The 72,089-nt window shown below is 35.1% G+C and overlaps 2 protein-coding genes and 1 pseudogene across 3 annotated transcripts; 2 read left to right on the forward strand and 1 right to left on the reverse strand.

The window, feature by feature from the left end:
• Nucleotides 1-26,088: 26,088 nt before the first annotated feature.
• Nucleotides 26,089-28,157, forward strand: LOC145065607 (squamosa promoter-binding-like protein 4). Its single transcript, XM_079012636.1, has 2 exons — nt 26,089-26,439; nt 27,644-28,157. The coding sequence occupies exons 1-2, from the start codon at nt 26,096-26,098 to the stop codon at nt 27,849-27,851; spliced, it is 552 nt and encodes a 183-aa protein (XP_078868762.1). The 5' UTR covers nt 26,089-26,095; the 3' UTR covers nt 27,852-28,157.
• A 260-nt stretch (nt 28,158-28,417) lies between these two features.
• TPX2 (targeting protein for XKLP2) lies at nt 28,418-32,968 on the reverse strand. Of its 2 annotated transcripts, none has more exons than XM_079012635.1 (15): nt 32,666-32,968; nt 32,221-32,300; nt 31,996-32,138; nt 31,826-31,904; nt 31,380-31,742; nt 31,158-31,274; nt 30,890-31,072; nt 30,656-30,799; nt 30,405-30,563; nt 29,849-29,983; nt 29,532-29,735; nt 29,262-29,428; nt 29,008-29,176; nt 28,825-28,919; nt 28,418-28,733 (listed from the first exon to the last, which is right to left on the reverse strand). In XM_079012635.1, the coding sequence occupies exons 1-15, from the start codon at nt 32,811-32,813 to the stop codon at nt 28,625-28,627; spliced, it is 2,295 nt and encodes a 764-aa protein (XP_078868761.1). In that variant the 5' UTR covers nt 32,814-32,968; the 3' UTR covers nt 28,418-28,624. The 2 variants fall into 2 exon arrangements, with proteins under 2 accessions (XP_078868761.1, XP_078868760.1); XM_079012634.1 differs by having other exon boundaries at nt 30,405-30,566; nt 32,666-32,967.
• A 6,601-nt stretch (nt 32,969-39,569) lies between these two features.
• LOC145069000 (zinc finger CCCH domain-containing protein 2 pseudogene) lies at nt 39,570-41,093 on the forward strand (annotated as a pseudogene).
• The last annotated feature ends 30,996 nt before the right edge of the window (nt 41,094-72,089 follow it).

Raw genomic sequence — 72,089 nt, forward strand, 5'->3', positions numbered from 1 at the left:
AGATACATGTTGGGTTTTGCTCTATGATTCTGATATGCATTGGACTACTCCAACGCTCACCGTAACTGGTAGTTATAAAGGGTATGTCCATATGTGACATGATGAAATAGACAAAAACTATGTAGTCAAAGTTTATTCGTTCCTTCTACCTTAACAGGAGAAGCGATATCTATGGGCCCTTCGATGATTTGGTGCTGAAATTTAAAGAGCATGGCCAAGCCCTGACTGGAATTGATGTGTTTAATTTAGAAGTCAGATGCAGTCGTCACAAATCTATATCGGGAAACATAATCTTCAATTCTTGAGATTGACCATTATCCATGTCTCACGTTCATACAGATATCATAGAATGAAGGGATAGTTGATCACTTATCTAAGGGCTGAATCTTGATTAGATCAAGAGTTTGATAGTTGCATTGGATGGATAACTCTCTGTTGGTTATTGGAGAAATATTAGTCCTCGTATAGTTGATGACTTGTCCAAGTGGGAGACTGTTGGAATAGTGTCCAAGGTCATTAACTATTGGTAATATTTCTAATATTAGCATAATCCTTTTGGGTTTCCCTCAAGACCCAAATTGAGTAGAATAAATAAAGGAGAAATTAGTTTATTAATTATTATGGTTAATAATTAATTAGAAACTAATGGGAATATATTTTGGGAATTAATTAACAGTTTAATTAATTAAAGGGCTGAATGTTCATTAATCGATAGTTGGTTAATCAGGAATGTTCCAGAACCTTTATGTGATTAGGGTTGGATGAAAATCACTCCATCCCACATGGGAAAGGAGTGAAATTTCGTGTTTAGGCCTCCATCCCACATGGGAAGAAGTACTAAACCCTAGGAGGCATCCAAGGCTATAAATAGGGCCTTAGGGATTTCATTCCTCCTTGCACCTTGGCTTGAAGTATTCGCCAACCCTTCTTCCTCCCCCTCTTAGGGATGATTTCTAACCCCTTTGGGTTTGTGAAATTGACCCTTCTCCTAGTTATTTTTATTCCACTCTTTGGTGTCATTGGGTGTGATACCATTAGAGGGGTTCTAGTCTGGATCCTTTCATCCAAGCAACTTCATGGAGGTTCAAGATCTCAAGCATGGAGACTAAGGGCTACATAAGTGGTATGTTTTCTTATTTATGTTATAGTTTTCTAGGGTTGATATAGTTAGCATGAAACCATAGATCCATAGGATGCATGTACACTTAGGTATATCGTTGTTTCGAATTTTCCGCTGCCTAGTTTTAGAGTGTATTTGATGCGTAGAAAACCCAACAATAGACACAAGATTCATCTTCACTCCTCGAAAAGCCAAACTCTTTGACTTTCTCATCGAAGCAAAGATTCCATCTGCGAGGTTCCTGTTTCAATCCATAAATGGATTTCTCGAGCTTACACACTCTATTAGGGTATTCTGTACTAACAAAACCCTCTGGCTGACTCATGTAAACATCTTCAGCCAAGCTTCCATTAAGGAAGGCGGTTTTGACATACATTTGCCATATTTCATAATCATGAAATGCAGCAATGGCTAACAGAATCCTAATGGACTTAATCTTTGCAACTGGTGAAAAGGTCTCATCATAATCAATTCCCGGAATTTGAGAAAAACCCTTTGCAACCAGTCGTGCCTTATATGTCTGTACATTACCATCCATGTCGGTCTTCTTCTTGAAGATCCATTTGCACCCAACTGTCTTATGACCTGGTACATTGTCAACCAAGTTCCAAACTTGATTGTCATACATGGACTGTATCTCGCTGTCCATTGCCTCTTTCCATTTAGCAGACTTGGGGCCTGCCATGGCTTCTGCGTAGCTGTTAGGTTCATCCAGACTTACCAATGTCTCATCACTGATAAGTGTCTCACCTTCCGCAGTAATATGGAAACCATAGTAGTGCTCAGGTGCATTCCTAACCCTTGTGGAATGCCTCAGAGGTACAGACTTGTCAATTGGCTCAAAAGGAGTTTCCTCCTCAGGTTGAGTGCTAGGGTTTAAAGTTCCTTCACCACTTGACTCTTGAATTTCTTCAAGATCAATTTGCCTCCCACTATTTCCTTGGCTTATGAACTCTATTTCTCGAAAGACACCCCTCCTTGCTACAAAGACCACATTGTCACTAGGTCTGTAGAAGAGGTAACCAAAGGATTTCTGTGGGTAGCCGATGAAAATACACCTCTCACTTCAAGGTTCGAGCTTATCATGAGTCTCGCGTCTCACGAAAGCCTCGCAACCCCAAATCTTGATGTGGTCTAGTTTGGTAACTTTACCAGTCCACATCTCATGAGGAGTTTTGGAAACTTTCTTTGTAGGGACCAGATTAAGGATATGGGCGGGAGTCTGTAAGGCATACCCCCAAAATGAGATTGGTAGCGAAGCTTGACTCATCATGGAACGAACCATATCCAACATGTTTGATTGCACCTCTCAGCCACACCATTAAGCTGTGGTGTCCTGGGAGGTCTTAATTGTGAGATAATCCCACATTTCTTAAGATAGTCGAGGAACTCTATACTAAGATACTCACCACCTCGATCGGATCGAAGCATCTTAATGTTCCTGCCCAATTGATTTTCGACTTGTTTAAACTCTTTAAACTTTTCAAAAGTCGTTGACTTATGCTTTATTAAGTAGACATATCCATATCTACTATAATCATCTGTAAAAGTCACATAATAACGATTAGCATCCCTTATGGCAGTTTTGAAGGGTCCACACACATCTTTGTGCACTAGATCCAACAAAGCTTCACCCCTTGCACAAGAACCAGTAAAGGCTGACTTTGTCATTTTTTCAAGTAAGCATGATCACAACTATCATATGACTTTAGGTCAAATGACTCCAAGACTCCATCCTTTTGGAGTTGGCCTATGCGTTTCTTGCTTACATGTCCAAGATGACAATGCCATAATGATGCTTTATCCAAGTTATTATTAGAAGAAGAATCAATACACAACACATTATTTCCTAGATTATCTACAACAGATACAACTTCATACACACCATCACAAGGTAATGCTTTAAAAATAAAGAACATTATTAAAGAAAGCATTTATTCCACCAATTTCATTATCAAAAGAAAAGGTAAACCCTTGTTTGTACAAAGCATGAAAGGAAATAACATTTCTTTCCATTTTTGGCGAATAACAACATTTATTCAAATCTAAAGTAAACCCACTACTTAGCACCAAAGAATAAACTCCAATCGTGGTGACAGGTGAAGCTTTCCTATTCCCCATGATCAAGTTTATCTTTTCATGCTCCACATTCTCACTTCTTCTTAGTCCCTGCAAATCAGAACATATATGAATACCACAACCGGTATCAAGCACCCAAAAGTTAGAATAGGGTGAGTTATTAGATAGAATAGTGTAAATACCTGCATGGTTGGGTTTGGTTTTCCCATCCTTCACATCTTGCTGGTACTTTGGGCAGTTCCGCTTTCAATGTGACTTTTCATGGCAATAGAAGCATCCAGCCTCTTTTGGGTCAGAAGAAGGAGTGACGAAACCTTTCTTGGTTCCACTTGAAGAGGATCCATCAAGGGTCTTACCCTTGGTACCCTTTGAAGAGCTCTTCCTCTTCTTCCCTCTACCTTTCCCGATTGCCAGGATAGGGGCGGAGTTTGGAGTAGGAGTAGGAGTGTTAACAACCGACTTACCTTTAAGACCTGTTTCTACAGTCTTTAGGAGTCCTTGCAGTTTGCTGAGTGTGACTTCTTCCTTATTCATGTGGTATGTCATGTGGAATTGATCATAACACGAGGGTAAGGAGTGCAAAATAATATCTATTACAAGCTCCTCAGGGAAGTTCACATTAATCTTCAGCAAACGATCCACATACCTTTGCATTTTTTGCATGTGGCTCGTGACGGATTCTCCATCCTTCATCCTGGTTGTTATCATGGAGGAGATGATTTCATACCGCTCTTGACGAGCACTCTGATGGTATCTTTCCATCATATCTTGGTGCATCTCAAAAAGGTAGTAGTCCTCATAGGACTTCTGGAGTTCAGCTGTTATGGTGGCCATCATGATGCATGCCACTTTGGTGACATCTCTTTCCTGAGTCTGGAAGTCAGCGATCTCCTGGGGAGTAGCAGTGGACTCATCGATCTCCTTTAGCTCCTTATCGAGGACATATTCCTTGTCCTCGTAGCGAGTCACCATCCTGATGTTCCGGATCCAATCCATGAAGTTGGAACCATCGAAGATGACCCTCCCACATAGGTTCATGAGGGAAAAGGAGCTAGTAGGGTTTGAGCCAGAAGCAGTGTTGTTGGAAGACATCTGAAAAAGAAGAGAATAAGTTTAGTTTAGATATAAAGATAGTCCTTAATAAAACACCCAAATGTAATATTAAGGCTAGGATCCAATCACAATATATCATAACATAGAAGAGGGATGCCATAATCTAAGCTATAACATATTTGAAAGGTAGGTGAATGACGATTCACCAATTTCCACCAAACACCGAAATATAAATTATTAGGTTTTAATTGGTTCTTAGAAATTCCTAGATTCTTTTGAGATTCAATGAGCTTTTCAAAGTAATGTTTCAATCTCGAGTGTGCCCTCCAAATTTTGTGACTGGGATACCAAGTATCACAAAACGAGATGTGAAGTAACCATGCAAATTACTAGGTACCCTTAAAGTTTATCACTCAATCGATATGTCGGTTAACCACACACGCTCCACCGACCTATAATAAACCTTAAGTCACCCTTTACCTACCTTGTTAAGTCCAAGTTAGTGTGCCGGTTAACCACACACGCTCCACTAACGACTTAAACAAAGTGTAAAGTGTAATTTCATGGATTAGCACCTTATTCACATTTTCCTAAAGTAACTGATATTTGGAATTTAATAAAAAATTTAGTTACTTTATAATATTCATCATACTTTAATGAGAATTTTATAAGTCCTTGTCCTAGCCATTCGGCTAATGACCCTCCACCGATCAAGGAAGCGGTGGGTGAGAGTGGACACCCATTAAGTTGTCATTTTATAGGCAGCAACCTTATACCCCCTTATAGACCGATTCCGTGAATGAGGCCTACTAATGGTAAGACGACTTGCTCTTACACACACACACACACACACATATATATATATATATATATATATATATATATATATACACACACACGCACACACACACACACACACATATATATATATATTATTAACTTATAATATTATAAAGTATAAGGGTTGATTTTTAACTTTTAAAAATCTAGAGGTTGGAACTAAAGTTTATTAAGTGATTTTACATGTTCTAAAACTTGAAGGCAATTTTTGTAACTTTACAAAACCTTTCAAATTCATAATGTATAAGTTATTAAAATGAAGACTCTTCATTTTATAACTTATGTGTTCTTTTAATGGTTTTTAACACAAAGAGACTTTTGGTTATCCATAACTTGAGGACAAGTTATGGACTCCATTAAAACACATAAAGATCATGAATTAAACATTTAAACAAGTAATTCTTATGATCTATAAAAAAAACTCATAAGAACATGAATATTTATATTAAAGTTTCAAGAACATATGAACACATATAATCATGAAATTATGATATTAGTCATTGAAAATGGATTAGAACAACCATTACACCAACTAAAACAAGTTTTACAATACCAAAACAGTTTAGGGTAATGTTTCTAGTCCATTGCCAGCAGCAAAAATCGAAATTCTGCACTCTGCCTGGCTAACTTGTCGAGTGCACGAACTGACTTGCCGAGTTGGTGGAATTTGTGCTTGGACTCGTCGAGTCCCCCATGGACTTGGCGAGTCCCCTGTGCAGACAGCAAGAAATTCGACTTTTTTCCACTATTTTGCATCAATTATTAACAAACAAACCTGGCTTTGATACCACTGATGGGTTATGAGCATTCTAACACCCCTAAGTGTACATGCAACCGTAGAAAACCTTGGATCTATGTTTGTCTAAAATACATGCAAAATATGATTTCCAAGGTTAATAATCCTATCTAGCATACATGGGGAACTTTTAACATAAAAGATGGCTAGAATTACATACCTTGTAGTTGATTTGATTCCTTGTAAACCTTGAGAGCCTAGCACCCTAAGTGTGATGCCTCAAATGTTTCACATAACACCAAATGATTTGGAATAACTTTGAGAGAATGTATAACACTTGCAAAAATCGGCTTGCCCTCTCTTATGCTTCTAGTGTAGCCGATTTTGGTGTGTATCATGTTCTTTATATAGTGTGTCACATCTAGGGTTACACCATGTAAACCCTAATGTGATATGACTCTTCATTTCCATGACCCATGGGTTTGTAACTCCCATGGAGCATCCTATGGGTTTAACCAATTTGATAATCCATGGAGCCTTTAGCCCACTATACAAGTTATGGATGATTTACATAATCAACCTATATATTTAATTAGTCATATTTTGATCACTTAATTAATTCTAAATTAATTATTGATCAATACTAATTAAATAATACTATTAATATATTAGAACTTATAATATATTAATAAACCACAAGTGTTATTTCTCTCATTTAGTCTATCTAAATGCATGATGCCATGCAACCCAAATGGACCATACCGGGTCGGGTCAAGTACATACCAAATATAGTTATGGACTTAGACATCTTATTCAACATTTTGTTCCCTCTATCAAAGGGTTTCACTATTTTCGACCGGTGATTAGCATTGATGGCACACACTTGTATGGTAAGTACACGTGTAATATGCTCATTGCAATGAGAGTTGATGGTAATAATCAGATTTTGCCACTTGCATTTGCTATTATAGAAAATGAATCTTATTATACTTGGAATTAGTTTCTTTCTCATGTCAAGAATCATGTGGTGAAAGACCGTGAAGGCATATGTCTAATATCTTATCGTCATGGTGGAATCCTTAAGGCTCTCAATGAGCATGGATCTCCATGGTTACAGCCGCATGGTTTTCAAAGGTATTGTTATATTTCTTAAGTATTCTTTATGACATTTCAATAACTTGCTTAATTAACTTACATTTTTTTAAAGGTATTGTTTATGACATGCCATCAACAACTTTTATGACAAGTTTTGTAATTCAGAATTGAAAGCTTTAGTTTATTGTGCCGAGAGTCAGAATCAAACTCGAAAGTTCAACTCCATCATGGAAGAAATTGGAAAGCTAAATCCACATGATCGACATTGGTTGGAGAGTCGTTAACTTAATAGATGGACACTTGCACATGATGGTGGAATGAGATATGGGTTACTTACAACAAATTTGTTAGAGATTTTCAACAGTGTACTTACAGGTGCTCGTTTTCTGACCAATCACAGCTTGTGTTCAACTTACATTCTATAGAATGCTACATTATTTTGAGGTGAGACGCCCTTTAGGATCTAGTTTTCAAGCTAATGGAGAGGCACATACTCCACATGTTGTTACAAAACAAGTAGCTTAGATGGTAAAAGCAAGTGCACATTCTTTAATATCTTTTAACCGAGAAAAAGGTATATTTGAGTTGATAACTCAAAGAGGTCGAAATATGAAAGTAGTTAATTTGGAACAAAAAACTTGCACATGTGGTAAGTGGAAGGCATTTAAATACCCTTGTTATCATGTCTTGAGTGCATGTGTCAACCTCTATTTGAATAGTTGACAATATATTGATAAATGTTACTCGATTGTATATTATTGTGCTACTTGGGCATCTAAGTTCTCTCCACTTCCTCATGAAGCGTATTGGACACAATCACCATTTAATGCATTACATCCAAATTTAGAACTATTACGGAATAAAAAAGGTCGTCCTCGTTCAACAAGATTACAAAAATGGTATGGATATTAAAAAAAATGAAGAAATGTCATTCTTTGTGGAATTTGTAGGCAATCGGGTCATAATAAAAAACGATGTCCATCTAAGCCAAGGTAATTAAAAGATAATATCTTTATGGTATTGTTGTGACTATTCTCTTATTTTATTTATTTATTTATTTATTTTTATCTTTTTTACAGGTAAAGATTTGTTACCGGTTCAAGTTCAAGCTAACTGTGATATTTTTCTTTTTGTAACAAACAATATTTGAGTTTTTTTTTTTTTTTAATTGTGGTGCTTTTCTTTTTGTAACAAATAGTATTGAAGTTTTTTTTTAATTGTGTTGTTTTTTTTTTGTAACAAACAATGTTGAGTGTTTTTTACCTTAAAAACATTATATGTGTAATGTTGGAGTTTTGCATCTTAAAATATATTCTATGTATAATTTTATAATGGCTAAAAAATTGTATGTATAAAAAAAATATATATTTAAAATAAAAAATATAAATAAAAAATTCTATTAAAAAACAGTAAAAACTTGAAAAAAAATTGTTATTTAAAAAAACAGTAAAAATGAGAAATAAAAAAGAAATGGAGAAAAGTTGGATATATTTAAAAAAACATTAAGAAAAACTGAAAAAATAAAAAAAAATGAAAAAAATACTAATAAGATAAATAGTTTTGAATGAATATTAGAAGGGTTATTGTCACTGTAGCCCAACCATCTTTCGGATATTGGTTTAAATGGTCCCTCATGATTATTTTTTGCATTTAAAGGGCTTATACTTGTAAATGACCAGTCAATATGGTACTTTAACCCACAATTGAAGTTAAAAAAACTGATTGACTTGCCAACTAAGCAACTGACTCAGCATTGACTTGGACTAATGAACTTATCTTCCACCTAAGCCCCCAGCTAACCCTCATTAACTTGCCATTATTGATACCAACCCACCAACCACCCTTAGAGGACAAGGAAGCGTCGGTGGTGGGGGCATAAAGCAGCTTCACAAATCGTTGGGGATTAAGCTAGCATAAATCGATACCTATTTACCCTAATAAGCCAAACACGATTCCGACCAACACCCTAAAATCTGTCAATGTCGGCTCCACCACCTCCTTCACCTGACTCGATAAATTCTGGAGAGTTTCTCAACCTCAACGACCTGCATTCCAGTTTTTGCTACTGTGGAGACAAGATTGCTGCCAACCAGATCGAGATGCAGACGTCATGGTGGCAATGCTTGGGATGATGATGGTTGGGGTCAAAGTCCTTATGAAGCTTGGATAAGTTGTTTAGGGTACATTACGACACATATATAATATAGGATAGTTATGGATTTTCTGTTCTTAGTGTTTTTTTTCTTTATTTGTGTTTGGCATCTAACGATCACGTGAAAAGACCTGTGTTAATGACAGACATTTTGTTCGTATGTTAAGGTTTTTAATGGAAAAGGACCTAAGTTGCACTCAGGCGTTTTGTGTCTAATGTTTGACCATTTTTAGTTTGGTTGAAATATCATGCAAGAACAAGGAACAAAACATATGTTGGCTTGTTGTACCCCACGTACGTTGCACGGTGAGGGTAGTTTTGTCATTTGATGTTTACAACGGTTGTAAAAGGGGTGTCTCATTCAAAAGGGTACTTGTTTCATTTTTTGTTCCCTTTTTCAAAGCAAATGTGGAGTGAGATTCAAAAAAATTCGACAACATGAAGATTGTTTGTGGGTGTGGAAGTCCAACAATAATTCGCACATCTAAGACTGTCAATAACCCTGGAAGACCATTTTATGCAAGCCCAAACCAGGTAAATGTAGTCATATGTTTAGAACCCTAGTTTGACGATTATGTTTTTAATGTAACCTTAATTTTTGTTTTAGGGAGCACGATCAGGTTTCATTTCTTGGGTTAATGAAATAAAATGCAATAATGAAGAAATAATTTTAAGTGTACTCCTAACGTTGAAGAAAAACCTGGAAGCAGAAGTCTTGAAGTTGAAGTTGATTTTACTTTGTAGTTGGGTATTTTTTTGGGTTTAATCATTTATAAGTTGTAATCAAATGTACTTGGGTAGTTGAATCAAGAACACTATGTAGTTATGTGATGGTCTGTTGATGTGTTGTTGTGTCATTACAGATAATATGTTATGTCATTACCCTTAATTACATATAGCATCTTCACTGTTAACATCACAAGGACCACTTTTTTGTCCATTAAGTACACAAGGATCATTAACATCACAAGGACCACTTTTTTGTCCATTAACATTACAAGGACCACTCTTTTGTCCATTAAGCACACAAATAGCACATGGCAAATAATGGGAATTGCATGCATGCAAGGTGAAAACTAATAGGAATCCGAAAGTCTTAATATATAACAACCAAAGCATGATAATATTACAAACCATTGTCAAAGAAAACATACTAACTTCAAACAAAAAAGTAAATGTCAAAGCAAACAAACAAGTACAACTTAATGTTAAACCATTGTCAAACATAACCATAGGAAACCATCAAATTCTACCTACTCATTAAGGTCTAGCGGGTTTGCACTAGTTTCACCTTTCCCATCCTTGGTCTTAACCTTCTTTGCAAGTTTCTTTTTTATGATCCTCTCAGATTTTTTCCTTTTAGCACCAATTTTTGGTCCACTCTTTCCTTCATCAACTATAGTTGTTCCACTCCTTCCATTATCAATTGTAGTTGGTCTACTCCTTCTTTCAACAACTTTAGTTGGTCCACTACTTCCTTCATCAACTCTAGTTGGTCCACAACTTCCTTCACCATCTTTACCCTTGTTAACTATTTTCCTTTTCTTGAACTTTAGTTTCTTGGTCCTTTGCACCCTTGACCTTTCTACCTGTGGCCTTTCAACTTTAGGACAAGTAACCTTGTTATGCCCTGATTATCTACACACACTACACAAGATTATTTTCCCTGCCTTAGACACAGTGTGCCTTGGAAGCTTTTCTGATGCATCTCTTATTCTATTTACCTTTGGTCTACCTAGCATTCTTCTCTTCAATGGTAGTAAGGGTGGTATGAACTTAATAAGTGGCCACATGTTGCTACCATTCATCCCATGTATTTGGTATTTGTAAGTGTTCTTGTAGAAGGCAGCATACAACATTGGATCAACATAAGTGGCTACATCTCTATTCAAATATGATATAGTAGCTACTGAATGCACACAACCATACCCATTAAGTTGCCATACTCTACAAGTACAAGTCTTCTTGTCAAGGTCAACAACATATGATTCTGCCAGGTTTCTGGTTTCAAATTGGTTTAGACCACTTGGTAAAACCTGCCAATACCTATTAAACCCACCTTATAAGTTAGTATGTAAGTTATATTAAGAGAGTAAAGATTAGAAAGTACCTTTGATCTCTTTTCAATTTATTTAGTAGGAGTGTAATTGATGGGAAAGGTTTGTGATCAGGCCATGAACAACCTTTCATCTTCAAATTATATAGCCTCTCCATAACATATAATATAATCACCTCTAACATGGTGATGATTGGTTTTTTCTTTGCATCCCTGATGACACTGTTAAATCTCTCAGATAATCCATTTTCCACTGCATCACACATCTTTCCTTCTTGAAAAAATGCTCTACTCCAAGATTTTGGGTTTGTTTCCATAAGGTAATCATAGGTTGCAGGATTAAGTACTTTAATCTCCTTCATGGCAGCATTGAATAAACGCTCAGTGGATGCTTTGCTTGCCTCCCAAAACATGGTCTCATAGTGTACACCACTAAATCTTTTCCTAAAGTTGGCAACCATATGCCTTGCACACTGCCTATGTTCAACAATAGGAAGCACTTCCTTGACAGCCTCTAACAGCCCTTATGAAATAACAGTGATATTTTAAACATCATGTAACTTAATTGTAAAATATATAAAAGTTGATAGTATAGGATATACCTTGTGTTGATCCGACATCAATGATATACCAAAACCATCCTCTAGATGAAGGTCATCTTTTAGATTTTCCAAGAACCATTTCCAATTTGTTTTTTTCTACACATACAACTGCCCATGCAATTGGGAATATATGATTATTAGCATCCCTTCCTACAACAACAATTAACTCTCATGAACATAAACCCTTTAAGAAACACCCATCCAAATTTATTATTCTTCTGCAACTCCCTCTCCACCCTTGCTTTAGGCCATCAAAACAAATGTAAAACTTTCTAAAATAAGTTTTACCATCTGGCATAGCATTGATATCGATTTTGACTGTTGATCCAAGATTTGATGTTCTTATCTCCTCACCATATGACCATAGCAATGCATAGTGATCCACCAGTGTTCCCTCAATCAACTCAAGTGCATACTTCTTTGCTCTTCTACATTGTCCCATACTTACATCTATCCCAAATTTCTCTTTACCCTCATCCCCAAGGAGTCTAACACTAACTTTTTGTTTCTGTAACAATTGGGTGGTGTAATGTGTATCTATCCAAGCATAGTTGACAATTGAACCTAATTTCAAGTTTCTTGCACAATTATGCTCATTTATGAGACTCTTAATTTGGAAAGATTTTTCCTCACTCATCCAAGATGCCCACAATCTAAACTTGCAAGCACCAGAACAACATTTCACTAAAAGTCTCCTGTTATCATTTTTCTTATAGCATAACTGATAACCATTTGCAACAACATAGTTACACAGCATGTGTTTCAGTTGTTTAGGATTCACAAATCTCATACCTAATACAGGCTTCTGTTTTTTCCAATGAACATTTTCATTGTATATAGCTTGGTCATTAGATATTACCTCATCCTCATCTACATGATCATATGGCTCTTCATGAGGAGGACTGTCAGGGGTAACTTGGTCCTTTGGGCACAGTTTGCTCAAAAACTCATCATATTTTGTACTATTCATAGGAATACATTCATCAGGTTCATTGTCAACTTCCAAGTCAATGCCATCATTTTCCTTACCTTGCCAATCCTCCTTAATATCTTGCAGATCCTCCCTATCACCTTGAACATTCTCAACTTCATTGTTAATTCCATCACATTCCCTATCTTGCAAATCTTCCGTAGTGCCTTGCAAATCCTCCGTAACACCTTGCCAACTATGACCCACCAGATCCTCAATTTCAATTCCATTATCCATATCTATACCACCTTGCACTTCTTCACCAACTTCATTTCTAACAGAAAATTCATCTAATGAACTGCATAATTCGCCTTGCTCATCAAGAATCCATTGATGCACGTTAACACCAAGATGGTCCATGTATACATTAATAACACTAGCAGAAGCATATCCTACTTCGATGAAGTCCATATAGTCTATATCAGTAGCTATTACCCTCAATCCATCAGGGAACTCCACATCGGGCATGCAAAAGTAAACATTGACGCATACGTCATTAGCGAATCTTTGAATAAACCCCACAAACTTGTTCTTGTCCATTCCAGCAAAGTCGACGTCATCGAACCTTTGTTCTGCACCATCTGTGTAACAAATAACCTGGTACCTCGTAAAAATTCCGGCAAAATGGAGATCTATCTTCATGTAGACAACCATAGGATTGATTATGTTGCCCGATTTGAACGAGGAGGAGTTTAAGAAACGGATTCGTGTCAATCACGGTTTGAAAAAAGTATACCAACAAAAAAGTAGCAAAATAAATGAAAGGGACAATTGAGAGGATTTGAACGGATATCAAGATTCATTTAGTAACATAACACGTGACATATTTAATCTAGTTGGCAAAGAGGTGAAATAAAACAACGTCCTAGTCGGATGAGTGTGACCGGTTGCACGCTTCAAATCTATAAATGTGACATTTTAAACCATAAAATGACAAGTATAAGCCCTTTAAAAGCAAAAAATAGTCACGAGACACCATTTAAACCAATATACGAAAGATGGTTGGGCTACAGTGACAATAACCTATATTAGAATGGGAAATAGTTTTGTCTATAACCCTATTATTATGGACAAAATCCCCTATTGGGGGTATCTTCACAAACAGATGAAACATTTTCCCCAATCAATGTGACCTTTGTGCATACTACTACAGAATTCTAATAGATTTAATTCATTTAAAACTAGCTCTAATTGCACCACATATAAAGTGGTTCAAGCTTTCATACTCTTCCTTTGTGTGACAAATCTTCAACTTTCTTAATATATATTCAAAACATAACACTTTGATGATCAATATTTCATTAACAATAACTTTGTTTGATTCGAATGACATATTAAACGAAACTATCATGTAGGTGTACATAACACATACTGTTTACAAGTTAGAGCTAGAGTTCAACTTCATTTTCAGGCTAAACCCGGAAGACAACCCACTTTTTCCAACATTTATGTGGCCTATAGCAGAAATTCACATCACCATATGATTGGACTTTGGAGTTTACATTTTTTCACATAACTGACGATACAATATTTAAATAACCTAAATTTTCTATCATCTGATTTTAAATATATGTGAATAAAAAAAACCATAACATATATACGTTTTTACATTGAAAATCTCATCTCTTAGAGTAAATTACAGAATGGTCCCTATGGTTTAGGGTAATTTACGTGTTTGATCCCTAACTTATTTTTTTTTTTAACTCGGAAGGTCCCTACTGTTTGTTTTTGTTACATGCTTGGTCCTTATCTCACCTAAAAGACTATTTTACCCTTGATTTTGTAACTTATTTAAATAAACACACCCCACCCCCAACCCCCTCACATTACCCTACCTACCATATCATTTTTCCCTATTTAAATAATAGTCTTTTTAGGTAAGACGGGAACCAAGCGTGAAACAAAAACAAAAAGTATGGACCAAGCGCGTAGCAAAAACAAACATTAGGGACCTTCCGAGTTAAAAACATAAGTTAAGGACCAAATGCGCAAATTACCCCAAACCATAGAGACCATTCATGTAATTTACTCCATCTCTTATAGTGGCTGTAGCATCAAGAGAGAATGGTTGACTTGTTTAGCTGACATTCATGGTCTTTCTTGTTTTATATACAGATCTTCGTCGTTACTTGTAACATAACGAATATTTAAGGCTTCACTGTCAAAGAGTTTGCTATTTTCCAGCAAGAGAATAAGTATAATTAAGGAACGAAATTTAGTGGTTTTGGGATGTAAATGAAATGGAATCATTCATATACGTGCTTTAGTGCTTACTCTTGTTTCATACATGGGTAGAATATATACGAGCATAATGAAAGCTTGATTCCCATCTGAATAGTAAGTGTCACAGATTATACTTTCTTATCGTGATACTTTCTTTTTTAAGCGCTAATATCTTGATTGACCTAAGTTGTCTTAATCGAATAATACATACTTGGCCTTAGAATTTGATCAAAGTTCACGTACTTAGAATGAAATATTTTCATCTGAGATGGCAAGTAACTTTCATAAATAGTTTATCTGCTTACATGTCTGTAAATATATACTACAATAACACATGTATAATAATATAGTGAACACGAACAAAGATAGCTATATGTATTAATAGAATTTGTCTTTCTAAATTATAATTTCTTTTTTCTGTTAATTTCAAATATAAAGTTTTCTTTGTGTGGAAGTTCTTTTGTCCATAGTTTCCAACCATTTAGCAATCATATACCAGCACTAATAAATTTTAAAGTAAATTACACGGTCCCTATGGTTTAAGATATACTACAATACAATAACACATGTACATGTATAATAATATCGTAATTATTATATTTGAAAAAAATCAAATATAATAAATGAATCAAATATAAATCCTACAAAACTAAGTTTGAATTATTTATTATTAAATATTGTATTGAAGATATATTTTTTATGCTTTAAACTATGTATTTTTAACCGAATGGTTAACTAGCGAATATATAGATAAATATATTTTATCTTTATGTTTTAAATTTTTTTTGGTGATATCTCATTCCGTTTCAATTTTAGTGTTATAATTTTCAAAAACTTAAATCTATCACATATAAAATTCCAATTTTGACAACCTTTCTTTATTTAACCGTTCTACGTGTGGTCAAATTATTTAACATTATATATATATATATATATATATATATATATATATATATATATATATATATATCATATTCTCTCTAATAAATGAAAGTTTTTTTTTTTTGTCATTTGTAACACTTTCATTCAATTTGACAAATGTTATTTTGAGTTATTTTGAGGTTATTTTAATTATTTTTTTTGTCATTTTATGAGTTTTTCTATTTTATTAAATTTCATATAATATTTTAATATAACAATTGCAATAATGTAGTAATAAATGGATATCAATTTCATTAATAAACTGACATATTAATTTCAAAATTCTTAAAATTAAATCTTATTAATTTCTTTTCTTTATTTAAATTATTTGTTTAAATTTAAAAGATAAATAACATTTTCATTATAATAATTCATTATTTTTCTTATTTTCTTATAAATTCAAAGTTCTCAAATATTTTAACTTTTTATATTTAACTATTTTTTAAAAAAAATAACCCATATAATAAATGGGTCTCACAACTAGTCATATATATATATATATATATATATATATATATATATATATATATATATATATATATATATATATATATATATACTTTCACAAGTACTAACATTTTTCACTTAACTTAAAATTTAATACAAAAATATTAACTTTTATTCCGAAAAATTTGCTTTGATTTTTATTTTTGGGTAAGATATAGAAAATAAAAAGTGTGAGGGATAATGAATTAAAAGAGTAATATACTTTTTGATTTGTACACATTTGGTCATTATTTTTTTTTTCGTCCACATTTACCCTTTTAATTTGTTTAACGACACACATTTAGTTCTTATGACCGACTATTCCAGGTAAGCCGGAAAAAACAACTTAATTGGGTAATATATTTGTCACTTTGTACACATTTAGTTCTTAATATTTTTTTGTTGCAAAATAAGTGTTTGTTGTTTTTGTACACATTCAGTACTTATCAACGGTTTCTTTAGGTTTTCTCACGACATCCTATATGTGACAATCATTAATGAGATGTTCGGGGTTGTTCATACTTATGGCCACCACAACCTTGATTACTTGGTGCTTAGGTCTTAAGTTGTAAACGTCATAACTGTTGGATTAGTGTCTAAGTCCATAACTATTTTGGTATGTACTTGACCCGATGGTGCATGGTCCTTTTGGGTTGCCTTCACCAAAGCAACTTGACTGGAGAAATAATAAAGAAAGAGGTTATTATGATTTATTAATATGTTATAAGAATAATATATTAAAGGAGTAATCATATTTGTTTAATTAATGTTGGTCAATAATTAATTAAAAATTAATTTTGTGATCAAATGTAATTAATTAAACTAGAGGGGCTGAATTGTAATTATGTGATAGTTGCAAAATAGGGCAATGGTTATCCTTGTTAAATGATGGACGAATTCAAGGATAAGGATATCCTTGAAATCGTCCAAGGTCCAAGAGATAAGGGTTTTCAAGGCTTATCTTGTGGTTGCTTGGTGGGCAAGTAACTGGATAAGGATAAGGACTGGAACCCTAATCCCAACCCTATATAAAGACCCCTAAGGCCTTAGGAATTCGTGCACTTGATCCCTAGAGCATCTAGGGACGAATTCTTATACCTCTCCTCTCTCTTTATACCTTCTCCATTTGCTCTTGGTGTTTGTGAGCCATTAGAGGCACTACACTTGTGGTGCTTGCTTTCAAGACTTTGGGTTTGAAGATTTAAGTTGTTATTACAATATAACAACAAGAGATATGTAATCTAACCTTCTTGGTTAATTTCGAAAATAGCAATCATGATTAGGGTTTTATTATGTGTTCATAATGTTGTCTATCTAATAGTGAAAACATAGATCCAATGCTAGGGTTGCATGTACACATAGGATTGTTTGTATAAAACCCATAAGTGGTATCAGAGCCTTTGGTTAACTTGTTTTCAATTAGTTTATTCAATTGTATGAACTTGACATATTAGGGTTTATGGCCAATAAACCCTAGGTGGCTAGGATATTCGAGATTAGGGTTTGCAAACCCTAATTTGCAAGAGTTTGAATAAGATCTTCAAATCCTTTCCTTAAACCCTTAAATTTCGAAATCTAGGGTTTGTTTTAATCCCTTGATTTTCGAAATTTGGCCTCCTCCCCAAGATAAGATCCTAAATTTTAGGGATTTGGATTATCCCATATCTTGTAATTATCCTCTAATTGTTATATATGGTAATTAAAGATTTTGCATTATCCTATCCTTAATTTCGAGATCTAGGGAGATTTTTAAGGGAATAGGATATCTTAAATGTATAAATGGTAGTTATCCTCATAATTTAAATAATCCCTTATGATTTAATAATTAAATTAATAGTCTAATTCAAGATAATTATTAAAATCAAGAGTTTTAATATTTAAAATTTTAATTTAATGTCATAAATTCGAAAATTTTAAGAGACATTAAAACTCTATTGTTTTTGAAAAGTTTCAAAACTTGCCTTCAAGTTTTGAAATTTAAAAGTTGATTAAAAAGGTTTAATTAGGAATGTTAAATTCTAAAACCTTATCATAGTTTTGAAAAAGTTCAAATCACACCCTTATGGTTTTATTAATTAATTAAGGTGTATAATTAAAAGAAGTTTAATAAATCCATAAAAGTTTAGGTTTAAAATTTAATTGTTAAAATTGACCACCTAATATTTTATAAGTATAAAATACACCCTATACTATATATAACATTAAAAGTTTAACATTATATATATATATATATATATATATATATATATATATATATATATATATATATATATGTATGAGTAAAAAGTCAGTCTTACCGTTAGTAGGCCTCATTCACGAAGCTGGTCTATAAAGGGTGTTTAAGGAAATTGCCTATAAAATGGCGATTGAATGGGTATCCACTCTTACCCACCACACTCTTGACTAGTGGAGGGTCGTTAGCCGAACGGGTAGGATAGGACGAAACCTTCCATTATAAGTATAATGAAGTATAAAAGTAACTAAATGTTTTCATAAAATTCTCAATCTTAGTTACTTAGGCAAAAGTGAATTGATGCAATTCCATGAAATTACACTTTGTGCCCTTGCGAAGACGTTAGTGGAGCGTGTGTGGTTTACCGGCACACTAAATGGTTCTAAGAAAAGGTAGCAAATGGTGACTCAATGTTTGTCATAGTTCGGTGGAGCGTGTGTGGTTCACCGGCACATCGAATAGATGACTGTAACATGTGAGGGCACCATGTAAGTTTGCATGGTTATTCACACCCGCTTTGTGATCCTCGGCATCCCATTCACAAACAAGAGGGGCATATCGAGATTTAAACATGCCATTGAAATGTTCAATGAATCTCAAAGGATCTAGGAGTTTTCATAGATTTAAAACTTAAATTTCTTTTTCGTTTTTCATGGTGGAAATCAGTGAATCGTCATTCACTTACCTTCAAATATTCTGCAACTAGATTACGGCATCCCTTTTCTAGGTTGTAGCATATTGTGTTGGGTCCTAGCCTTGGAATTTCATTTGGGTGATCTACCAAGGACTCAATCAATCAACTAACTTGAATTCGTTTTTCTCCCATTTTGTAGATGTCAAAGTTTGACAACTATGGTCTTCCCAAATCCCGTGGAACAAGCATTCCACATGAAGATGATATTCCACGATTTGATCGAGGAACAAGAAATCATGCTTCGCTTCCTCCTCCTCCTCAAATCGTTCTCCCTAACCCACAAGATCGAAATATTGAAAGGTTCAATATCACTCAAGCCCTTTTGGCAAGTAAATATAAAGAAGGAAAGTCAGTGTGTGCACACGTCCTAGGGATGAAGTCACACATTGATAGGTTAAGAATGATGGGATCCGTTGTCGGTGAGGAGATGGCTGTTGATTGGGTTCTTCAGTCACTTCCTAACTCGTATAGTGAGTTCGTAAGAGAGTACTATATGATGAACCACGACGTGACCCTTATAGATCTCACATATATGCTTATTGCTGTTGAATCAGCAATGGTTTGGCGCAATAGAAAAGCAAAGTTGATTGGTGAATCTGCCTTCATGGATATAGACAATGGCAACCAAAGACATGCCATGATTGAAAAGTCCAATCATAAGAGAAAGGCAATGTCTGAAGTAGTTCCATGTCCTATTCCAAGAGAGTCAATTTGCTTTTATTGCCAAGAGAAGGGGCATTGGAGACGAAGTTGCCATATTTACCTAAGAGATCTAAGAGATGGGAGAGTCAGAACGTATGGCTCTACTTTAGGTAAAATCCACTATCTAACTCCGTTAAGTTCCTATTTATTGATTCTTAATACATACTGTGATAAGATTGCATTTGAATGTTTCGCAGAATCGGTGAAAAGAAAGGAAGCTTGATAAGAGAGGAAGATGAATCTAATTACAAGAAATGGATCTTGATCGCATGGACTTGAAGATTAGATTTTGAGCTTAGATAGTTATGAAAGAGTTGTTAGAAATTTTCTTTATGAGATACATAGTTTTCAATGGATTTTTGCATTGTAAGGACAAATGTTTTCCGCTGCTTTTATAAATAAAATAATTTTTTTTGAATTATTTATTTATTTGTTTATTTCCTTGCAATGAAATCGTTATGAAAATTGATGTTTGCATATTTCTACAATGAATGGATATGATTCTTATTTATGTTATTTATGGAAATATCGAGAATTTACCAAATACGGAAAGTTTCTCATCGCCCAATTGAAATTTGGAATCACGCAACTTAGTTGCATGATGAATGAGAAATTTCATATTTGGAAATTAGACAAATTCGTTGACAAAGTGTCAAGTGAAGGACTAGTAGATCGAGTACACAAAGTTGTGTGTTGATCAAGTTCACCATAAGAGTAACAAAGATATTCGTCATGATTTACTAAGGTTTACTAAATATGATTATACTTATAAGATTAAGTATAATTTGGAATTGATTAAAAAAAGGTTTAAATCAATAGCAAAACGAATAAGAAGAATCAAGTAGGCAAAAGGATAAAAGTTTCTCCATTCTCAAAAGAAGGGAGAGTACCTTTTATGCTTTATGATAGGTCTTAATGATTAAGAACCATATCTCAATTGATCCTCTAAGTAAGTCTTAGTACAATTGTATGTTCAAGAAGAGGAATCAAGGATTAAAGAAATGGTTAAATCAAGAAGTCAATCAAACTTCATTCCAATAACAAGTCTTAAAGTTAAGATTGTGACAATGAGTGACAAGTATTAAGAAGGTTTATAACATTCATCAAATGTGGAAAGTTGTGACGTCTTGGATAAGACAAAGACCAACTAGGTCCAATTTATGAAGTGTTTTGATAAAAGCTACACTAACTCTTGAATATTTGTTTGTCAAGAAATGGTTATTGACAAAAGAATCTTATATGTCAAGGAGTCAGTGGGAGTTTTAATGGTCTTGAAAAGTTTCAAGAACAAATCAAATAAACCTTACCAATCATCACTAGCACACGAGTTGTGGTTTACAACCTATCGTGTTGACATTTTTTATTTCTATGCCGTTCCAATTGAGTTAATTATGCATATGAATTCTATGAGTTCTCATTTGAACGCATAAAAGGCAAGGCACCTTAATCAATGAAAAGTACATTGATACGAAAGGGTGAGCTGCTTAACTACTTGGAAGACATGGTGGGCAGCTGTGCTACCATAAGGCAAGAAATCAAGATTAAGAAATTTCGATCCATATGAGTTTGAATTTGTCGTAAACTTTGGTTTTAACAAATTCACATGGATAGGAACACATACACCGTTTAAATCTAAGTGTCATAAGATTTCCTCCTTCATGAAAATGATTGTGAGAAATGCTTTCACTAAGAAAGATTTTAAGAAGATAGTGATTGTAAAATTGCATTCTCAAATTCGATTATGGTTACAGTATCCCTTTCCATGATTTAAGTTGTAAGGTTTGACAATTAGTCTTAAGTGTTTAGACACACATATGAACTATCTAAGGCAAAGGTGTATAAGTTCAAGAAGCCTTGATAAAATATTATCAAAGCATTAAGTATTAGAAACATGGATTTAAGAAATTCAATAGGTATTGTTTTTCTGAAAGTTAAGATGTTTATGAATACATGTCGAAGCTAGTGGGAGCATAAAAGTTATGATTGTATGATTATTATGGAAAGTATTGCAAGTTGGCAATATTAGTTATAGAAAACAAGAGTCATTCTTTGCAAAGTTGTAAGGATAGAATAGTTGTTTTGCTATAATTAAGGGAGAGAATATTATGCTTCATTTCAAATCTAAAGGTTTAGGTTGAGAAATGTTAATAAATTTAGTCAAGGGTACATAGTGTGTTCTTAAAATTTCGATTATGATTACGGCATTCCTCTTCACAATTCGAATTTTGAGAACATAGCAAATAAAACATTATGCGTCGTGTCCCATACGCTTCGGGTATAGGATCGATTGCAAATGCTTTAATGTTTGACCATTCTAAAATTTTCCAAATGTCTAGCGCATTTAGAGGGAAAAAGGACTAGAATCGGTTTAGACTAAAATAATTAAACAACTATCAAAGGACAATCCAATGTTCGATGAGGATTGGTTGCTTGTGAGTAGTTGGAAGCATGGTATTGAATGGACCATATCGACATTATTATGAATAGAAAAGATTCTATTAAGAATGAGTTGTCATATGGAAATTGTGGAAATGTTTCATATTGGATGGACCATGTCGACATTATTATTAATAGATAAGATTCTATTAAGAATAAGTTGTCATATGGAAAATATGGAAATGTATCCACATTGGGAATTGAATATCGATAATCTATGACTAGATTAGAAACTTTTATGCAAAAGGATGTTCAAAGGAATGTACTTTGAGTGAGAGACATCATATCTAAGGAATTGACTTGTAACAATCTCCGTTAGAAAACTTTGTAATATCATTGGCAATAGTCTTTGTGACTTTGGTGCAGTGACATTACGAAAGGATAAGTTGCATAAAATGTTAGAATCTAGCATATTCTATAAGTAGCAAGAATTTGATATTCTTTAACTTATGGAAAAAGGATTTGGAGTTGTGAAATGAGAATTATTGGAAATGTTTTCTATTTCACAAAATAAGAACCATAGGTAAACATTGTGTGCATGCCAGGAGCATGGGACAAGTGTTGTAATTCAAGTAAGAAGTTGATTAACCGAAACGACAAATAATGAGTAATCAATATGGTGATAAATAAAAGGTGTTTTATTTATGCTCAAAGGATTGAGGCCATATGGGATTAGTATTATTCTTGTGTTTCACATTTGCATGTTTTGACTTCCAGAATAATTGAGTTTATTAAAAATAATCGAATTATTCGAACGGGCCACAGTCATTCATATGTTGGAAGTAGATATGAATGAAGACTGTCGTGAATTGGTGTGTGGATTGTCTGAAAGAGTATTAGACATAAGCAAATGTTTGCTGCAACGTTCATGAGTGCTTATGAATATGATTTCAGCATTGGATTAAACCCACGCTCACTTGGATCACTCCATGGATTGTATCACGAGTGATTGGTGAGACGATAACATCTTATATTCTTGAAACCGAGATGTGTGAGTTGTATCTTGCGAATCGGTTGTACATTGATAATATGTAAACGCACTAGTAACTTGGTGTTATAAAACATATTATTATGTGTGATTCGGTGAGTGAGTGCAAGCGAGCATTGTATCAAAGTTTATCCGTTCCTTTTATCCAAAGAAGGATAAAAGCGATATCTTTGGGCCCCTCGATGGTTTAGTGATGACAAACATAAATGCTCGGCCGGGCTAGGGCTAATTTGATTTGTTCAATTAGTCAGTCGTCATAAATAGGGAATCGAGATATAGTACAAAGAGAATGATTTGAAATCCTATCTCATGTGATATCTAGAATGGAGGAATATATGATCCCTTATCTAAGGACACGCGTATCTGATAGGATCAGAGTTGACAACGGTTTTGGAAAGCTACGATTGCAGATCAGGATCTGAAGTCATACGCAGAATAGTTGTTAGACTTATCCAAGTGGGAGACTGTTGGATTAGTGTCTAAGTCCATAACTATTTTGGTATGTACTTGACCCGATGGTGCATGGTCCTTTTGGGTTGCCTTCACCAAAGCAACTTGACTGGAGAAATAATAGAGAAAGAGGTTATTATGATTTATTAATATGTTATAAGAATAATATATTAAAGGAGTAATGATATTTGTTTAATTAATATTGGTCAATAATTAATTAAGAATTAATTTTGTGATCAAATGTAATTAATTAAACTAGAGGGGCTGAATTGTAATTATGTGATAGCTGCAAAATAGGGCAATGGTTATCCTTGTTAAAGGATGGATGAATTCAAGAATAAGGATATCCTTGAAATCGTCCAAGGTCCAAGAGATAAGGGTTTTCAAGGCTTATCTTGTGGTTGCTTGGTGGGCAAGTAACTGGATAAGGATAAGGACTGGAACCCTAATCCCAACCCTATATAAAGACCCCTAAGGCCTTAGGAATTCGTGCACTTGATCCCTAGAGCATCTAGGGAAGAATTCTTATACCTCTCCTCTCTCTTTATACCTTCTCCATTTGCTCTTGGTGTTTGTGAGCCATTAGAGGCATTACACTTGTGGTGCTTTCTTTCAAGACTTTGGGTTTGAAGATTTAAGTTGTTATTACAATATAACAACAAGAGGTATGTAATCTAACCTTCTTGGTTAATTTCGAAAATAGCAATCATGATTAGGGTTTTATTATGTGTTCATAATGTTGTGTATCTAATAGTGAAAACATAGATCCAATGCTAGGGTTGCATGTACACATAGGATTGTTTGTATAAAACCCATCAATAACTTCTTCATACGATCTCGGATTACAATCTTTATATCCGCGCGTTCGTATTTGATTCTACTATAATCTTCACTTCCATTAAAAAGTAATATATTTTTATTTACGATTTTATAAAAAAAAAACATTAATGCGTATATTCATAAAGAACACATGTATATAAATACCGTAAGTAAAAATATATTACTTTTTAACAAGAGTAATCTAAATGAAAGTTGTAGTAGACTCAAATACAAATATGTAGATACAAAAATTGATAAAATCCGAAATCATATGAAGAAGTTACGACATTCAGAACACAAGACCAAAGCAACAAGTAATCGAGGTCGTGATGGCCATAAGCATGAACAACACCGAACACCTCATTAATGATTGTCCAATGTACGATGTCGTGAGATAAACATAAAGAAATAGTTCATAAGTATTGAATGTATACAAAAACAACAATGACTTATTTTGTAACAAAAAAATATTAAGGGCTAAATGTGTAAAAAAATATATATATTAAGGACTAAATATGTAGAAAGTAAGAAATATATTACCATACTAAATTATTTTTTTTCGGTTTATCTAGAGTAGCTGGTCATAAGGACTGAATATTTACAGGTAAACAAGTTGAAAGGACAAATATGAACGAAATAAACTCAGTGACCAAGAACAAATCAAAAAGTATATTATTTTTTTAAGTCATTATCCCAAAGTGTAAATGATTCTTATAGATGAAAATATTAACTAGAAAAGATTTTGTAATGTTTATGAAACATTTAGTAACATATTATATAATTCGACCATTATTAAATTTGAGAGAGAGAGAGAGAGAGAGAGAGAGAGAGAGAGAGAGAGAGAGAGAGAGAGAGAGAGAGAGAGAGAGAGAGAGAGAGAGAGAGAGAGAGAGAGAGAGAGAGAGAGAGAGAGAGAGAGAGAGAGAGAGAGAGAGAGAGAGAGAGAGAGAGAGAGTTGTGGACTTGGAACATATATGAATTTAATACTCCATATGTTGGTACTATAGTTACTAAAAAATGATTTATGTATTGTCAATATCATGTAATTATCTTATCTATCAAAATGAGTAAGTTTTGATAAACAATGTCATCAATATAATAAATTCAATCAAATAATAACTTATTGATTCGTAATGAACTTAAAATAGAATGAAATATAGGTGCCAAGCTATGACACTCAATTTTGTCTCCACACATAAAGAAAGAATATGGGCTTTATTTAATCTAATGAAGTGTACAATTATTTTTACACATGCTACAATTTACTATTGCATGAATTTGAAAGAGTTTACCATAACTTCGAGGTACATTTGTGGTCCTTGCACATCCCTCTCTAACTTTTCCTTGTCAAAAAAGTAAATTCCAATTCACCCCACCACTCACTTTATCTTCATATAAATTCATCACTTCACTTATTATATAGATTCCAAAAATAAAAAAATGGAGAGAAAGAGTAATAAAGTTTCCTCTAGAGAAAAGTTGAACATGACAAAGAACGACTTAGTGAATGACAATTATGATCATGAGCTTATGGGCGGCAGCTACGGCGGCGATGGCGAAGATGGTGGTGGTTCTTCCAATGGGGATGTAAAGAAGAAGAAGGGGTGTCAGAATAGTGGTGGTTTGAACAGTGTCACAAGATGTTGTCAAGCTGAAAAATGTACAAGTGATTTAGCTGAAGCCAAACAATATCATCGAAGGCATAGAGTATGTGAGTTTCATGCAAAGGCTCATGCTGCTATTATTGCTGGAATCCACCAAAGATTCTGTCAACAATGTAGCCGGTTAGTTATTTTTCTATATAATTCATAAAAACGTAACAAATTTTTGTTGTATATCAAAGATATCGTACGTAATCTTCAAACACAAAATTGTATGTTTTCAAGTGGTATCTAATGATCGTACAAGTTTAAACAAGTCTTAATCTTTTAATTATAAGTTTAAACATCATTTGTTTAATTAAAAGTGATTTAAATAGTAATAAGAAATTGTAGTATTGTTGGAGAATGGTAGACTTTATCTTTTACGGGGTGCTATTAATTTATGTCAATCATTCTCACATGTTATTGACATAACATGTGAGAATCTTTGTAGTTGTCTTGGGAAATAAATTACAATTTCTCATAAGAACACGTTTTAATCCCCAAGAAAAATTAAAAATGGTGATTTCTTTCTATTATAAAAAAAATAGCTTGAGCATTAATTATTTTATATATTGAAATATGAGTGCATTTAAAATTACTTATTATAGGCTTTTCAAAAAATGAATTTTTCAAAAAACCAATAAGCATTTTGAAAAGCAATCTTAAACATGTTCTTAGACTTCATCCAACTAGTATGACTCCAAACTTGGAGTCTTTTGTTAAAAAAAAATTGATTTTATTTAGATGACAATTTAATTCCTCAACCATACTAGTAAATATTTTTTGTACTACCACAAAGGACTACAATAGTTGTCATTTTGAACTTTTTACATGAAATTGAAAAGGGGGAACGATAATGGGTAGTAAAGTGTACAACAAAGAAGTCCACACACATAGTTTACATTTGGAAAAATGACACAAATGCCCTACGAACTTTTTAAGGTTTATCCGTTGAGTCCCTAAAGTTTTTATCGGGCTTTATGGGTCCCTAAACTAAGATATGACCTGCTATTTTAGTCCCTGTTAACATGTAATAACCGGTTCAGTGACCTTTTAGACAAAAAAAAAACTCACATTGTGCCCCTATAAAGCCAAAAAATAAGTTCTTGGATCAATTCGTACAAAAAAACTTTCATTTGTTTAGCTTTATAGGGGCACAATATAAGTTTTTTTTTGTCTAAAAGGTCAGTGAACCGACTATTACAGGCCGACAGACACTAAAACCCATAAAACCCAACAAAAACTTTAGAGACTCAACGGGTAAACCCTAGAAAGTTCGTAGGGCATTTGTGTTATTTTCCTTTTACATTTTAAAAAAAGTGAATATATTGGCGAAAACAATCAGGTTTCATGAGCTTTCGGAATTCGATGAAGCCAAAAGAAGTTGTAGGAGGCGTTTAGCAGGGCACAATGAAAGGCGAAGGAAGAACTCAATGGAGTTCAAAGGCACTGGGAAGGAACTTGTTTGTGTGCAAAGTGATGATAGGAGGTTTCAAATGGTTATACAAGAAAACCAGACTTATAATAATAATAAACATTTGCAAACAAGATGAAAAACCAAAATAAATCAAGGCACGAAGTATGCTCTCTCTCTTCTGTCACTACTTATAATTGTAGTAATTCAACATGTGTGGTGTGTGTGCACCACACACACTATTGTCGAATGCTAAAAAAAGTTGCTTATAACCCCATGAGTTTGAATCTCAAAAAATGTCAGTTTCTCTAGTATTATTATTATTATGTATAACAATTGGTGTAGTTTTAAATAATGTTGTGTCGAACTAATTATGTGTATCATGGAGAATTTGTTTAACCTTTTAAAAATGTTTGTGGAATGTTGAAAACTGAGCATAAAACCCATAAAAACCCGGCATTTATACTTTTATACTTTTACAAAAACTTATGTTACAGCTGAATTTTATAACATTTCTTTCTATGAAAAAAATTATGTTTACTTTTAATGAAACAATTTACAAAAACTTATATGTTGTTAAATCATGGATTTAACCTATTGTTATTCCTTGTCGAATTTGGCACAATTTTTACCCACTCAATGTTCTTTTTACAATTTGTAATCTTTCTTTTTACAATTTGTAATCTTTCTTTTTACGAGAAAAACTTGATTTTAAATGGTGACCATTTTTGCAATTTTGTGTTTATAAGCAATCATAATAATAATATTTGTTGAGATGTTTTTCTTCATAAAACCTAATTAGACTAAATACAATTTGAATCCACTATTTGTAATCAATGAACAACAAATTACTTATCTATAATATTCAAGAGTTCTTGAACAGAAATCAAGATTTTTTCACACACATCATCATCACCTCATATTCGATGCAGCACTTGAAGTCGCTGAAGCCACCACCATCTTTCTTCTTTCATTTATCTTCAATCTTGGTGACCTCGGTTTTGTCACTCCTTTTGATGACCTATTCACAAAATAACAAAAAACTTCAATATTGACATTTTTGATATAATAAAAATATATTTTATAATATTTTTTTTTTCTCACAATATTACCTTCGGGGTAAAAAAGGCTTGTTGAAATTAGGCACCGGTCTTGCATGAGGCACCAAAGTCCTTCTTAATTGTTTCAAAGCCTTTTCTTCTTCCATCTAATCGAGACACAAATTAAATAAATATTTTTCTTTTTTGATAATTAAAAAAATAAATAAATGCAACTTCTATTTTCAATTATTATACCATCTTTGCAGATTCGGCCTCATCTCTATATCTCTTGTACATCATCTCTTTCTCTTTGACTTTTTGGTCAAACTCGGCTCTATTCACAGCTCTGTGTTCTACATGTAATTCGAATTCTTGAACCTCGGTCAAAGGTCTACGGATTTTCTCGGGAACTGGAATCGGATCCCTGAAAAGTCAAACAAAGTCAACATTTTTTTTGAAAACAAAAATAATAATAATAATAAATGAAAGTAGGTTGCTATTTCTCTTACTCTTTTAAGATTGGTTGAGCTTTGAATAATCTCATCTTAGCTTCTTCCTCTTCTTTCCTCTTTCTTTCTTCCATTTCCCTTTGCATTTCCTCTTCATGTCTCACCACACTCTCTAACTGAAACGGTTCTGGTTTTGTGCACTGTTTTGGCTCCGGTTTTGGAGGAACCTTTTTATATAATAAATTCAATTTTATAAATATAAAATTATATATAAAAAAAAAAGTAGGGTTTTTGTTTTGTTTTGTTTAGTTTTTGATTTTGTATGCATACCACAGGGTAATCGGTGGTGTATGGATAAGGGGTAGCTTTGGGAATTCTGGCTTTTTCCTCTTCGATTTGTTTATGTATAATTTCCATAACGAATTTTTTTTCCTTTTCTGCCCCTCGTTCCTCGGTGTGTAGATGGAAAGGATTTGGTGCAGTGAGTTTAGGAATCGGTTTCTGGTAGGCTGAAGAATCTGAGCATAATGATAGCTGTAAAAAGAAAGCAACAAACAATTTCTCAGTTAGATAAACAAAGTGGCGGATGGAGGTGGTGTTGGGAGGCGGCAGAGGGTGGTGGTGGTGGTGGTGCTATTGTTACTAACCTTATCAAACAATTCGGAAACATTTGGAATTGGAGGTGGAATCCTTTCATCAATTGCGAAGTGGAATTCTTGAGGGATTGTGACTTGTCGTTTTTTGTTGCAAAATAACCCTAACTCACCTTTACTTTCAAATATCTACAAAAAGTTTATCAAACAACACAAATGAGTGTTTTGGAGGGTAATTATGTCTTTTACACATAAAGATCAAGAATGCATATAAGAAATCCAGAATATGTCCATAGCACATCAAAAAATGATAATTTTGACCAGGGGCATTATGGTCATTTACACCAACTTACCTTTTGGAGATGGTATTTACGTCTTTTACACACATAAAAGATCAAGAATGCATAAGAGATCATCGTTTTAGGCGGGTACAAAAAATGATAATTTAGACCAGGGGCATTATGGTAATTTACACCTTGTTCAAAGGTCATTATGGTGGTACTTTACACACATAAGAGATGAAGAATGTGTCCCTATCCCATCTTTCTCACAACTGGCAAGGACAAAAAGTGAGAAGTTTGACCAGGGGTATTATGGTAATTTTATATACCTTCTTGTTCAGAGGTCTGGCTTTGAACTTAGGTGCTTTCTCGAGTTCTTCTTGTTCTAATTCTTCGGTTGTTTTAATAGTTGGAGGTCGTGCTCTCACTAATGTTTGTAGTGGTGGTGTCTTAGGTGTAGTAAGATGTGGCTTCCATTTATGAACAACCTTCTACAAAATAAAAAAAAAACAATCAGCCAAAATATAACTTAAAAAAAAATATCCAAAAGAATAAAATAAAAGTTTTTTTTTTTTTCCACCTGTGTGGCTGCTTCATTTGATGCAACAGTAGAAGTTTCTGCATTCTGATTGGCTCTTTCCATTGTCTGCAAATGAAATTCTTGGAATTCGGGAACCTGAGGCGTGCTTCTTTTCATTGCGGGTAATGTTGGAGCTTCAAGTATCTGTTTAAAAAATAAAAAAGTTTAACAAAAAGAAAAATCCATTTTTGATTTCTTGATAATATTATTATATTATTATTATTATATAATTACCTTTTTGTTGACTGGACGAGCTTTGAATTTTGGAATTTTGGCCATCAGTTCTTCTTCCAGCTCTGCTGAACTTTTGAGTTTAATTGTACGAATACGTTGTGTTGTTTCAAACGTGGGTTCTTTTGGTCTTGTTAGTGTTAGTTTTGACTTTCTTTGTTGCATTATTTGATTACTACTATCACCCTATAAACAAAAAAAAAATGGTTATTAGATGAAATTAGTAACACACTTATTTAGGGTTAAAAGAAATTAGAAAAAAAAATGTTACATGTGAGATTGAAGAAGGCCGAGGAGGCAGATTGAGATCCCTTGTGCCTGATTGAAATTTCCTCATCATTTCCGCAACAGAAACGAATGGAATCTGTGCATTTTCACGAACGTACATCTTTTCGTTTGAAGAAGAATAAAAAAAGTTAAATTGAAATCATTTCTATAGAGATTTATTATTTATTATAATAATAATAATAAATAAATAAATAAATGAACAAACCTTTCTTTCTTCCTTTCGGGATGTAGTTGGTAAGTTAGTGTTGTGTCCATTTGTAACAAAACCTGGTCTTGCTTTGTGGGGTAAAATTTGTGTTTTGATATTAAGAATTTGTCGTGTTTTTCCTCCTTCAAGTTTCTGCCTTTTTATGGCTTGGTTTTCTTGAACAAAAAGATTAGGAGTTTTATTTGTTTGATTTGCTGGTGTTTTAGTGGCTTTGAGTTGTGATGATTGACTTTTTGACTTGAGAGATGATGGATTCTTCAATGCACTAGCAATCTTTCGAGCTGTTTGATGATTTTTGGATACTGTTTGAGAACTGACACGTGGCTTTGGGGTGTCGTTGACTTTCTGGTCAACAGATAACTAGTAAAAACAAATACAAGAAGTTTTGGTTAGAAATGGAAAGTTGAATAAAATCAAAGAGTTCTTCTTTTCTAGTAGAATACCTGAGTGGGAAGGCTTTTTTTGTGTACATTTGTTACATCTTCCTTACTTTCAACAGGAGGATCAAGCTCAGTTTTTTCACTGATTTTGTTGAAAAAAGAAGAGAGATAGTAAGCATAATGGGAATTCCAAATTAGAAAATTTAGATATTATGAAAGTTGAGTTGCAAGACCTTTGTTTCTCTGGTTCCAAAGTGTTGTTCAATGCATCTTTAGAGGTTTCATCTTCCTTACAAGTATCTATTGACCTTTGTTTCTCGGGTTCCAAATTGATTTTCTTAATGGTGTTCAATGAAATTGTTGAATCAGATGATTCCTGCAATAAAAATCAAACATGAAAGTTGTAAGCAAAACCAACAAGGAAGATGGATTCAGAACAATCATGGTTTATTTATTACCTTTTGAGAGTCAGCTTCCCTAAAATCACATAGGCTCTCTAATTCAACAGCTCTGGTAGTCTTGACCTTGTGCATAAAAGCTGTATTCAGAAAAGAAACAGAAACTTAAAATAAGTCGTGTTCTGAAGGAAGTAATCAAAGTGAAGAAACATGAACAAGAAACCTAGTAATTAAATTCATTTGATGTATTAGTAAACCCTAGAAACCCTAATCCCCAAATCAAACAGATCACAAACACCTAACAATGATCTATGGTTTGGGAAATTGTTATATCACTCTAAAAGAATCAAAATATCAAAGGCTAGATTAAAGAACATGAAGCCATATTGCAGATAGACTTATCCGAAAACAGAATTAGCAAACCCTAGATATCGTTTTCCCCAAAATCAACCAGATCGCAATCAAAATTCAACCTAAAAACGTGGAATTATAAGAAACAACTTACGTGAAGGAGCATAGGTAAGAGCCGTATCAAACCAGAGCTGTGCTACACGCATCTCATCTTCAGTCTCTCCTAGGATGAAATCAAAGAATTTGGGCGCTGAGTATTCATAATCTGTATCAATCATCATATCCCCTGATTCCTCCATCATAGCAAACCGGATTCACAGCTTTGCAACTTGGGAAACAAATGCGGAGTGAAATTGATGGAAACAGAGAGCAAAAGAGATGGAAGAAATTTTCGTTTGTTAGGGTTTGAGAGCGAGAGATTTGGAGCGGGGAAAATGTAGGTTGGAGTCTGGGGAAGGAGAAGAAGTAACGTTCGGATTCATTAACGGTCGAATTATTTGAAAACTGAAGAGAGAGAAAATACGACCTGTAAAGACCTATTTCTACAACGGCTAGAAGAAGGAAGGCATAAACGCCGCCGTTTTAGTGACGTCGATGTTTAACATACCAAACATATATGTAATTCTAGTAAGTTTTTATGGTATGCTCATATAACCCCTCTACTTTTAAAACATGACGAAAATCTAGACTTCCATTATTTCATTGCCAAGTTTTATTTTTATTTTATTTTTAGTTAATAAATTTTATATTTGTTCATTATGCTTAAAATGCCATTTTGTATGGTATATTTAAATGTCTACTCTAATGAATAAATGTTTTTTTTTTCATTTGTCACATTCTCATTAATTTGTTAAATGTCATTTTGTGGTTTTTTAAATTAAATTTTTTTTCATATGTCATTATATATGTTTTTCTATTTTTTTTAAATTTCACATAATATTTTAATGTAATAATTACAATAAATATAGTAATAAATATATATATATCAATATCATTAATGAAATTACCTTTTAATTTCAAGTTTTTCAAAATTAAAGCTTATTAGTTTAAAGAACTGATTCGTACAAAACAATTTTTCTCTATACACAACAATTTAATTAAATTGTTGTATTGTACAATTATATAAAGCATATATTTTTATGTATGGCAAAAAATTGTTGTGTACACATCATTTCCCATTAGTTTATTTATTTATTTATTTAAATTATTTGTTTAAATTTAAAAGATAAAAAACATTTCGATTATAATAATTCATTATTTTTTTCTTATAAATTCAATATTCTCAAATATTTAGACCTTTATATTTAATTTTTTTCTTAAATTAACCTATGTAATACATGGGTCTCACACTAGTTCTTAATGAAAACAAAGAAAAATACAAAACATATAGAATTACATGTAAAAATGTACTGTTTTTTTCCCTATATTTTACATTTTAGTTCAATGAAGCGTTCCATTGATTCTCGACCTAAATCGTGACAATTGTAGAAATCAGATCATCGTTAAACGAACAGTGTTGGTCTAATCATTATTGTAATAGACCTAATGTGTAATAATCATATCATTTTAATGTTTATAGGGTATTATTGTGACAACCCGAAATTTTCCATCCTGTACATTTGATCAAACCTATCAAAGATAACCTCGTTTTGTTAACTTTTAGCATTGTTTGGGGTCTATTTGAGTGTTCTAAACCTAGTACAATTAAGGTAGGAGGCTAGAAATGGGATAATACGATGCATATCAAGTGAAATTGGACCAAACACTCCAACACATGGAGTGTGCGGCCGCACACTTGAGTGTACGGCCACACACAGGTGTATGCGCCCGCACACCCATCCCAGCCACACACTCCCACCTCTATAAGCCACACTTAGTCATTTCGAACACTTTTCCCACTCCTTCAAAGCTAGAACTCGAAATCCTCTCAAGTATCATCCAACTTTTCACTCCAATCTTCAAACAAGTAAGTGATTCATCCCTTGATTGACTACTACATGACCTCAACTAGCCTTCTCCCCCGCTTAGATCCATGAAAACACGTTTTGGTGTTGGATCTTCAAGAACACACACTAAGTTTTGGACCCTAATCAGCCTTTTCAAGCCTCTATAACGTGTATATACTTGTTATACCTGGTTATATGTTAAGAACACTCGATGATATGCTTGAAAAACTCGAGTTTATCATCTTCATGAAGGGTGTGCGGCCGCACACCTTCATAGTGGCCGCACACACCCTTTTTAGGTCCTAAAATGGCAACAAACTTCCATTCCGACTAAGCAATGGTCAAAACACCTTCCCCAAAACATTCCTAAGGCTTGGAAATACGTTTTGGCACACTTCATAGGGAGTGTGCGGCCGCACACACACTAAACCTTTGGTTTTGTGGCCTTACACTTCAATATAGGACCATACACCCATTATGTGCAACTACATGTGTTGGTAACACTTAGTTCTAAGTGTTTTTATGTCCCTAAGGCATGTTCCTACCACCATTAATGGTTATATACTTTAAATGTATTCATATATGTGTAATTATATGTTGAATAGGATTCGTTTGTGCTCAAGACTCCAATTGACACCCAACAATCCTATATCGATCTTTCATTCGAGTTACTCACTACAGGTGAGTTCATACCCCCTTAATTAACCTTTTAAATGTTTATAAATGATTTTATGGGGGGGGGGGGGGGGAATACAAGTTGAATCATCCTAGTTATTATATCATCCTCATGTGATTAATAACTAGCATACAAATGGATTTACTACACGTTTAGCTGTTTTACTAAACATATTACTTCAAATGACTTTCTCAAATGTTTTTTTACATGTCAAAACTCTTTATCAAACTGCCTTACATATTGTATGTTTCCTTTCAAACTCTATTACAATTGTGTTTCAATCAAAGTTTTTTTTATACTTAAAACGGTCTTATCAAACAAACTACTTTGAAATCGTTTTACAAACCGACATCAAGTCATCATTTCTTAGTTATTAAACTTTTCAAAGGTTTTACAAAACTTCTTTTATACTTTTATATTGTCAATTGCATGCCTATATATATATATATATATATATATATATATATATATATATATATATATATATATATAGTTATATAAGTAATGTTTAAAGGACTTAGAACTGCTAACTCGCTTTAATTCCTTTTCCTTGTTTGGATGTGGCCTTAGGGTATCGGTTAGTTGTCCGAATGTCGTTTAAATATTATTTATATATCATGTATACATATATAGTCATAAAAGTTATATCGGTCAATTCAGTACCTTTGGGTAGCAAAGGTATACCTTCGGTTATACACGTACATTACTAGTAACTATAATAGTAATGATAAATGAACTATCAAGAACCCACAATGGCTCATGGCCATGGAATAAGAAATGACTGCCTTACGTCACAATGAAACTTGGGAGTTAGTCGCTCGTCCTACTTCTTCAAATGTTGTTAGTTCGAAATGGGTCTTCCGGACAAAATTTCGCTCTAATGGCACCGTAGAACGTTTAAAAGCAAGTTTGGTTGCTCAGGGTTTCACTCAAATTCTTGATCAAGAATATGTGCATAGTTTTAGTCATGTTGCCAACCATGCACATTGTATTGTCTCTTGTTGTTATACATAAATGGTATTTACATCATCTTGCTATAAAGAATGCTTTCTTAAATGTCCCTCTAACCAGCACTATGTTTATAAAGAAACCACCAGGATTCATTGACCACATATTTCATTATCATGTTTGTCGATTAAAGAAGTCACTTTATGGGTTAAAACAAGATCCAAGAGCTTGGTTTCAACGCCTTAGTATGTTTCTTATTGGTATTGGGTTTGTATGTAGCCATGCAAATACATCTCTTTTTATCTTTAAAAAAGGCTCCAGTCTCCTATATTTATTTGTCTATGTTGATGAAATCATCTTAATTGGGAACGGTCCTAAATTAGTTCAACTCTTTATCTCCCGGATTAACAATGAATTTGCTACGAAGGATCTTGGACCCCTCAGTTACTTTCTTGGACTTGAATCCTCTTATACAGATGATGGTTTGTTTATTACTTAGGCCAAATATACACATGATATTCTCAGTCATGCTGATTGACTTGAATCCAAACCAATGTCGACATCTTTATCTACCTATGAGCTTCTTACATCGCATGGTTCTCTATTTCAAGATCCAACATTATATAGTTCTTTAGTAGGAGCTCTTCACTATCTGATAATTACTTGTCCGGATCTATCCTATGCGGTTAACCAAGTTAGCCAATTTCTTCATGCTCCCACTAATGATCACTTTCAAGAAGTTAAACGGATTCTAAGATATGTCAAAGGCGCTATTTCTTATGGTTGGCATTTTCGATATCCTAAGCCCTCTTGATTACTAGGATACTCTGATGCAGACTGGGCTCGTTGCATAGAAACCAAAAGATCCACCTATGGTTGTTCCATTTTTCTTTGTGGAAATCTCGACCCATTAGTACTAAGAAGCAACCCACTGCCTCTCGATCTAGTTGTGAGTCGGAATATCGTGTTATGGCTAACATTGATGCATAAATTGTTTTGGTTACTCATATTCTTTGTGAACTGCATGCTTTACTTCCAAATATACCCACTCTCCTTTGTGATAACAAGAGTGCCTTATTTTTTAGTGAAAATACCATCTATCATAAACGGCCCAAGCATATTGACATTGATTATCACTTGGTCAGAGAGTTTGTTATTTCTGGACAACTATACACTCGGTTTATTCCTACTCATCTTCAACTAGTCGATATCTTCACAAAGAGTCTTGCTCGACCCTTGTTTGAGAAATTCCATGCCAAGCTTCATACTGGTCCACCACCATTCAGCTTGAAGGGGGGTATTAGAGATAAAATAGAAAAAATGTGATTTATTTTTTAAAATCTCCGTATACATGGTTAGCAGATAATTCTCTTATTATTGTATTATATTCCATATCCTCCCTAGTAAATAATAATAATTTTGTCATTTGTCATCTTCTAATGCATTATGTCGAATTTTTCTTATTATTTTCATTTTATTTCATTACACATGTCATTTATGGTTTTTCCATTTTATTAAATTACACGTAGTATTTAAATGTGACTAATGATAATAAATGCATATAATTTCATTAATGGACTTTCTTTCTAATTTCAAAAATACTAAATTAAAGTATCATTAGTTTTCTTTGTTTATTTATCTAAATTATTTCTTTAAATTTCAAAGAGAAAAAAACACTTTAATTTTAATAATTCAATATTTTTTTTTCATTTTTCTTATAAATTTACACTTTTCAAAAGTTAAGAATTTCATATTTATTTTTTCTTTTAAATAAACTCATGTAATACATAAGTGTCATACCTAGTACTATATATTTAATTGAATATAGAGAACATTATGTTCTCTTATACTTATTTAACCACTAGCTAAACTTGAAGCTATCCTGAAGTGGAATGTTAAAGGTTAAAGAATCTATGAAATGCATTTTTTATGTAAAGTGAAGTTAAAAAATTGCAAAAACACCACAAATCTGTGGACCATTTTCTTTTAACTTATAAAGTGTTATGCTACGAAATGAGAAATTTTCAAAGAAGTCCTAAAATTTATCCAAATTTATAAAAAAGTTTCAAACTAAAATTTGTTTACGAAAAATTATGAATTACAGGTAAAAATGGCAATTTGATTCATTTTCCCGGTTTACCGGTTTCATTACTTATCTGGTTTCATTAAAGTCCCATTATTTTACCATAATTTATGAATAAGTCCCAAACTAAAATTTAGAGATGATTTGACCATTTTCTCCATGTAACATACATTTTACCGGTTTCATTGTTGATCTGGATGCCTATTTATTAAATGAGCTGATGAGATGGATATGTTTGGTTATATAATGTTATGTTTACCATAAAACTTGATATCCTGATGCACTATATATTTTTTGGAATATAAACTACATCCAACGAAGACTACAATATTACATAAATTAGCAACAACTTCGTTATTTTTACGTTTATAAGAAATTTCTAATTGTCTATCTAAACTTATGGAACCCAATATGTTATCTCATCAGACATTAGCTCATTTTCTGTTGTTTTTTTCCCTGGAAACACACATTTTATTGGTTTCATTGCTGACCTAGATACATAGTCATAAATGAACCGATGAGATGAATATTAAATTTTACAGTAAATGTAGCATTATATAACTTATCGTATTCATCTTATCAACTAAATTAATAACTAGGTGTCAAAGTCAGCAATGAAACCAACAAAATGTATGCTAAATTGAAAAAAGAGTCAAACATCATTAAATTTTAGTTTGAGACTTCTTCGTAAATTAATATAAAATAATAAGACTTTAATTAAACAGGTAAATAATGAAATCGGTAAACCGGAAAAAAGAGTCAAATCGTTATTTTTACTGGGAGTTCATGCTTTTTGGTAAACAAATTCTAATTTGAAACTTTTTCGGGTAAAATTTTAGGATTTTTTAGAATATTTTTTTACAAAATTTATGATTACTTATATAAAAAATGATTATTATATTGTTAAATACATACTTTACTTTTAGGGGGTTTATGACTTTCTCACTTTCATACTTATTTTATGATTATCCGTTAAATCTATTTATGGATAAAATTCATAATACCCATGTGACTCAACAAATAACAAAATAACGTACCAATATTTTATAGAAAATGTGAAACAGTTGGTTGAAAATGTTATAAAAATCTTTAAGAATAAAGGAAAGAATAGTATTGGTGAAACGATGCTACTACAAGTCAGAATAGCAAAACTAGAGAAGTGAAGTGAACATTACTAAATTTTAGTTGTGTGTTAGAGAGAGGAGAGAGAGACATAGATCTGCATGTAAGAACCTCTTCGTCGAGCTGCCACATATACAACTCTGCATGCCTAGCTCTAATACTATTCTGCCACGCAGTCGTTTCTCCACACCTCAGTTTATCCTCGTCATCCCTCCCCTCTCGTCATCATCCTTCTCTCGATCTTTCCCAAACCAGAAACCACCTATATATCGCCCCCGTTTTACTTCATTCCTTTCTCATCAACCATCTCTTTAATGTCTTTCATTACCACCTGATCCCTCTTTTATATCCATCTCTCCCAACATACACAAACAAAATCCACACAAAAATAAACAGAAAAAGGGATCATGGATAGTGTTTGTTCAGAACAAGAACACAAGTTTCAGTCCGCTCACCAACTGTACCTCGCCAACAAGAAATCCTTCCGGGATCTCGACATCCCACCTCGCAAGCTTCTCAGTCGTCGACTTGCAGCTTTATCTTCTGAACAATCCATGGATATTTACAATCAACTCCAACACCAACAAAATGACTCCCCTAGAGTCCTTTCTGAGGAAACCCTACTCCAGAAATTCCTCCCTTACAATTCTGGTCAAGATGATGATTCTGATCCCTATTCTTCTGAAGAATTTCGGATGTACGAGTTCAAGATTCGGAAGTGTACTCGTAGCAGATCGCATGACTGGACTGACTGCCCCTTCGCTCACCCTGGTGAAAAGGCTCGCCGGAGGTGTCCCCGTCGGTTCAATTATTCTGGTATTGTTTGTGCGGATTTTCGCCGGGGAAGTTGTGGCCGAGGAGACAGCTGTGAGTTTGCTCATGGGGTTTTTGAGTGTTGGCTTCATCCTTCTCGCTATCGTACTGAAGCCTGCAAAGACGGCAAGAATTGTCAGCGGAAGATCTGCTTTTTTGCACACACTCCTAAACAGCTCCGATCGCTGCCGGTTGAGACGGTTGACTCGCCGAAAAAGCATGGAAACTCCGGCCATTGTGTTCACTGTCGCTGTCATCCAGGTACCCATCACTCAAATTCCCCAACCTCGATTCTCGATCTAGACAAACTGTCTCCACCCTCTTCGCCCCCATTCTCTACGGCGCTGCCGGGAGTTGGGTTTTCTCCGGTGTCCCGTTTTTCTGACAGGTTAAGCCGCACGGAGTCATCTGGAATGGCTCAACTCGGAAACTACAGAGATTCTATGAACGAACTCATAGCTTCTCAGTCGATAAATGAGCTCATGCACTCCATGAAGGCTATGAATATGAATGCAATTGATCAAGCTCAGAATACGAACCCGATGTGGATGGATTCTTTCGCTGGTTGTGATGATCAACAGTCATTTTTTGTTTTCTCTCCTTCGACATTGTCGCCGTGTGCATCCGGGTCACGTCGTGCTTTTCCCAGAGAATGCAATCTGGGCATGAACAACCTCAATGAAGAGAGGTCCACTGGTGGTCCGGATCTTAACTGGGTGAATGATCTTCTCACCTAGATCGATGATGGAAGGAGCAGAAGGAGATGTACAGTTATCAAGAAGAAGAATGTTTACTGGGATTGCTATTATTATTATTATTATTACTATCATTATTATTATTATTATTATTATTATTATTAGATTGTGAAACTTCAATGATCCTTTTGAAGTGTTTAAATTCTATGAGGTCGTGTGTTTAAATGTGTCTAGATAGCTTGTAATGTTTTGGTAAGACACAGGGAGATGATAAATGTAAGAAATGGTAAATACCTGTGAATGAGTAATTTCGTTTTCTCTTGTAAGTCGTTTGTTTGTTTTCAGTTCAACTATATATTCATTAATGAGTTAATTGATGAACCTATTGCGTAACGGACAGACTCCAAACGGGTTTGAATTAAGATGTCAAAACTTCCGATGTGTGAATTATCGTATTTTAGATGAGTTGTTCGTTTTGTGGTTGGCCCTCCCTCTTATACCTTCAACCCCGGTCTCCGACTGATAATTAAAGCGGAGCTTATCAACTTCTGAATAATCCCCTTCGCTTGGAAGTAAAAAAGTAAAAAAAATATAAAAAAGGTTTTTATGTGACATTCTTTAAGATTAGATAGTCTCAGATTGGCCTCAATGACGATATTCTTCTGTTGTAAACTACCTGCGATTTGTTAGGTTCTTTTTTTATCTTTTTTTTTTTTTCAAATGACTTGTGATTCTTAATCCCTATTCAACCATTTATGTTTTAGAAAGGGTCATATACTTATATAGAGTAAATTACAAGAATCCGTTCCTATTTTTTGATTGTAGAAAGGGACGTATACTATATAGAGTAAATTACAAGAATCCGTTCCTATTTTTTGATATAACTTACGAGTCTTTATCTTTGAACTTATTTTTTATTTATTTACTAGTTGTGAAACCCGTATATTATACGGGTTAATTAAAACATAAATGTTAAACATGAACAATTAAATGAAAAGTTTATTTGACTTTAAAATATGAAATAAGTGAAAATTATGAAAAAAATAATACAAAAAATAAATTAATTAAAATTATGTGTTTAATTGTTAGACCCGTGTACTAAACGATTTATTATAATAAAATGTTAAATACAAATGTTTAAAATGTAAATTTAGTTAAAATTGAAATTGAAATTTCAAATTTGAAATTAATAGTTATTATAGTAGGTTTAATTTATGGAAACTAAATTAATGATATAGTAGAAATGAATAATGAAGTAATTGACAACTGGAAAATAAATATATTTCAAAATTATGTCAAAATGACATGTGGTCAAATAAATGAGAGTATGACAAGTGACAATTACATTTTCATTTATTAGGGTAAATTTTTTTTTTTTCATTTAGACAACCCTTGGTGTTAGGTTGCAAAATGTTTTCGCAAGTAATTGAAAAACTAATCTGTCAGGAATTTAAATCTAATTCTATATGTTGTTTGGTTGGCAGGAAATGAAATTGGAATTAATTTCAGATTGTCTTTAGTCACCACGAAGCGGAATTTGAATCTATATAAAATGACATAATTACTTTTTTTATTAGTTTTCTTTAATTTTACTTTGATTTCTATCTTACATGTAATGTAATATTATATAAACTATAAAAATAGTAAAATTTCATTTTATTAAGTGAACATTCATACCGGTGGCGGTGGTAGGTGGTTGTGGCCGTGACGATGGGTAGTGGTGGCGGTGGTTGTAGGTGGTGATGGTAGGGTGGTGCCAGTAGATGGTGGTGGTAGGTGGTGGTGATGGTGAGTGATAGTGGTGTCGGTGATGGTAGATGGGTGGTTGTAGTGGAGGCGGTCACTACTAGAAAATTGAAAGTTACCTACAAGCTATTGTGTTGGTATTTAGTAGGAAACAAGGATTAGCCACAAATTTCCAACAAAACTTGTTTGTTGGAAAAAGGGTCGTGGGAAACAACCTTCCTACAAATTTCCAACGAAATGTGTAACAAATTTCCGACAGAATATTTCGTAGGAAATTTCCAACAAAGTTACAACAAAACTTCCTAACACAAGTTTTCTTACGGATTTCCTACAAATCCTTTTTCCGATGGAATTCCTACGGTCAATTCCAACAGTTTTATTTTCCAAAAAAGTTTTATTTTGATGCATTTTTCTGTAGGTATTGTGTTGGTAATAATGCAGTTTTTTTCATATATATATATATATATATATATATATATATATATATATATATATATATATATATATATATATATATAAAATACAAAATGCATAAAAATACTCCACAATTTGTTTGCCACAATAATATTTAACATATATAAAAACAATTCAATACAATTTCATTCTTCAACAAAATGATAGATAATATCCTAATCTCTAACAGATCACCAAAATGACAACTACCATCTAATTCTACAACAAAACAATTACGCTTTTGTACTTCAGCAACGAGTTTAACAAAAAGTTTACAACAATAAAACTAAAATGAATCTCCAGGAGGGTTACCAAATTGTCTCACTAGTTGAGCCATTGTTGTTACATTCTTTCTTGTTTTTGTTGCATAAAAATTATCCCCCTCCTCAAGTTGGGTTCCTAACTCCTTAACCTACAAAAAAATATATATAATTAGCAACCAAACAATATATACCAACATTTCTTATCCATTATAGAAACATCCAAAAAAGATTATTCAATAATAGTTATCAATGCATCTAGAGGTCAAGACTTTTGTTACAAAAGGCTTACTTATATGCGGTAAGATGTTCATAATAGAAGGCAAACACTTCCTACAATATTAAAATCAGCAGAATAATGAGTTATACGAATCTTTTTGCATAAACATGTGATGTACTACAACTATTAATAGGTGTAAGTTACATAAAGAGTTAAATTAGTTTTGCATTTGAGGTCATTATTAATAGTTGTAAGTTACATAATCACTTTTCAACGCAATTGTGCTTAAGCGCTTCCTTAGCAGTAGAACTTCACTGGCTCCTATTATGAACACAGTTTTTGGGCTGTTTATACATATAGTTATAAAAAATATCACCATGAGATTGCCAAATACACTGTAGCATATAAACGAAGATTTTGCATCTACTTTTACAATATGCTATATATCTAGATAACATACATATATTTTTTTCTAAATATAAATATGTATATCTAACTTTGAAGATTTCATAATTATGTACTGATGATATTATTATTTACTCTTCACCACCTCCCATTATCAAGTGTTTTGTATCAAATAGAACCATGTCCTGATACTAGTTTATCACTTTATGCAACAGCAACAACACACTTGCAAGATAGATAAAACATAAAAATTCTAAAAATATTAAAATATAAAATTACTTACGAATGCATGTATAAATCAAACACAATCAGCATTATGTAACAATCATATCAGACAGTTGATCATTTGATATGTATAAATCATGACGAAACATAATATTTCATATCCATTCAACCAATATGTTTTGCAACCATTAAACCTATCAAAAGCATAAGCATCATAAATCATTAGTCCAACTAGGTTTTACAACAAAAAGCATACATATCAACTCACCTGGACTAGAGAAACAGAATGGCAAGCGAGATAGATTTGAAAGAAATTGCGAGTCCCCCATTTTCGCCAGAGAGAAATAGAGAATGAAATGTTGTGGTGACAACAGGGGTCCGTGATGAACAAGAAGAGGTTCCTGAGATGCAACGGGCTGATCGGGTTAGGGTTCCAAAATCGCCAGAGAGAAATAGAGAATGAAATGTTGTGTTCCATTGGAAAATGGTTCCTGAGATGCAACGGGCTGATTGTGGTGACAACAGGGGTCCGTGATGAACAAGAAGAGGGAGTTGGAGACGAACATGGCTACCGAGATATGAAGGAATAATGACAAATTGTGTAGAGATCGTTTGTTGGTATATGACAATTATCAGCCCGACATGAGAGATCGAGGAATGAGGAAGGTAAGATCCAAAGTCACTTAATTCCAAACCCTAGACGATGGTTGGAGCTAGGGTCTGTAGGATTTGGTGGTTTCTTTGACACCTCCAGGCGGGAGTTGGAAGTTGGAAAAAATGGGAGGCGGGCTTGAGAGGGAAATGTAAAACCTATTTTTATTTTTTTATTTTTTTTGGGGGGGGGGGGTGGGGGGCTCGCGATGATGGAATGGCACACACCACAGTTTTAGCCTGGGAGTTAGACTCTGATATTTTGATATGATCTTGACACTAGTTTCGATTTGATAAATTTATTATGACGTTTTGAGACACATGATTCATGGTTTTATCTTTTAATATTTGATATTATGGTTTAGTAAAGTTCTCAAACAAAAATTTTTTGGGTTGTATTTTTGGGATGTTACAGCTACTTATCATGTAAAGTTGGAAACTTTACACTCATGGACATAGAAAGATATAGCTAGAAGGGTGTCAATGTAACAACTTGTTACCTTAAAATGATGCTAAATTGAGGTAGACTTCAGATCTACAAACGTTTTTGCTTCCAACTTCTTGATCTTCAAGCTTCTTGCAACAAGGTCTTCTTTCCAAGCTTGAAATTTACACTAATATGGAGCACACACACGAATTAGGGTTTCTGGACTCTCAAGAGGCTGCAAAGGGACTAAGGGATGCTCATGGTCCCTTAAATAGGGTGCCAAACCCCGGAAATTAGGGTTCACCCTCCAACTCGTCGAGTCACTCTTCCGACTCGGTGAGTTAGTCACTTAACACATGGTCCAAACCCGCTGCTACTCGATGAGTCAGGAAACCAACTCGTCGAGTAGACCTTGAATTCATGAGAATTCATAACCATAAATTGGTATTCGAGAATCGGGACGTTACAGTTAACAATGCTTAAAAATGGTCCAAACCCTAAAAATTATGGTTGGAGTCTGGCAGTCGTATGCCAACTGTACTCATGGTATGCCCAACATACCAAGCTAGTCATCTGTGATCACACGAGCCCAGTATGCCCAACGTATCAGACTAGACCAAAATTCTTCCTATTTTCCGAAAGCCATAACTTCTTTGTCTCGACTCCGATGTCGGCGTTCTTTATATGCTCGGAAAGGTAATGAGAAGCCATACACTCCTACCAACTCTCATTTTCCTCAAAACATTCAGAACTTAAATCCTTAATTAATGAAAGGTCTGAACCATCACTTTACCATTATACCATTGGGCTCCAAAGCACAAACCGAACTCTTGGATCATATAATCTACATTACCCACATCAAAATGAGTCTAAACCTTTGTTTCCTCAAAGTCTGAAGCCTTATGATAATTGATCTTTGGGTCACGACCCCAAATTAAGAAACAACTCGAAACAGGGTGTTACATATGATTAATTGATACATGTGATATATATTTTACCATTTCCATGACTAATATACTAATTAATTCGTTCAAATAGCACCACCCAAAAAATAAAGCCAAGGAGAATTGAACTCGAGCAAACCATTTGAGAAGCCTTTCAAGTTATATATATTAGAAATTATTGTTTTTATTAACTTCTATAGTTTTTATTTCTTTTGTATGCTTTTTATTTTCTTATTATTTCTATTGTAAATAACTTCATAATTTTAGTTTTATTTTCTTGTTGTATTCAAATTCTATATTTTTAGTTTTTTGTAATAATTGTTTGTTAATTTTTTTATATAATGTATATTAAAATGTAAAAAAAATAAAAAATAAGAAAAAAAAAACTTTAAATATTATGAGGGAAAAGAAAAGAAAAAAGGTGGGAAGATGTTTTCAATTCCCGATATTATTTTTCCTACGAATTTCCAGCATCATATTAACTTTAAATATTAATTTATATGTTGGTTGGTGTTTTGTAGGAAAATAGCAACAGTTTTCCAACGAAATATTTAGGGTACCCACTTCTGTAGGCAATTTGTTGGAATTTTGTTGTATTACACTTTTGTTGCAAGTTTGTAGGAAACTAGATGGATATTTCTAACAAAAAAAATTTCGTAGGAAATATTTGGTAGCTAAAACCAAATTTTCTAGTAGTGGGTAGCTGTGGTGGAAGCAGTAACAAAGGTAGGTGGTGGCGGTAGGTGGTAGCAGTGGCGGTAAGTGGGTGGTGGTGGTAATGGAGATGACGGTGGTAGTGATAGATGGTGACGACGGTGGCAAGTGGTGGGTGGCGGTAAAGTCAGGTGGTAGCGGTGACAGTAGGTAATTGTGGCAGCGTCGGTAGGTAAATGGTGGTGGCAGTAGCGGTGGTAGGTGGTGGTGGTGGTAGTTGTGATAATGGCGATAAATGGTGGTCGGTGGTAGGTGGTAGTGGTGGGTAGTGGTGACGGTAGTGAAGGTGGTGGTGGGTCAGTGATGGTGGTAGACGGTATGTTGTGTAATAAAACAAGAGCAACAAGGTAAAATGTCACTTTCCTTCTTTGAGGGGAATTAATTCCATCATCATCTTGAAGGAAAGTGTTTTCCCTTATTTGATGGAAAGTTTTCACATTTAGGTTCCATCGTAAAAAGTTGAACCAAACACTGGAATGTGGTGGAATTGGAATCGTTTTTCCTCGAATTTCATTCCATTCCAGCGAATCAAACACAGCTTTATCTTTTAACTTTTTTTTTTTCATTAAGACAACCTTTAAAACAAGAGTAATATGGTAGAATGTCACTTTCCTTCTTAGAAGGGAATTAATTCCATTATCATCTTGAAGGAAAGTGTTTTCCCTTGGAAAGTGTTTTCTCTTATTTGATGGAAAGTTTTCATTTAGGATCCTAATTTCATCGTACAAGTTCAACCAAACATTGGAATATGATGGAATTGTAATCATTTTTCCTCGAATTTCACTCCATTTCAGCGAATCAAACACATCTTTATCTTTTAACTTTTTTTTCGTTAAGACAACCCTCAAATTTTAATTTGTTTTGGATTTTGTACCCGTCCGATTTAAAATGACGACATTATCCTTAATTTTTGGCATGAATTTCTTGGTTGGATTTTTGGATTTTGATTTCAACTTTGAATGGGTTAAATTTATGTGTTTGAATTCTGGGTTTGAATGTGTTCGCTGGGGTATTTTTTCTGGAGGTGGATATTGTGGTAGTTTAGTGATAAAGGGGGTAATCTATTCAAATAGATCAAGATTCTTTTTACTACATGTCATTTTTTTCATTAGTTTTGACACATGTCATTTTATAGTATTTTCTAAATAAATTATATCTATAATGTCAATTTATGGTTTTTTTCTAAATTTTTTAAATTAAAATGCCACATAATACTAATATTTATATATATAAAGTATTAAATATAATAAATATGATAATAAATGACAAAAAAACATTCCAAATTTATGATTTTTTTGTTTTTTGTTTTAAATAGATAATAACCTATTTTGACTAATAAATTAGAATATAGATCATTAACTGTTATTTTTAGAAACATGTTCAAATAAAAATTAAATTGACGTATATGTTAAATGTCTGATTATCTATTATGTATCTGATTTTTTTAATACCAATATAAAAACTATCATTAAAACAAAATTTTAACTGATATTTTTTTTTAGTTTATTAATAGTTATTTTGTTATAATTTTTGAACACATGTTTTCTTTGGTCATGATTTTTTTTTTAAATTTATGGGGTAAATCAAATTATTTATATAGGAATATCATGCAAAGTTGAGCTTTTATAAAATTTGTCATTTTCAAACAAGAAATTCTAAAATAACAACTCTTCGTAATAGATATTATAAAAGGATTATTTTTTTAATAAATGTCATAAACAACCGCAAAATTTGATATTTTGTAAAACATAAATGTTAAAACACTATATAGATTTTCGAGTTTCATATATATCTACCTTAATAAATAAATAAATAAATTTATCATGTGTTACACTCTCATTCATTTTGTCGAATGTTATTTTGTGGTTATTTTAAATTAATTTTTTTACACATGAAATTTTATATATTAATCAACTTGTATAGTACACAGGTCTCACACCTAATAATTTTATCAAATGAAAGAGATTGTGGTAACCAAGAGGAAAGCATCCGAAAGGAGGAGATGTGGCATGTAGTGAAGGGATAACCGGTGGTGGGTGTTGGTGGTGGTACCAACATTTTATATTAAATAGTTCTTTTAATAAAATAAATTATATATCTTTACTATCTTATAAAAGAAATCTCACTATTTCTAAAAATAGATTGAATAAAATAATAATATTTTTTTAACACGTCCAAATCATTAAGCTAATTGTACAACTAATCACTAATAAAATAATACTAAAATTTAAACAAACTCCTATAAATCTTCTCTTCCAAGGTTTTGACCAGATCTTTTTTCATCCAAATAAATACTCAACACCCTATAATTTGGTCATTTCATGAATTTTCTTTATTTTTAATATGACATGTTTCCTAAAACAAACTAATGATTGAATTGAAAATAATCATTCTTCATCGAAAAGAAATTAATTGTCGAAACAAACTATTTGTCGTCCGCCGCTTTGCGCGGGTAAACGGCTAGTATATATATATATATATATATATATATATATATATATATATATATATATATATATATATATATATACACTAGGTGTGAAACACGTATATTACACAGGTTTATTAAAAATAAAAATTTAATATCAATATGTAAATATGAAATATTTTATAATGTAATACTTTACATAACAAAATGTAATCTTCTGAAAATTTGCAAAAGAAATTAAATCTTTTGAAGTATTTATGAGAATTTATTACCAAATTAATAGGATGATTTTATTTCCTTATAAAACCCATTATAATTTTATGAAATTTTATTTTAAGAAAATAGAAATCCCTTAAAAATGACAAGTGGAAAATAAAATTTCTAAAATTCTCACAAAATGACAAGTGTCAAAATGAAAGAGAAAATGACATGTGGCAAAAAAACCTTAATTTATTATTGAAGATATATATATATATATATATATATATATATATATATATATATATATATATATATATATATTATGGGGATAAAGAATATACATTACAGCTCCACCTTAACTTAAGTACTAATCCTTTATATTGTATCATTTTAACTTAGTAAATATACTCAATTCAATTTTCACTTAGTAAATATACCATTCCCCATAACATTTATTTTCTTCATTATCATTTAACTATCCTAGTTTTCTTTCCTTCATTATCATTTAGTACTTCACAACAGTGAATATTACTGTTTTCTGTTAGAAAATTGGTGTTAACCAATTTATAAAAATAATCTTTCCTAATTTTTTTAACACGTCCAAAACGGATTTAAGATGAATGAAAAATTAATCCTTAAAGTAAGGATGTTGGAATAAGTAGATAAAAGAGTTTAATGGGTGAGAGAAGAAAAAGAAAAGTTTAGGGACCTTTTTTGCTAATATTTCTTTCTTTCATAACTTAAATTGTAATTAATATTACAGTTTTATTACATATTAAACAAGCATCAATCTTGTTTTAAATGAGAGGTTATATAATGTATAGTATTAATATAACTACTCTACAACCATTTGAAGAAACAAAAGAATGCAACAACCTCTCTTCTTCCTCACTTCTTCTTCTTATTTTTCTAACTATGTTGAAAATATATTCCAGACCTATTGAGGATTCGGGTGGTCTAGATGAACTACTTCGATCTGTTGTATCCTGAGAAACAAACACCCGCTAGCGGACGAATTTGTTTTAAGCACATGTGTTAAACACATGTCTCAATTTTTCTGTTTTCTTGTTTGCTTTCATACATTTCCGTAATATTATTCCTACAATCTTAAAACAAATTCGTTCGTATGAAACAAACTAGAAATTGGAAAAAATTTATCTTGCATTTTTTTTTGAAAACGGGAAAAACATAATCAATTTTTGATTTTTTCTTTCTTATTTTGAAAAAAAAAACAACTTCAGATCTAAAAGAAAAAAGAATTGTTTTTTATGTTGTTATACTTTTTGAATTTTACAGCAAACAAATGAAAAAGAAAAACAATTTTGCTGAATTAGAATTTCAGAATTTAAAATTTTCAAAATCTGATATTATATCAGGTTAAGCACTCGAATTTTGATAATCGGATTTTTTGCATCAAGATTTTTTCATCAAAAATTATTATTTCAGAATTTAGTTTCAGTTTTGATCAGATATTTCATCAGATTTCTGAATCATAATTTATATTAGATTTTGTATCAGTTTGTATCAGAACTTTTGCATTAGATATTACATAAGATTCATGAATCAGATTAACACATGAGTTATGATTTCAACATCAAATTTCTCCATCAGTTTTCAGAAATATAGTATCAAATTTTTATATTAGAATTTTTTATTTCAGCATCACTTTTCTTTTATCAGATTTTCAACATCAGAGATTATATCAGATTTCGACTTAGATCTTGCATCAAATTTATGCATCAAAATATATGGTTTACACATCTATTTTCTTTGTTAGGTTTGTACGTCATAATTTTAGAATTTTAGCATTAGATTTTCTGAATCATTATTCAGAAGAAGAAAAAACCATCAAGTTTTTATTCGTAAAATTAAAAGATCAAGTTTTTCTGTATCACATTTCAATATCAGAAAATCAGATTCTAGTTTTCTGAAATCAGGTTCTAAAAAAATAGATTATTAGGAAATAACGAATTTTCTGAAAACTTGAATTCATAATTTATTTTTCATATTTCAGAATTCCATAAATCCAGTTTTCTGAGTTTCAGAATTTCAGTTTTCAGCCTTCAAGATTCCAAAAACAGTTATCTGATTTCAGACTCCAAATTTATAGTTTAAGATTATTGGATTTCATTTTTTCCGGTTTCAGCATTTTAGTAATAAATTTATGATCTTAGATTTCAGAAATGTTGAAATAGTTTTTTGAAAGAAATTTTAGATTTCATAATCAGATTTCATGAATATTTTCAAAGGCAGATAATCTGATTTTCAAAATTTTAGTTTTCAACCCTTAGAACTTAGACATAATTTTCTGATTTCAGAATTTCAAAATTGCTGAAATATATTTATGTATCATTTTATTGATTTTGATAATATCTTTTGGTTATTTTATAATTTGTTGAATTATTTCCAAACAACAGGAATAAATGTTCTTTAGAAATTATAAGTTTAAACAATTTAATTAAGTGTTTAAATCATTTTGAACTGTCACCATCTATAATGGAATGATTCCCTAAGTGAACTCTATGGATGCTAACTCCATTGAGTGATGGACTGATACGTGTGTCATGTGTACTCAAAGAGGGAGTGGTTCAAGATCTTTAAAGTGGTGCATATATAATGTTTTTGTCCAAGTTGAGCCTGAAAGTTATTCTTGAAAGTCTCATTCTAAAAACCTAAATTTGGTGTTTAAAATATTCCACAAATGGTATCACCTATAAAAGAAATGATAAATGTCATTTTGTTAAAGTTTTAGGTTACCACCCTTAATGTGGTGGAAGTTGCGTTATCATAATCTGAAATTATGTTTCCATGTCTTGATAAATAAAAGACAAGTGCGCCAAAACAAGTGGGTGCAAAGAATCCTATCATGAAGAAGAAATAGAGGAAGAAATAGATCATGATGATTTATGCACAAAGAAATGGAGTAAAAGGGTACCGGTTAGAAATCATTTGGAGATTATTTATGCATGTATATGGTTGATAGAGGGCCTTAACCTTTCAAAAAGGAATTCACTTCCTCCATAAGACCTCAATGAAAAGAGGAAAATAAAACTGAAATGGATTCTATCTTGCAAAATCACACATGAGAGCTAGTGGATATACCTCTAGTATGTAAACCACTAGGCTATAAAAGGATTTTCAAGAGGAAAATGAAAGCAGATAGATCCAAAGAACATGAGAACAGGTTTGAACACAGTTACATGTGGTTTCAATAGAAATATATACCAATTTCATGTTTGGAGATTTTGAATCAAATGCTACTTTATACTCCAAGAGGTATTCCATTAAATACAATAATATTGGTTGGAATTCAACAAAACAAGATAAAGGTTTTGATGAATATTAAGATATTCAACATGAAGTTAAAAGGACTATTAATGGAAATATGAGTATTCAAATCAAATTATCATCTCTTAGAAGATCATATTTATAAAAACTAATAAGGTTCTATCGTTTGAACTATTGAGTTTGAGAAATCACCATGGTTTAGTGGATTTCAAATGAGAAGTAAGAGTTGATGGCATATTTAAAATATATGTTTGGATTACAAACATAAGAATGCCTTAATTAATTTCATTTGTATGCTATTATAATTAATGTTGTTGTAGCTTCTCGAAATTTGGAAGTATATCATTCTAATATGAAACTAAACCTTCTAAACATATATTTAGAAGTATAAATCTACATAGAACTTCCAAGCAGTTATCTTACCCGAGGAAAAGCAACAAAATGTGTAAGTAGTAAAGTCACTATATGACTTAAAGTAAGATTTGGAGCAATAGGTATCAAGAGTTTAAATATGTCATTCAACATCAATGGATGTGATGAAATAGATCCTTAAAGTGTTATTCTATTTTGTGACATAGTAGGATTCTTGAAATTGGATGCGATAAAATTTTACATGTAGATTGTTAAAGCAAGAAACTGCATGGAAGAATATGATATTTACATGGAAACTCGTGTATGGTTCATTCATAATTACATCTAGTCAATGTTACTGTGAATTCATAAATACATGTAGTGCACATTCTTATCGTATTATGTTTACACAATTATGCATATTCAATAATGGTAACTATGGTTTAGTAATAACCATATTGATAATAGTCAGCATTTGTTGGGACATATAAAAGAACAAATTTACAAGTTTATCAAAGGTTAGACAATGAACTAAAGTTGTTTGTAAGTTCTTGGGAGACGTCCCATGATGAGCCAATAACTTCTGTATATGTACATGATAATGTAAATAATGGTGATTCTGGACAAATTTGTTAAAGACATAACACCATTCAACAATGCTCAAGATGAATTATCTTTAATGACTACATAAAGTCAAAATAAGATTGTGTATCCACTAACGAAATGCTTGAAATGGAAGGTCGTTATGAGGAGTGGGACTAAAACCCATAGATTAATAAGTTATTGAGAAGGAAAACCCAACCTAGTTGGTTGGAGATCCTAAGATCCAGGTTCAATGGGACAACCTACTTGCATATAACATTTGTGAATCAAAATGGGAGCTAACCCCAACCCATTCCTAAAACAAACAATGATGCATGTCAAGTGTAACGACCCAATTTTTCATGTCCAAAAATTTCATTTTTGATTAAGTGATTTGCAAAATATTTATAACATAATATCAACCGATCATATCATTTCATAAAAACATGTCTCGTGTCTGAAAACCGAATCGTAAAAACATAATAATGTCAGAGTACAAATCCCAAAATAACTCATAATGCGGAAACAATGTGTGTATGATGTGCCACTACCGCGCCAGCTCCTTACCCTTAGCTGAAGAGGTACCTGAAACCAAAACTATAAACTATAAGAACGAAGCTTAGTGAGTTCCCCTATCGTACCACATACCATACAATCACATATCATACATATTGCCGGGCAATTTTGGGGTGACTGACTTAACCAGTACGGCCATTCTTGGTGCCGACCTACCCGTACGGCCATTCTGGGGTGCCGACCTACCCATGTGGCCATTCTGGGGTGCCGTCCTACCCGTGTCAAGCCATTCTGGGGTGCTGACCTACCCGTCGGTCCTAACAACCGACCCTCGGGGACTATTCCACCCCTATTGCTACTATCACATATATCATAACATAAACATATTATCAGACATATCTAGGGTGTCCGAACTACCCTTCGGTCCTAACAACCGAACTTGGGGACTATTCCCCTCCTACTACCACTATCACATATAGCATATCATGCCAGCATATAAACATATCATCACATATTGTCAGATAACCGAACTTGGGGACTATTCCCCTCCTACTACCACTATCACATATAACATATCATGTCAGCATATAAACATATCATCATATATTGTCAGACATATTTGGGGTGTCTGACCTACCCTTCGGTCCTAATAACCGAATTCTACTACTATCACATATAACATATCATGCCAACATATAACATATCAGGTAGTAGCAAACCTAGATGATATCACAAAGACAATCATCTAACATACAATTCCTACTGGTGGGCCGGCATTGTGGCCGTAGACCCACTGCTACTGGAAGGTAACTCACCTCGTTGTAGCTGCTGAACTATGTGGGAATGCTCTGACTGCTGCCACTGCTGCTCCAGAAATCCTCCGGCTATAATTCCCACAAAACACTTAGTCATACACTGCTAACTGTTCTTAGGGTAAAATGACCATTTTGCCCCTGACTAAGCAAAGTCAAAGTCAACTTCCAGTTGACCTGACTCGCCGAGTTGGCTCGCCAACTCGCCGAGTCCCTATCCCAATACTCGTCCTTGCCCATGACCCCACTCGTCGAGTTGGGTCATCAACTCGATGAGTTCTTCTCTTATATGAACATCACATGAAAACTCATCCGACTCGCCGAGTTGATGAACAACTCATCGAGTTCACCTTCATCTGATGAACAAGTTATGTCCTTGACTCGCTGAGTTGATGAACAACTCGTCGAGTTCATCTTCATCCTTAAGAAGATTGCCTTGGACTCGCCGGGTCTGCTCATGCACTCGCCGAGTCCCATGAATTTCTAGAACAATGGCTTAGTCTAGAACGTTGGGTCACTCCTCGGGACTCCCTAAAACCTTTCCACACTCAACTGGGTCCTTTTGACCCTGACTGAATGGGACAGAAACCTTGGACTCGTCGAGTCCAAGAATGGACTTGTCGAGTCGGTCACATCCCTTCACTAGAAATTCGATTTCTGATGTACAACCCTTGAGTGCAAGAGCCACTCCTTTCTACCTTGCAACCCCTCTGAGGACCTAGATCCGAAGCATGAACCCCCAACCATGCTTGCAAACATGGTTGGTGACCAAAATGGCTTAGAAAAGCCCTAAAACTCCACAAAATGGGATCTATCTAAAGAGAAAACAAGGTATAGACTTTATACCTTCTGAAGATTGCAAATGATGTTCAAAATCGGATCCCTCAAGCCTCCTCTTGATCCTTCAAGCTTTTCCTTCCTTCCTTGGATCACAAAATCACCAAAATCACTCCAAATGCCTTAGATTGCTTTAATAACGGCTAGGGTTTGCTATTGGGGTCTTCTGGGAGCAAATGGGACGAAGGAGGCCGAGTTAAGGTGTTTAAATAGGGTGCAAACCCTTGTATTAGGGTTTTTGTCTAGACAGGGCCTACTCGCCGAGTCCGGGACTCGACTCGTTGAGTCCACAGCTTAAACTCCGCATCTCATCCCGCTTCTACTCGGCGAGTTGGTCCTTCAACTCGCCGAGTCCAAGGCCAAAATGCAAAATATTTTAAAGAAGAGAATACGTACCAAGAACCAGGTGCTACAAATCTCCCCCACTTATTTTAGACTTCGTCCTCGAAGTCTGCTGCTCGATCCTGAAACAACTCAGGGTAATGCTCCGTCATCTCGTCCACCGGCTCCGAAGTCCACTCCGACCCCTTCCAGTGCTGCCATTGCACCTTCACGAGCTCCACTCTCTTGTTCCTCATATCCTTCGACTTCCGGTCGAGGATTGCCACCGGTCGCTCAATGTAGTTCAAGCTGTCATCAACCTGAATGTCCTCCAAGGGTACCACTCCTAAGGTGTCCACTAGGCACTTTCGCACTTGAGAAACATGGAAAGTGTTGTGTATTTGACCGAGTTCGGCTAGAAAATCCAACCTATACGCCACCTTGCCCACCCGGGCTATTACCCTGAACGGTCCAATGAACCTGGGGCCCAACTTGCCCCGCTTCCTGAATCGGATAATGCCTTTCCATGGCGAAACCTTCAGGAGAACCATATCCCCGACCTGGAACTCCAGGTCTGATCGGCGCTTATCGGCATAGCTTTTCTTCCGACTCTGAGCAGTCTGAAGCCTGCTCGGGACTTGCTGAATCTTCTCTTGACCACTACCTCAGTGCTCCCCATCACCCTCTGGCCAACCTCGCCCCAACATATCGGGGTCCTGCACTTCCTCCCATATAGCATCTCGAAGGGAGGACGATCAATGCTCGCATGATAACTATTGTTATAGGAGAACTCTGCCAATGGAAGGTAGGTATCCCAGCTACCTCCGAAGTCTAACACGTAAGCTCGCAGCATATCCTCCAGGGTCTGGATGGTCCGCTCGCTTTAACCATCCGTCTGCGGGTGAAAGGCGGTGCTAAAATGTAGACAAGTACCCAGCTCGTCATGAAACTTCTTCCAAAACCTGGAAGTGAACCGCACATCCCTGTCTGAAATCATCGATACTGGCACCCCGTGCCGCGCCACTACCTCCCTGATATAGATAGCGGCCAACCTTTCGGCCGAAATACTCTCCTAAATCAGGATAAAATGGGCGCTCTTGGTCAATCGATCGACGATGACCCAAATCGAATCCACTCCCCGCGCGGTCCTGGGAAGCTTTGTGATAAAATCCATCGTAATATCTTCCCATTTCCACAGCGGAATATCCAACGGCTGCATCTTGCCGTGTGGCCTCTGGTGCTCGACCTTGACCTTCCTAAAGGTCAGGCACCGCTCCACGTACCATGCCACATCCCGCTTCATGTAGGGCCACGAATAGTCCAGACGAAGATCCCTATACATCTTCGTCGCCCCGGGATGAATGGAGAAACGAGATTTGTGTGCCTCCTCCAACAGAACCTGGCGCACACCCCAAAGGTACGACACCCACACCCTACGATGTAGTGTCAGTAATCACTGGCTGTCATAGTCGAAGGAAGAAACCTGCCCCACAATCCGCTCACTCTTTTGATGTTACTCCTTCATGGCCTCCTGTTGGGCCTCCCGAATCCGCTTCAACAGCGGAGTCACCACTGTCATCCAGAGGCAGATATCCTTGATCGGCGCTGTCTTGCGGCTAAGCGCGTCGGCCACCACATTGGCCTTCCCCGGGTGATAAAGGTGTTGGAATAGTGTCTAAGGCTGCAACTATATTAGGCAAGTATTTGACCCGGTTGTGCATGGTCCTTTTGGGTTGCCTTCACCATAGCAACTTGATAGGATGATTTATTAAGAGAGAGTAAATATTATTAATATATTATGAGAATAATATAAAGAATAATATATTGTTATTTGATTAATATAAGTCATAGAATTAATTGGAATTAATTTGGTGACTTAAAGAGGTTAATTAAATAAAGGGGTATAAACTGTCAATTGTTTGATAGTTAAGCTTTAGACTGTAAATCCTTATAGATAGAGATGGGACGAATTCTAGAAGCTAAAGGATAGCTAAATTCGTCCAAGGATTATCTATGGAAAGGATTTGGATAGCCTTAAGAGAAGATTATCCAATTAGGGTTTAGGTTGTAACCCTTAAGGAGTTTACAAGTATAAATAGACCCCATGGCATAAGGAAATCGGCACCTCTCCTAAAGTAATAGAACCCTGGCCGATTTCCTCCCCTCTCCTCTCTCCTAAATCATCTTTCTTGCTATTGGTGTTTGTAAGCCATTAGAGAAGTGACATTTGTGACTCTAGAAGCTCCAAGACCACAAGATCAACAAGGAACTCAAAGGTATGGTTCTAGATCTGTTTCAATGTTGTTATTTAACCTAATTAGCCATTAGAAGTCTTGGATTCAAAGCATGTTTAATTAGAAAGCCTAGATCCAAGCATTAGGGTTTTGCATGCGCACATAGGAAAGTTCTTATGGCTAAAACCCATCAAAAGGATCTCGCAATCGTAATCCTTTACCACGTCCATCCACCGACGCTGCCTCATGTTTAGATTCGGCTGATCCATGAGGTACCTCAAACTCTTATGGTCCGTGTAGATGGTACAACGACCCCCATTGAGGTAATGACAGCAAATCTTGAGGGCGAACACAACAGCCCCATCTCCAAATCATGCGTCGGGTAGTTCGCCTCGTGAGGCTTCAACTGCCTCGACGCGTAGTCGATGACATGCCCTTTATGCATCAATACTACGCCCAACCTTGTGATGGACGCATCGTAGTACACAACAAAATCCTCCATGCCCTCTGGCAAGGCTAAGATTGGTGCCTCACACAATTTCTGCCTCAGTGTCTCGAATGTGGCTTGCTGCTCAGGCCCCCATCAAAAGACCACGACCTTCCTTGTTAGCCTGGTCAGGGGTACGACTATCTTGGAGAAATCCTGGATGAATCTCCGATAGTAGCTGGCTAATCCTAGGAAACTCCGAATCTCAAATGGAGACTTCGGAACCTCCCATCTCATCACGACCTCCACTTTGGCCGGGTCTACTGAAATCCCATTCTGGTTGATGAGATGCCCAAGGAACTGCACCTCGTGCAACCAGAACTCACACTTGGAGAATTTAGCATACAAGTTCTCCCTCCTCAAGTCTCCAGCACCTCCCGTAGGTGCTCCTTGTGCTCCTCTTGCGTCTTGGAATAAACCAACATATCATCAATAAACACTATCACCGACTGGTCTAACGTCGGTCTACACATGCGGTTCATGAGGTCCGTGAACATGGCAGGATCATTGGTGAGCCCGAAGGGCATCACCATAAACTCGTAGTGGCCATAGCGCGTCCAAAACGCAGTCTTCCGTACACCCTCCTCTCTGACCCTCACCTGATGATATCTTGAACGTAAATCAATCTTGGAGAACCAAGATGCTCCGTGCAGCTGGTCAAAGAGGTCATCAATCCTCGGGAGTGGGTAATGGTTCTTCACCGTTAGCTTGTTCAGCTCCCGATAATCTATACACATCCGATATGACCCGTCCTTCTTCCTCACAAACAGAATCGGGGCTCCCCGAGGAGAACTACTCGGTCTAATGAATCCATTGTCTAACAGCTCCTGCAGCTGTGTAGACAACTCCTGCATCTCAGGAGGAGCCAACCGATACGGTGCCTTTGCTATTGGAGCCGCACCAGGGACTAGGTCGATCCTGAACTCCACCTACCTCTCCGAAGGTATCCCTGGCAATTCCTCAGGGAATACATCCGTAAACTCTCGCACCACGGGCACATCATCCATTGTCGTCCTACCCGTCTCCCGGGTGTCCATGACATACGCGACATATCCTGCGCAACCCTGCTGAAGGTAACGCCTAGCCCTCGCTGCTGAAAAAACCGTTGGTCCTTGGTGTGGCCTCTCGCCCTGAACTACCAACTCTCCCCCAATTGGGGTCCTGATCCGAACCAGCTGATGTGTGCAATCTATCACTGCCCCATTGGGGCTCAACCAATCCATGCCTATAATCACCTTGTTCCCTCTCAACAGAATAAAAACCAGGTCTACCATATAACGCTCATCGAATATTCTCAGCACACAGTCTCGGAATACCGTCGATGCTCGCACCGATCGGTCATCGGCAATCTCTACCTCTAAAGGGCAATCCAGCATGACTGAAGACTCAGGGAACTTCTTGCTAAGCGCAAGAAAGACAAATGATCGAGTAGCACCCGAATCAAATAATACCTGAACTGGAATACCGTTCACATGGAACGATCCCGTCACCACATCGGGTGCATCGCGTGCCTCCTCGGTAGTCAACTGGAATGCCCGGCTCCTCACCACTGGAGCCTCTGCCTTGCCCTGCCGTCCATCAGTGATCCGCAGCTTCACTGGAGTTGGCGCCTTCACAGGCGCTGATGTTGCTGTCAACTGGGGGCAATTGGCCTTCTTGTGGCCCCTCTGGTTGCAGTGGAAACACAGCAACTCAGACGTCTGAACAACCGGTGCATGGGCAGTATAGTCCCTGCTGAAGTGCCCCGTCTTTCCGCACTTATAGCAACCTGACGATCCCAATATACATGCCCTCTCATGTGGCCTGCCACATTTCCTGCAGCGGCCCGGTCCTGACTGGCCTTTCGGCCTACCGTATGATCCCTTGGGCTTCTTCCCCGAAGCCCCAGTCGTCTAACCCTCCTCAATCCTCCTCTTTCGGACATGCTCCAGATCAATCTCCCTCTCCCTAGCCCTGGCAATCATTAAATCCAGGGTAGGGCAAGCGGAAAAACTAACATGCTCCCCAATGTCGGCTCGCAGCATGTCATGATAGCGGGTCTTCCTCATATCCTCATCTCCCGCATACTGGGGCACCAGCAATGCCCCTCCCGAAACTTGGCGGTGATCTCCGACATAGTCTCCGTAGTCTGCCTCATGTCCAAAAACTCTTTGGCCAGCTGTTGAAGCTCTACAGCTGGCGCAAACTCCTCCCTGAATGTGGTCACAAAGTCCGAACAGGTCATAGCGTCCACAGCCGAGGCTCCCAATGAGTCACCAACATACTCCCACCAGTCTCTAGCTCTGTCTCTCAAACACCCTGCTGCATATCTCACCTTCGACCCCTCGAGGCAGAAGCTGGTCAATTGTGTGGACTGAATGTCTGCAATCTATCGTCTGGCAGCAATGGGGTCCTTCGCCCCATGGAAATCTGGTGCACCACTGCCCCAGAAGTCCTTAAAGGACAGTGTACGGGATCCTGACTAGCCAGACGCCATATCACTCCTGAATGCCCTGAGGCGATCCTCCATCAGCTCAACTATCCATTCCTTGATCGACCCGATGATGATGGGGGTCGACTCAAGGATGTCTCTGGTGATCTCTGACGCGACGAACTCGCGTAGCCTCTCATCTACTGGCTCGGAACCTGATCACGAACACGATCCCTCTCCTGAACTGCCAACTACTGTCCTCTATCATAATACCACCATTCTGCGAGACATAATACCAACCGTTAGTGATATCGATACATCTAGAGGGATCACATCCACTATAAGTTCCCTGGTCTTGCCTCAGCCTTCCTTAATTCGGGTATGGATCCTCTACTTTCAGTAGTATGGGCCCATACTACCTTCCAAATCTATCCGTACCTTCCTTAAGGTCTGCCTTGACTCCACCAAGTCCCTTTCACCACTGCTGATTCTCTGCTATTCCCATTCTAGGCTTACCCTAGGGAAAATATTTGACTCCACCCAAACCGGTCTTCAGCTACTGAAGGCCTCCTTGTAACGCCAATTAGCCATTACTTGAATACCATCACATGTGATGAGGCTTAGATAACCCTTCGAGTAACAAACTCGTCCCTACAACGGTTAGACTCAGACAAGAGCTGTACAATACGGTCAAATCCAGCACTCTGAGATTATTCAACCATGTTCACATGTGACGTGACGAATTCACCTAATGGCTAACTCCCATCACTCAGAGCCCAAAAAAGCACAAAGAAAACGGCATTCGGACGCAGGAAAACAACTCAAGCAAATATGTTCTTATAATGAGAAGATACACTAGCATACACTGCTAAGCTCCTACTATCAGGCATAACCTAAACAGGCTATCCTACTGCTGTCTACTCAATACTAGCATGCAATTCACATAAGATGAAGCACATAGAGCAAGCACATAAGGCATCATTCCTAGATCCTTAGTCCTATTCTAGCATGTTGTTCTACCGAATCTGATAAACATAGTATAACATTGTAACGGTACTTTGGGGAATACTTACTTGAGCTCGGCCGGTTGCGCACATCACACACTTACTCCTTCTCAGAAACACTTCTGTCTTATTCTTTAGAAAACCATTTTCTTATAAAATCTTTTAATCCCTCGATTTGAGTCCAGACACCCCCGAAGGTGTGTCCGAATCCCTCAAATCAGGGCTCTGATACCAACTTGTAATGACCCAATTTTTCACGTCAAAAAATTTTCATTTTTGATTAAGTGATTTGCAAAATATTTATAACATAATATCAACCAATCATATCATTTCATAAAAACATGTCTCGTGTCTGAAAACCGAATCGTAAAAACATAATAATGTCAGAGTACAAATCCCAGAATAACTCATAATGCGGAAACAATGTGTGTGTATGATGTGCCGCTACCGCGTCGGCTCCTTCCCCTTAGCTGAAGAGGTACTTGAAACCAAAACTATAAAATATAAGCACGAAGCTTAGTGAGTTCCCCCATCGTACTACGTACCATACAATCACATATCATACATATTGTCGGGCAATTCTAGGGTGCCCGACCTACCCGGTACGGCCATTCTGGGGTGCCGACCTACCCATGCGGCCATTCTGGGGTGCCGTCCTACCTGTGTCAAGCCATTCTGGGGTGCTGACCTGCCCGTTGGTCCTAACAACCGACCCTTAGGGACTATTCCACCCCTACTGCTACTATCACATATATCATAACATAAACATATTATCATACATATTTGGGGTGTCCGAACTACCCTTCGGTCCTAACAACCGAACTTGGGGACTATTCTCCTCCTACTACCACTATCACATATAACATATCATGTCAACATATAAACATATCATCACATATTGTTAGACATATATGGGGTGTCTGACCTACCCTTCGGTCCTAACAACCGAACTTGGGGACTATTCACCTCCTACTACCACTATCACATATAACATATCATGCCAGCATATAAACATATCATCACATATTGTCAGACATATCTAGGGTGTCTGACCTACCCTTTGGTCCTAACAACCAAAACTCTACTACTATCAGATATAACATATCATGCCAGCATAAAACATATCAGGTAGTAGCAAAGCTAGATGATATCACAAAGACAATCATCTAACATACAATTCCTACTGGTGGATCGACATTGTGGCCGTAGACCCACCGCTACTGGAAGGTAACTCACCTCGTAGTAGCTGTTGAACTGTGCGGGAATCCTCTGACTATTGCCACTACTGCTCCAGAAATCCTCCGACTATAATTCCCAAAACACACTTAGTCATACACTGCTAACTGTTCTTATGGTAAAATGACCATTTTACCCCTGACCAAGTCAAAGTCAAAGTCAACTTCCAGTTGACCTGACTCGCCGAGTTGGCTCGCCAACTTGCCGAGTCCCTATCCCAATACTCGTCCTCGTCCATGACCCTACACGTTGAGTTGGGCCGTCAACTCGACGAGTTCCTCTCTTATATGAACATCACATGAAAACTCATCCGACTCGCCGAGTTGATGAACAACTCGTCGAGTTCACCTTCATCTGATGAACAAGTTCTGTGTGTGACACGCTGAGTTGATGAACAACTCGCCGAGTCCCATGAATTTCCAGAACAATGGCTTAGTCCAGAATGTTGGGTCACTCCCCAGGACTTCCTAAACCCTTTCCACACTCAAATGGGTCCTTTTGACCCTCATTGAATGGGACAGAAACCATGGACTTGCCGAGTCCAAGAATGGACTCGTTGAGTCGGTCACATCCCTTCACTAAAACTTCGATTTCTGATGTATAACCCTTGATCAAAAGATAGATCTATGCTTCTACAATCGATCTAGCACGTAAAGTTACAACCTTTACGTGCTTGCATGGGACTTTAAGCTCAAAAGGTCCTAAAACAAGCTCTTACAATGCATGGGGCCTTCTTTGAGTGGAAGAGCCACTCCTTTCTGCCTTGCAACCCCTCTTAGGACCTAGATCCGAAGCATCAACCCCCAACCATGCTTGCAAACATGGTTGGTGACCAAAATGGCTTACAAAAGCCCTAAAACTCCACAAAATGGGATCTATCTAAAGAGAAAACAAGGTGTAGACTTTATACCTTCTGAAGACTGCAAATGATGTTCAAAATCGGATCCCTCAAGCCTCCTCTTGATCCTTCAAGATTTTCGTTCCTTCCTTGGATCACAAAATCACCAAAATCAGTCCAAATCCCTTAGATTGTTTTAATAACAGCTAGGGTTTGCTATGGGGTCTTCTGGTAGCAAATGGGACGAAGGAGGCCGAGTTAAGGTGTTTAAATAGGGTGCAAACCCTCAGATTAGGGTTTTTGTCCTGACAGGGCCTACTCGCCGAGTTCGGGACTCGACTCGTCGAGTCCACAGCTTAAACTCCGCATCTCATCCCGCTTCTACTCGGTGAGTTGGTCCTTAAACTCGTCGAGTCCAAGGCCAAAATGCAAAATAGTTTAAAGAAGAGAATACGTACCAAGAACCAGGTGCTACATCAAGCTTATAATCGTGGATGATAAAATGAAAATCATCACGAATTAGATTTTAATAATTATTATATAGTCTCATATGTGAGAGAGAAGTGGAGTCGCTTCAAAAAAAATTGTATGGGTGCATTCCTAAGACCTTTTACAAAACCTGACAAGTGTCTATGACCATAATGGACACATCAATGAGAACTAAACTAGGTCAAGGAGAATCATGTGAGACACATATTGATCATTTACACAAAAGGCATAACAGTTCAAGGATATTAAGCCTACTGGTCCGCTAGTAAAATAACTATGTATATTAAGGGAAGGTTCAAAGGGTAGCACCTACCTATCCTATGCATGATTCAACTGCTGGCTTTTATCTAGGTAGCTCGAAAAATACTTGATTAATTTTCATTCATGTGGGGGATTGTTGGAAAATTGGTGTTAACTAATTTATAAAAATAGAGTTTCCCCATTTTTGAACACGTCCAAAACAGATTTAAGATGAATGAATAATTAATCCTTAAAGTATGGATGTTGGAAGAAGTAAATAAAAGAGTTTAATGGGCGGGAGAAAGAGAATAAAAGTTCAGGGACTTTTGTTGCAAATATTTCTTTCTTTCCTAACTGAAATTGTAATTAATATTATAGTTTAATTACATATTAAACACACATTAATCTTGTGATTAATAGAGGAGTTTAAATGGGAGGTTCTAGAATGTGTACTATAAATACCACTACTCTACAACCATTTGAAGAAACAAAAGAATGCAAAAAAGTCTCTTCTTCCCCACTTCTTGTTCTTATTTTTCTAGCTATATTGAATATATAACCCAGGCTTATTGAGAGTTTAGGTGGTGTAGAAGAAACACTTCAAACGGTTGTATCCTGGGAAATAAACACCCGGTAGGGGGAGAATTTGTTTTACGGACAATGTGTTAAACACATGCTATAGTTTTTTCTGTTTTCTTGTTTGCTTTTGTACATTTCCTTAAAATTATGCATACATTTTCCACCGTCACGAAGGTCGAAGAAAATCAATAGTTTGCGTCCCGATCAAATATATTGCTTTAATTATGAATCTGCAGCTTCAAGTGTTAATCGTGAATCCACTAATCACAATCTTTAGCTAATAAAACAATGTAGCTTCATGACATTTAGTACCTAAGCTTAGGTAGGGTTATAATGTATATTCACTTTTCCACACACATATATATATATATATATATATATATATATATATATATATATATATATATAACCCTATTTTTTTCATACTGTCTACATGAGTTTCACCCACTTCCAAAGATGTCACATATCCTATCTTCCGACCGACGCCATCTACATCAATATCGATCCAGAACGTCGAATCTTCACAAGGAGCCGTCGATACACTACTACCTTCACCGCTTCTTAATTCCACTACCGCCGGTATACGGTATGATCACCAATTCCTTTCACAAGTACCATTTCCCCTTCTTCCCTCCTTCTCTTCTTCTTTGCATGTCAAGAAAACGACCTCAAGACATTGCATTTCAGTTTTGGTTGCAGAAACCAAATTCCTTTGTTAGCTTTGTCTCCCCCAATCTCCATCCTTTAAAGAGGTCATTTGTTCCACTTTCATTTGGGTAAGTCATGATCCATTCGGACACTTTACAAAAAGAGGTACGGTTGTATGTCCGGTCCCCTGTTCTCGCTTTCACTCTTGTTCTATCTTTCGATGTCCTCTTGTGATAAATTGATTTACCTTTTCTTGTTTATAGTGATAATAGAGGAAAAATGTCGTTTATTTTTGCATGGAAATAGACTGAACACCCCTTTCTTTTATTTTCTATATATAAATTAATGTTTTGGGATTAGTTTTTTTTTTTTTTGCAGGGTTGACGTTGTTGAAGCTTCGGGAAGGGGGTTTTAATGATTTATGTCTTTAGAATCATTCAAAAAATATTCTTGGTGATTGACAAAGGTTTTATTATTTTGGAATCCAAGTTCCAACAATTAGGAATATCTACTTACATGATTCTTGAAGTACTAGTCAACAAAACTGATTATTTAAAGGGATAGTAATAAGTATTTCTGATTCATCTGAACGTGTTCATGTATTCTTGTAACATCCTGATTTTTCAAACCAAATTTTTCTTTTTGATTTATTAAGTATTTAATTACATCAGGGTATAATATGGAAAACATGATTGCGAATGTGCAGGAGTACAGTCGAAACTTGCCCTTTTCATGAACCAATGAAGTGCCAAAAAAACATTTATAACAATTGGGTAAGCGTTAGGCTTAGTGAATTCTCCCAATATATCAAATACCACAATACACATACATGCATACAAATAATATACGTATTTTAGACTTACCACCTACACACCATTTTGCCTTCAACACAAGTCTACGTATACTTACAGACTACATGCCATTTCGTTAAAACATGGGCCTATAGGTCCCGAACTTTTTTTCATTCCAGCATCATCCCTAACTAATTTATAATAACTTATAAGCATGTCAACAATCATGCACATAGATACTACATATTCAGCCCTACAGGCACATATAAAATTATACTATAAGTTCTACACTACTAGTTCTTATATCCTAACATACATAGATATATACTGGACTACATAATACAGTGAGATGAAATCACCTGGACAGTTACTTAGACAATTGACATGATCTGGGCGATCCAATTGGTGATCCAATAGACAGGTAACATGCCTAACGAGTATTAACCTATAATATTATAACTTAATAATTTCTACGATGATCTAGTAACGTAGGTTAGACCTATCACTAATCCTAATGAATACTGATAGATCTATCAAGTAAGGATCAACCATGCAAGACAGTTTGGACGCAGAATCATTTCTGCATATAGCTTTTCTGAAATCCAATAACCAAGCTAACGTGACCATTATAGAAACCTATCCCGTAAACAGATTAATCAATATTATAACATGGAATTACTGATCAATATTAGTTATAGGTTCATAATATCGACTATGACTATATTATAAGTTACAAAGAAAGATAAAGATTGTAGCTTAACTTACAAAGATTTCTTAGACAAAGTCCGGAAATTGCACTAGTAGAACTCCGACCTGATAGCTATTAGTTGTCGGGCTATACTGGGACTCAAAGTTTCACCAAACTATTCTAAATACTAATCAGATTTCGTAACTATAACTCTAAATTGAGAGAGAGAAAGATAGAGAGAATTGGAGGGTGTGAGGGAGAGAATGAGAGTTGCTGCCCTTTGATAGGCGATTTTTGGAGTGCACATCGTGCATTTTAAGGCTACGTCTCCCCATCCATTTTTGTGCCACGTGCTAGACTCTTTGTGGTCGGTGTTTTCATTTTCTAGAAGTTCGCGTAGCGCACCTGGCGTGCATAGCATGCATCGCAAAATGCAGATTTTGTAACTTCCATAACTTCTTCATACGAACTTTGTTTTTAACGTTCTTTATATCCCTGGAAATCTCTCGACGAGAACTACAAATTTCATTTTTACCCCAGCAGATAATTCTTACTTCATTTTTCGGCCATATTTTTATATAATTAAATGATTTTGCTAAAATCATAACTTTGTCGTACGGAGTCGGATTTCTACGATAGTTATATTTTTGGGATCGGTACGACGTGTAATATATATATATATATATATATATATATATATATATATATATATATATATATATATATATATATATATATATGATTTGGCGCACTCATTTTTACGATTTACGGATGATTCGGTTTATTTTTCCTCTTTTTCTTGGGTTAAAGATATATTTCTACTTCGAATTATATAAAAATTTATTTATATTGAATCCTATGGAACGGTAAAAATGAGGTGTTACAACTTTCCCTCACTTACAAAGATTTCATCCCCTAAATCCTACTCCTATCGCACCTCGACGTTCTCTTAGCGGGGTTTATCAATATTAAGTTGTGATCTCATCGACGTTTTCGCATCTACATGTCTCCCAGAACTTCGTTTTATACCTTAGACGTACTCATGAGCTCTTTGTGAAGTCTTCCAAAATCGGGAACTCGTCGGTTGGGAATTTATGTCTCACTATGGATGGTTACTTTCAGACATGAAATGTTGATTTGTTCTTTTGACTAGGAACAATGTTGGGTCGTTTTAACGCGAGTAACTAGAGAAATTTATCTATGACGACCTAACATAATTTTTTTTCAAGAAAGGTCGTATAGTGTACTACTTTGACTTTGTGTCTTATGACTTCTTTCTATGACGTACATTTACAGTCCCAGATTATAGGTAGCTTATTTGCCTGATTTAGGTGGCCTAGCAAACCTAAAATTTAACTAACGGGTTTACTAAATCATTAATATGGTATTTAACGCTTTTCATAGCGATCTATGCAACCTACTGAATTTCTTATCTACTGATCCTCTACTAGGAGGATAAATCCTACATCTTATGAACTTATCGGGTCCTCTTGGCTGTCTGATTCGTACCCAGGAATTCGGTTATTTCCTAAATACTATATGATGTTTGAAAGGAAAGACCAAACCATTCCTTGAGAAGTAAGAAGCTCATAACCTATGGATAATCATAGTAGGAAACTTTTCTCTTTCTTTACCCAAAACCTAGTTGAAAACTTATCTACTTAGGTAGTATTCCTTACAATGAAACTAACAATCTCCACCTAACTGTGTTGCCACTCCTATACCGTGGTTACAAATCCAGGATTCAAGCTGCTCCTAGTAATTTTTCCTTAAGGGTCGGTTCTTCCCCACTTGGGTTCGACCGATTATCTGCTACTACTTGTCACTGATGAAAGCTTAAGCTGGATTTGCCTATGCAATTGGTAGTTCTTTTTGACCTTGGATGTTTGTGATATCCATTGACCTTCGATATTCCTATCGTACTACTACTACTTGTATTCTTCACAAGCGACTTCCTTAAAATAGGATAAGCATAAGATGTTTGGAAATACTCTAATGCATGTTTGATTATCTTAATACTAGCAACAATATCTAAAGTAAACATTCCATCTTTATTATAATACTTTTGTCATACATTTGTTAAGCCTATCGTAGAACTCTAGTGGAGTCCTAAAACTAATTTACTCGATATGAGCCTTCCCATGGTCAGAAGAACAACCAACCATGTTCTATGGTTCTTCCCTCGCTTCTTCTGCCATGAGTTGAAAGGCTCACTCGTCGGCTCTTGGGGCTTCAACTCCGCCTTGTCTTCTGTCGGTTATCCTTAATGTTGCAGGTGCTTGGGTCTGTATTGCTCTTGTTGGGTTCAAAAGAGGATAATTGGCCTTGATGTGGACCATTTGGTTGCAGTGGAAAAAGATGGGTACTCCTTGTGCTCCTTGCTTACAGTCTCGGTTGCAATGTCCTTCTTTGTCATAGTTAGAGCATATTATAGCACAAAAAAATCCCTTCATGTGATTTTCCACACTTATACAAACTTCAACCTTTCTATCCTCCATACCTTCAACATGTGTGCTTGGATCTTTTGACTGCTGGCTGGGATGGAGCTGGAGTGTGCTTCTTCTCCTTAGCTCGAGTTTCCAACTCAATTTCCCTCATCCTGGCATGGTCTTGCATCTTTGCCAAGGTTTTGTATCAATTGAAAGATTTGACACTATGACATTTAGACTTAACCGAGAGCATGAAATCTAAAACTATTTGATTTTGGGAGCATGCAAGCTAACGTACTTGTCGAATAACTAATTTTTATTAATATAGGTTCTAAACAACAAATAACAAGCAATTCCTTAGGCTATAAGGCATCTTAACTATTAGGAAATCCTAATATGTAATTCCTAAAAAGATTCCTTACATACATACTATCATTCATTTCTAATAGTTTATATATCAGCATATACAATAATATGGATATCTTAGGAACCACTTTCCTTTCTGAGCTTCAGCTGACTGTACGCATCATATTCTTTTCTTTTTGAATTATTTTTTATAAAAGTATTTGCTTGTTAGTTAGATCCTTAGTTTGAGTCTGGAATCACACGAGTGTTCATCCAGTTCACGAAAACAAAGGCTCTGATACCAACTTGTAAATTCCCGAATTTTCAAACCAATATTTTTATTTTTATTTATTAAATATTCAATTACATTAGAGTATAATGTGGAAAACATGACTCCAAATGTGCATGAGTACATTCGAACCTTACCCTTCTTATGAACCAATGAAGTGCCTGAAAAACCTTTATAACAACTGGGTAAGCGTTAGGTTTAATGAGTTCCACCAATATATTATATACCATAATATACATACATGCATACAAATAATATACATATTTTAGACTTACGGAATACATGCCATTTTGCCTTTAATTGGGTAAGTGCTAGGCTTAGTGAGTTCCATCGATATATTATATACCACAATATACATACATGCATACAAATAATATACATATTTTAGACTTACGGCCTACCCGCCATTTTGCCTTCAACGTGAGTCTACATATACTTACGGCCTACACACCATTTTGCCTTCAACACGAGTCTACGTATACTTATAACCTACATGTCATTTCGTTAACACGTATCAATGTGTACTTACGTCCTACATGTCATTTCGTTAACACGTAGGCCTATAGGCTCCCGACCTCTTTGTCGTTCCGCCATCATCCCATAACTAATTTGTAATAACTTATAAGCATGTCAACAATCATGCACATAAATACTACATATTTGGCTCTATAGGCACCTAGAAAACTATATTATGGGTTCTACACATCTACTTCCTATATCCTAACATACATGGATATGTAGTGGAATACATAATATAGTGAGATGAACTCACTTGGACAGTTACTTAGACGATTGATGGGAACTGGGCGATCCGATTGGTGATCCAATAGAATTGTAACACGCCTAATGACTATTAACCTATAATACTATAACTTATTAATTTCTACGATGATCTGGTAACTAACGCTAGACCTATCACTAATCCCAGTGAATACTGATAGATCTATCCAGTAAGGATCAACTATGCAGGACAGTTGGGAGGGAGGATCATTTCTACATACAATTTTTTTTAAATCCAACAACCAAGCCAACGTGACCATTCTAGACACGTCTCCCGTAGGTAGATTAATCAATATTATAACATTGAATTACCGATAAATCGTACTTATAGGTTCATAATAACGACTATGACTATAATTATAAGTTATGCTGAAAGCAAAATACTGTAGCTTAACTTACAGAGGTTTCCTAGACAAAGACCGAAAAT

This window comes from Lactuca serriola, chromosome 8 (genome assembly GCF_051521515.1).
Source record: "Lactuca serriola cultivar US96UC23 chromosome 8, Lser_US96UC23_V15, whole genome shotgun sequence".
Classification (NCBI taxonomy): domain Eukaryota; kingdom Viridiplantae; phylum Streptophyta; class Magnoliopsida; order Asterales; family Asteraceae; genus Lactuca; species Lactuca serriola.

Bases quoted from the DNA above. Each gene is read 5' to 3' on its own strand.
- LOC145065607 (XM_079012636.1), top strand. From the start codon at position 26,096: ATGGAGAGAAAGAGTAATAAAGTTTCCTCTAGAGAAAAGTTGAACATG. The intron at 26,440-27,643 runs GTTAGTTATTTT...GAAAACAATCAG, and splicing joins TTCTGTCAACAATGTAGCCG to GTTTCATGAGCTTTCGGAAT.
- TPX2 (XM_079012634.1), bottom strand. From the start codon at position 32,813: ATGATGGAGGAATCAGGGGATATGATGATTGATACAGATTATGAATAC. The intron at 32,139-32,220 runs GTAATAAATAAA...TTTTTATTGCAG, and splicing joins GGGAAGCTGACTCTCAAAAG to GAATCATCTGATTCAACAAT. The intron at 29,736-29,848 runs GTTAGTAACAAT...TTCTTTTTACAG, and splicing joins TTTCCGAATTGTTTGATAAG to CTATCATTATGCTCAGATTC.